Source organism: Nannobrachium achirus (genome assembly GCF_963921795.1).
Source record: "Nannobrachium achirus genome assembly, chromosome: 20".
NCBI classification, from domain to species: Eukaryota; Metazoa; Chordata; class Actinopteri; order Myctophiformes; family Myctophidae; genus Nannobrachium; species Nannobrachium achirus.
The window spans coordinates 47,005,611-47,077,699 of NC_137827.1; the positions used below are offsets into that span (position 1 = coordinate 47,005,611).

At 42.3% G+C, this 72,089-nt stretch overlaps 3 protein-coding genes across 3 annotated transcripts; 1 reads left to right on the top strand and 2 right to left on the bottom strand.

Moving 5' to 3' along the window:
* Positions 1-16,328: 16,328 nt before the first annotated feature.
* sfxn5a (sideroflexin 5a) lies at positions 16,329-43,870 on the top strand. Its single transcript, XM_080750429.1, has 14 exons — positions 16,329-16,467; positions 17,992-18,060; positions 20,084-20,161; positions 21,148-21,174; positions 22,726-22,780; positions 24,021-24,046; positions 24,290-24,343; positions 25,474-25,530; positions 26,776-26,841; positions 29,726-29,816; positions 32,911-33,026; positions 33,774-33,859; positions 38,090-38,207; positions 40,879-43,870. Exons 1-14 carry the CDS (start codon positions 16,420-16,422, stop codon positions 40,954-40,956), a joined length of 969 nt encoding a protein of 322 aa, XP_080606555.1. The 5' UTR covers positions 16,329-16,419; the 3' UTR covers positions 40,957-43,870.
* Positions 43,871-48,353: 4,483 nt separating this feature from the next.
* emx1 (empty spiracles homeobox 1) lies at positions 48,354-56,978 on the bottom strand (the record flags this gene model as incomplete). The annotated part of the gene is made up of 3 exons (XM_080750615.1): positions 48,354-48,914; positions 53,651-53,835; positions 56,555-56,978. The coding sequence occupies 3 exons, from the start codon at positions 56,976-56,978 to the stop codon at positions 48,747-48,749; spliced, it is 777 nt and encodes a 258-aa protein (XP_080606741.1). The 3' UTR covers positions 48,354-48,746.
* A 13,290-nt stretch (positions 56,979-70,268) lies between these two features.
* noto (notochord homeobox) lies at positions 70,269-71,168 on the bottom strand (the record flags this gene model as incomplete). The annotated part of the gene is made up of 2 exons (XM_080751110.1): positions 70,269-70,654; positions 70,784-71,168. The coding sequence occupies 2 exons, from the start codon at positions 71,166-71,168 to the stop codon at positions 70,269-70,271; spliced, it is 771 nt and encodes a 256-aa protein (XP_080607236.1).
* Between the last annotated feature and the right edge of the window lie 921 nt (positions 71,169-72,089).

Sequence of the window (72,089 nt, forward strand, 5' to 3'; positions counted from 1 at the left end):
CACAATTTCTGCCTCTAATATTTGACAATTTGGCCAATGTTTAATTTGTCATTTTAGAAGTATTAAAAAGTCCTTAAATTGTCACTTTAGAAATGTGCAGATACCCTCTATTAGTCTATACACTTTGTTTAATTTGGGGGTCCCGACACACAGGTTGAGAACCACTGCTATACTGTACGTGTCAGAGGTGTGCTTTGGCGATTCAATTCGATTACGATTCACTTTTAGGCTTTGATTATCGATTACAGTCACGTTGCTGGATTGAATTGAATTAATGCAAGGCCATGTTGAATCAATAATTTTTGACACCACTAATGTATTGAAGCCCAATGCCAAACTAGTGGTTTAAGAAAGAGCAGTAAATGGTGCATTTATATAGCGTATTTTATCCAAGGAGCTTTACCATGTGCATCACATTCACACACACATCATACACTGACGACAAAGGAAACCATGCACAGCTCCATCCACCCTTGTTCATCGGGAGGTATCAGGGATTCAGTGTTTTGCTCAAGCACACTTCAGCACTAACTCTGGGGGAGCCTGGGATCGAACTGGGAACTCTCCATCTCCCAAGTGCCCGCTCTACTACCTGAGCCACTGCGGTGTGTGTGGTTAACACCCGTTAGCCTGAGATGATGTATGATCTGACCCGATCAATGCAATCTTCATTTAGCTACCAACCACCAGTGGTGTAAAGTAACTAAGTACATTTACTCAAGTACTATACTTAAAGCTGGAAGTTGCTCAACTACTGGTCAGTAGCAGCATTGCTTTTCTCGGCCGTTTTTCGCCCCAATTTCCAATATTTTTACTTCTACTCCACTACATCTCTTATTATAAAACATACATAAACCACTTTAGCCCTATTTTATACCTATTTGAAAATAGCCGATCTACAAGCTCACAACGCGTTACAACTATTTTGTACTTACTTTTTGTACTTTAAGTACATTTTGATGCCAACACTTTCATACTTTTACGCAAGTACATTTTGAATTCCGGACTTTTACTTAACAGAGTATATCTATAATGCTGTGTTGATACTTTTTAAGAAATCTGACTACTTTCTTCACCTCTGCCAACCACATTCTTACACTTTATAGGATGTCTATCCAAATGTAAAATAAGGGAGGTGAATACCTAGCCTGGGTTTATGGGAAGACTCCTTCCATCATTAGCTACACAAGAATTTCTCTCATTGAGCTTGGTAGGTACAGAACATACTGTAACACACACTGGATGACATAACGACCTACTGAGAATAGGGCCTCTCATTTGGTACAATGGGATGGTTGCAGAACAACACAATAGTCATAGCCATAGGCTATACTTTTCACGTTGGTCAATTATTTGCTACACAATTGTGTGTGTAGTAGTTCCATAATTATGTGTAGTTCCATGGAACATAATGCGTTGCTGCTGTTTCAGTTGAGCTTGCCTTATGCAAGAACTCCTATTTTCCGTAAGTGGATAACTCAATCCCCATTAATATATCCATCGCTATTTCAGAAAATACTTACTTCAAGAGTTTTAACTCTGATTCCAAGTCAACCAACTATGAGATTAAGAAGTCAAATGTAGTAAAATGTCAAATGTGATGGGTTCAACAGGAAGGTACACTATACCAGGGGTTCCCAAAATATGTGATGTACTAGTTAGTAGATCACAAAACCCCTCTTTTTGGCACCTGTCGACATCTTCATGGCTTCTGAAGTAGGCAAACCCCCAATGCAACGCTTTGTTCATTATTACAAAGAAGCCAAAAATTCACCACTTCCATACAGATTGGGAGGAAGACTTATCATTTCCTCACAAGGGGGGGTAGATCATGTTGAGCTGGTCATTTTAAAAGTAGCTCTCAAGTCAAAAAAGTGTGGGCACCCCTGCACGATACCATCTTTTCACAACCACGTAGCTCATGAGTCTACCCTGGATGGTTATGACATGGGTTAATAATAAAGTCCTCCTGTCTATGCAGAATATCAATGGATTTTTACATTCAGAGCCTCACTGTGTCCGATAAATAAGTGTTTACTGAATACAGGCTGTGCTTGGATTTATGGTGTCACGTGTATGTGATAGAAAATATTATCCTGTGTCTGTCTCCCTCTCTTCTCTCTCCCTTCCTGTGTATGTCTCTCTCTCTCTCTCTCTCCTTTTACTTCTTGTCTCGTCTCTCATTCTGTCTTTTTCCTGACTCCACTCCTCTCTACTGTATGTCGTCCATCTTGCCCCCCCCCCCTTCGTTTCCCAGAGCACACAGCAGACACCTCGCCCAAGTTGTCCCCCCTCCACCACGGAGGTCACTTCGACGACGACGACGGAACCGGCGGGGAGATCACCCTCTTCGTGCCGCAGCCCTTCGCCCGCCTCAACGGAGTCCACGTCCAGCCCGCGGAGGAGCCCAGCTCGGGGAAGCCCGTCCTGGGGAACTCTCTGGGCCTGCTGCAGAAGTCCATGCCCATGTCCATGTCGCTCCAGAACCTCAGGCCGCCGCGGATCGAAGAGGAGCTGCCAAATGGCCCCGCCGGGGACGGCCGGCGCTGGTCCTTCGACAAGGCCGGCGACGAGGAGAAGGCGGCCATCGCGGCGGTCCTGGAGCAAAGCCCCATGCTCGGATTCGAGGACTCGGCAGAGAGACTGGAGCAGACGGAGTCTGCCGCGAATCCTCCTCCTCCTCCGGCCTCCTTCACCGAGGCGGTGGAGTCCGTAAGCTCGGGTAAGAAGCAGAGGAGGACTCTGTTCTCTCACGGCAAGAGTGCCCCTTCCCTTCGGGGAAGGGGCAAAGCCAGTCCGGAGTCGAGCCCCAACACGCCCCCACGCACACCCAGGAGAAACAACACAAGGGAGGCTGGTTTGGATCGAAAGACAACAAACCCAGGTGAGATCAACCACATGAACCCAAGCCGTCCCTACTCTGGCTGGCCACAGAATTGTTGCTTCACGACACGCTGTTTGTAGATAATCTATTTTTTGTACCACAAAGTACATGAGGGTTTGTGATATTGTGATGTGATATGAATGTGATATGAATGTGAAAACCTATAAACGCTCTCTACCTCTGTCACCAAGAGTGCTGCTGCTGCTGGGTTCGCCACATTCAGGAAGTGTCTAACCTTACCGACAAAAGTGTCAAGACAGGAAGAGCCATGGTGTTATTCTGAGAAAATGAGAAGGAGCCTATAAGTGGTACCTGTGGTCCATTACAGACGAGCTCCTCAGTTTGTGTGCATGATGAATGATCATCTCTCTTTGAATTTGAAAGAACGAGGGCCTTTAGATTATTGGTTCCGAAAAACAAGAACTCCTGCACACCATCTTCAAAAGCAAAAATAAAAATATATATAAAAAATAAGGCTTTAATGGGAATACACGTTTCGGTTCTGTTAGACCTTCATTTGGCTATCTTTATTATATTTCTTTTTATTAGATCAGTGGTTCCAAAATGTTTTAGTTCGAGACCCAAAAGAGACATAAATGTCTCCAGGAGTCAGGACCCAAACTAATTTCGTTAAAATAAGCCATCTACAAGCTACAAGCGTGTAGATCGTCTATTTTCACTGCTGCTTAAAGTTTTCTACATTTTTGGATTTTCTTTTTTTTTGGGGGGGGGGGGGGGGGGGGGTTTGAAAGATGTTTGACATGTGTTTCATTTCTGATTTTCTTTTCTTTTTTTAAAATAATTAACATATTGTAGGAAACGGGGGAGATAAAAGGATATTTACTTGAAGTTGTGACCCATAAAAATGGGTCTGCAACCCGAAAATGGGTCTCGACCCGTTGTTTAGGAACTGCTTTAGATCATCTGGAGCCGACAGCATGAGCCAAGATGATGCCTGTATTGGTTTCATCTTCCCACATCATTATTCCCTGGCTCCAATGTGTAATTGCGTGTGACCCGTACTATATTGCCTTGTGCTTGTTCTGCAAAACTGGTGGCTCGAAAGAATGTGTTTGATGTGGTGACCTGTATTGTACCAGCAGAGGTGGGAAGAGAGCACTGAAAATATTTTAAGCATGTAAGAGATAGCTCTAGCTCAGTGATAGCTCTTAAGGGTTAGCAAAAACTAGTCACTCAGTAAAAATACTTACGTGTGTACTTTCATGCTAAATCTGTGAAAAATGCAGTACTTTGATCTCAAGTCTCAAGAGCTAATGTCTCTGGTATATATGATGACATGCCTGCAGCCTATTTGATGGTCCGGTCATTTTAGGTCTTTTTCTATTATTCGTTGTACATTAACCACGCTTTTGCATCAAATGTAAACTTCCTTAAAGTAGACAAAAAGATAAAAAAATATGCTATGGTACATTTACAGATGGAACATTTACAAGAAGAATAATTAACACAGTGTCTGGGCATTTCACAAAAAACTATTCCACTCAAGTAAAATATCTGCAGCAGAGGCAACTAATTAGTTTTCATATCTACATACCAGCATGACTGTTTAGAAGGAGCAGGATCTAGCCAGCTCTGTATTCCATGTGTCCTACAGTACGTCACTTCCTCCCCCGGCAGTTGTCTCTCAAGGCTCTGGTTACAGGCTTACAGCAGGTATCTGCAATGCAGATGGGGTGGGGTGCTGCTCCACCCAGGCCCGAGTCTCCCACTCCACTTTAACTCAACATTATTTGCTCCAAAGTAATGTGAAAATGATTGATGTGAATGTGGGTTAATGTGGGGGCGAAATGTTGTTTTAATATGTCAGGTGTGCGTGTGTGTGCGTGCGTGCGTGTGTGCGGTGTGCACACTAAGCATGCTCACGTGTGTGTATTTTGTATTTGTAAGTCTGTGTCTGTCTGTATCTGTTTGTATCTGTGTGTTTTACTTCCATTTGTTAATTTATTTGGGAAAAAAGGGAAATGTATAGTGTGTAAAAAGCTATACTTCTGTGATCACTTTGAACACCCATCATTGTGACTGGGTCAAGTTATTGTTTTTGGGTAGTGAGTGCACTTGACATTTATCTTGCACTTATCCCTCACAATTTTACTGAGCACAATGCTACTGTATTGATGGTCGTATTTATTTTATAATTAAGCATTGAATTAGACTATTATTATATTTTTGATTTTCAACAGTGAGAGAGAGAAATATATAGATAAATACATTTTAATTTTAAAGCTACTGTGTTTCCCTATATTGGATGTAAGCTAAATCTCTACGAGACAGATGAGAGCATTCCGATTGCCCCAGGTCAGATATTCTGGACACGAGTACATTGGATCGTATTTCTGAATGCTCTACAACTAGAGATTTTCATAGCCTGCACTCTCATGCTTTTTAAAACCTTGGGAATAGCGCCAAGTTGGCACCAGCATTGCTACGCAGCCACTATGTCCAAGTTGCATCAGCTTTCTCGCTATACAGTACAATACAAAACTGGCCCCCTAAAACATGAATTGGACACAGACTCACAGGAAGTTTTGATTTGGAAGTGTGTGTCTGTCTGTATATGTGTTTTTTACTTTTTTATTTGTTAATTTATTTGGGGGAAAAAGTTGGGAAATAATCAAGGAAGCATTTCTGTTCTCAGTGATCCAGGATACTTTTGAGCACTTAGCAGTTTCACTTTTTTGATTTGGGAAAATAGTGATGAGGTCCAGTTTTATTGTTAAACCCAGTCTTGTTGATAGTAGATTTTATGAATAGCACTTATTGCACTCTTAGAAGGCTTTAGGAACAGTGAGATAAGTAAAATCCAACAAGACAATTTCAAACCCACTCTTTACGTTAAGGCAGGATACAGCAGAATACATATTACCGGTAATTCATTCTTAAACCCATTCTGAACTTACAGTATATCGTCGTTGACGGGTGGAACCCTCGTATCTCCAAGTTAGTTAGTTCTTTCGCAAAGTAAAGCCCTGTTTCATCATACAAGGCCGTCGCACAAAAGTAGTGAAAACAGCAGATCTACAAGCACACAACGCCTCGCGCCGCGAGGCGTTGTGTGCTTGTAGATCGGCTGTTTTCACTAGTTTAAATCATTTTTAAAATGATAAATGCAAAAAGAACGGTTTTGGACATACAAGGTTTTCACCCGACAATGACGATATGTAATGATGATTCTGATTTGACGGTCTAAGCAAAGATACTTATTTCAATTGGAAATAGGAAGGGGGTACAACACTCCCACCACACATGCCTAGTCCTTGAGTCATGTTGTATACTTGAATGAACCTGAATTGCTGATTTGATAAAGAAACTAAGACTTGAGTGTTGACAATCCTCACTAATCAGCAGGACGGTGTGCCTTCCTTTCACAGCCCGGTGGCATCACCTAAGCTAGAGCCGAGCACTGACCACCACTCCCCCCACCACCCTCACCTCCCGTCCCCACCACCCAGTGAGCACCCGTGGGGTTCCCCTGCACCCCCCATAGATCCACCTGCTTCTCCGGGTTCTCCCTTCCACCACACTAACCCCTTCTCTCACTCACAAACCAGCCCACCTCCCTTGTCCCTGGCCAACCCATTCTTTGCTCTGCCCGAGTGTAACCCTTTCTCTGGGGACGAGCCGGCAAACCGAGCCCTCACGTCTGTGCCTCCACCTCTGCCCTATCTCTCCAGTTCTCGGCCACCGATATCAGACCTCTTCCCGGGGCACGAGTGCAACCCTAACCCCGCCCTGTGCCACAGCCAAACAAGCCCTGAAGACCGCGTCGCTTTGGACAAACATAAGCAACGGCCTCTTCCTCCGGTACCCAGAGAAGAAGAAGAGACATTTATGAAGGAGTTGATTAATCCTTTCACATCTTCCGGGGCTATGGAGCTCGATACGGAATGGGACGCAGACTTTGAACTGTTTACAGCCGGCAGACTGCAGTCCCCAACTACGCCGAATGGCCCTCAACTGGAGCACTGCAGTAACAAAGGAGAGTTACTATTGACCACTGACATGAACGATGCACTGCACCCCCAGAATACTTGCACAGAGATATCAATTGAGGCAAAGGAGGTTACTAGTCAGGTTATTAACTCGGTAATATTTGCACAGTTCCCCAATGACTGCATGGAGGGTGATAATATAATGTTTGCTGCTTCTGCTGATGCCTCTGCTCACACACCAGAACTGGGTGTTTGTCTTGAGGCTATGTCTAACCACAACACTAATGCTAATGCCGTAACCACCTCTAATGCAAATGGCATGCCCTGTCACGACTGCGACCACATGCACAGCCACTCGTCTCCATGCCCCAGCCCCGTCCGGAAGCTGCACAACAACTCCCCAAACACCTGTTCTTCGGGTATCGGAAGCTCTGCAGAGGACGACGTTCCCACGAGTCTGTCTCCTTGTTCCGCATCAGAGAAGTTCTCGGCGTCGTCCTCGTCCGAGGAGGCTGAGTTCCAGACTATTGATGGTACCTACCATGAGGAGTGTCCCGAGCCAACCTTGAAAGGAATCTTAGACGGTTCAGAATCCGTGAAACCAGTTTTCAACAGGTCAGATGTACTGTCTGTCTTATGTGACGACACGTCTCAGTTCATTCAGTTTCAGAATGGCCATGAAAAAGAAGTGCAACCAAGTGGCTCTGCGAGGCAAGGGCAGCTATTGGCACCGCTGGTTGCGAATCCTCCTCTGCTACCCACCACAGTCATCACAGAGGAGTTGGGGGACGATGGAACACTCTGTCTGTCACCAAATCTACCTGATGTCTCGTGTCCAGACCTGCTGCCAAAACCGTCAGTCTCTTTGCAATCAGTCAAAGATCACGGAAAGGATTTCATGTGTGACTTCAAAGAACCTCAAGGGGATATGGGAGGTTTTTCGGAGGACAGAGATTACACCTTAGTTGTCAACACAAAGCCAAACATCCCAAGCATTATTTTGGATGATGAAAATGTTGCCACATGCATTGCCATCATGACCTCCTCCCCCTGTGACAATCCATCCTCGAAGGACTCGCCTGTTGCCAGCATTGGCTTAGGGCCGAAGAACCTAAGCAATGGTTCTCCCAGGACTCGACCTGACCAGCTTTTCGGGGACTTTCTCAACACCAGCTACATCGGGACCAGTCCTGATCCAGGCCCAGGCTTTGACAAGTCTCTGTTGCACACAAGGGTTTCTGATCAAAGCCCCAGCAGCCTCTTCAACTGCAGCCTGTACGTGAGCGCTGACACTCAGCATTATCAAAGCTGCCTGACTCACAACTCCAATGCCTCAGAGGAAGGCGTGGGCAAGCTAGGGGCTGGAACGCTACCCTCTGCTTACTCGGCAGAATGTGGGGGCAGAGGCTTGTGATGAGGTGGTGGGCGAGTTTCAGTCAGTTTCAGTTGCTGACACGGAGCGTATCGCCGCCCTGGGTCTAGAAGATTCTACAAACGAATGCAGTCAATGTGACGATGAAAGCAACCAGACTGGGGGACTGGAGATGCTGAATGCAGAGAGGACAGTCGTGCTCGAGTCGTGTTTCACGATAGGGGAGGACAGTCGTTTACTCATGCTTTCAAACGCGCTTACGGACTCTCATATAAGCTCCGTCTCCAATGATCATGATCATTTTCCAGACTCCCCCGAGATGGAACGCACTACACTACAGCGCTCCCACTCTGAGGGCACCATGAACATTCAGTCTGACAGCCTCCACATGCCCTCCTCTTTTGGCAGTGACCCCGTTTTGTCTCTTCTCCGCTCCTCCTCTTCCAGCCTGTCTCTGACCTCCTTTCTCCTCCTTTGCCCGGCTCCTCCTCCTCTTCCTCCCTAACCGCAAAAAGTAGCTTCCCCTCTGCTCTCAGCCCTGCCCCGCTGCTCCCCAGTGGCTCTGCGAGGTCACCGCCCAGCATGGCCCTGCGAGCCACTGTCCCGGCTCTCTGCGCTGCGCTGCCAGCGGCCGACGCGCCACACACAGCTTTGCCCAGGGAGACGTGGTGGCAGCCGGCCAGTCAGGAGGAGAACAGGTGAGGTTGCGTGCGATGCCGACTGCTCAGGTGTGGGATATATGGCGGCGAACCTCTTCTGGCGCGCTGCTTCCAGCATTTTCCTGTTTTTCCTCTTCTGTCTTCTGTTCAGTGCCTTCAACCTTCTTCTTCAACCGCCTCTCCCTCTTCTTCTTCCTCCTCTTCTGTGCCACAGGCTCTCAAGGGATTTTCTCCTTTGGTTGCTGTGACCATCTCTTTTTATCCCTTCTCAGACACACGCGCTGACAGGAGCTCTCTCACACACGAAAACACAGGACACATCTTGGCGTACGCAAACACTCACACAACTCAGACACTATCCAGGTGTCTGTGGCCGAGATGGTGTGTGTGTGTGTGTGTGGGGGGGGGGGGGGGGGGGGGGGGGGAACAGAGCCACAGTGCAATTAGCAGTTATTATTTTCCATCGCTCCTACACAGGTCCCTCCGCCCCCCCATCTCTCTTCCTCCTAACCTCCCCCAGAGTCCAAATAGTGTTCTCACACAACAACAGACCCTCCATCTCCAGCAGGAAGTAGGCATGCACTGCAGACGAAGTGTTGTCTGTGTGTCAGATGACATTTTTACCACCGTTTCTCCCTCCTGTCTCACCTCGGCTCGGTTACGCACTTGACATAATCATACATTCTACAGCACAAATGTGTGTGATTAATCGTCAATTAAACGAATACAATTACATTATTTACATTTTTAATGATTTTAATGAAGTGACAAGAATTATGTAATGACTTGAATTGTTAAAAAAATATATATATATTTAACGATAGGATTTTATCAAACCATGTGGAATTATTTCACACGATTTAATGACTGTGTGCTTTTAATATATATAATTTCCATTTCACCTGAAGAACTCTTTATCCCAGGTCCTTCTCTTACAACCTCTCAATACCTGTCGTGGTGTGGTGGTAATGGGTGACCTCTCCGTAACAATTAATCTCCTGTTAAGTGCTTTCTGGTGATCAACTTCTGACAACCATAACACACTCTCTCTCTCTCTCTCTCTCTCTCTCTTTCTCTCTCTCAGCTGTCAGTAATGACAGTAACCTGTGTCTCTATCCTCCCCCCTCCAGCCCCCACCCTGTGAAGCCGCTGACCACTGCCACGCAGGAGGAGAAGAAGACGGAGGGCCGGTCGGTGCTGGAGAAGCTGAAGTCTAGCATCCACCCGGGGAGGAGCGCCTCGCACGGCGAGCAGGAGGCAGAGAGCAAAAAGGCACGCGCTGATGATGATGACGTGATAATGAGTGTCTGGTGTTATTCGCAATAGTGCCGTTCGTATCAAAACAAAGGTGTTGCGCCAAGTGCTTCAGACGTTATCGAGAAAGTATGTTCTCACTTAAACTTCATATTTGAAGAAGTGTGTGAGGAATGGATAAAACACACACACACACACACACACACACACACACACACACACACACACACACACACACACACACACACACACACAAAATCCCAGGATTAGTAAATATGTTATAATTAATGTCATTAACACTGGAAGTAGGGCTGTGCGAAATGACAAAAATCTCGATCGATATAGGCTACAGTAGGTAATTTCGTTGATCCAGATAATCATACAATATATCACGATTTTCAAACTTTTGAAAACCTGTGTTGTAGTGTTGTACAGTACCTTGCATTTTCTCCTCTGCTTTGGTCCGGCACTCTTTATGAGACGTGTTTTTATCTTGGGTCAAGTGTTGCAACCAACTCATGAAACCCAAGTACTGTCTTTGCACATAAAGTATACATAAAGTATAGTATCTCCTTCCATCTTTGTGATTCTTTGCCATATGGCATGTGACGGGCAAAAAGCCTCTTGCAATGTAATTTGTGTCTCTCATCCGTAGACACTCTGCATACTGTTTGACATAATTCTTGCGTAGGGGTAAAAGAGGTTAGTCATGTTTGCGCTTGTGGGGGCGACTGGTCTGTGACATACTTTGCAAAGTACTGTTTTCTGGTCAGTGTCAGACTTTTAATACGACAGAAGTACAGTAGCTCCTCTTTTAGGTATTAGCTCCTCGTTTTGTGTTGGCCGGTCACAGTCCTTCCCCCATTCAGAAACATTCAATATATAAACTTTATTACAGGCTCAAGGCCCACAGGGTAGAACACAATACATTACACAAACAAGATAAAAAATAAAAATAAACAAGAAACAGTACAGTACATTTACCCAGCCCCTCCGGAGCTAAAGAGGCACTCATGCCAGTGTCCTCTAATGGTAGAAGTGTACCTGACAGAGCTACATCCAGGGTCTGCCATCAGTCCAATTAATCCATTCAAGGAGCGATCCAGTCTGCACATGAATTTATAAGTCAGGTTTCTCAACAGAGCCATGAAGGTGGTGAGACCCAAAGTAACAAAGAGCTCACTGGCCCTTGTGCTCCTGGGTTTCTTTAGCAGAATGCGAAGGCAGTCATTGTAGGCTACTTGCAGCTTCCGTAAGCTCTCTTTCTTATACTTCACCCACAGAGGGGCTGTATAAAGAGAGGTGCAGTAAGCTCTAAACAGGTTAACCTTAACATCAGTAGTACAGTGGTGAAATTTACGAACCAACATATTAGCTTGTACATAGAGCATTCTCCTCTGTCTAGACATATCCTCATCATCCTCTAAGGTGTCTGTAATAATGTGCCCAAGATATTTGGTACTTTTCGACACACACATTGTTTGACCAGACAAGTAAAAAGCAATGTTATGCCATGTTTGATTTTGTTGCCTTACATTCAGTGTGTGATGGAAGAATGAAAGGCAAATTATGTAAAATATATCTGTAAAGCCTGTGATATGTGTTACAAGACAAAACAAGAGATGAGGCATAATATGGAATGATAGACATTTTTCTCGCGTAGTAATATAAATAATACTTCAAAGTTGGTAACTGGAATGATTTAGAACATTTGTTCCACCCACTAGGCTTCTTTTTTTAATGGAAGAATTCTGAAAAGCACATTGTTTCTGTTTACTTACATATTGTATTCGTTACATACAATTGCTGTGCAATACTGGCCCACTGTGAACTATTGCATTGCTGTCCTCCATCACTTTTCATTAACATCATAATATCTTTCCTCTTTCCCCTCTCGTCCTCTCTCTTCCACTTCCATCCTCCGTGCAGTCTCTGACGGAGGGCGCCGGCTCTTACTACCACCTGAACCACAGCGAACTGGTGGCCCTGCTGGTGCAGCGCGAGGCGGAGCTCCAGAGGAAGAAGGCAGAGTTTGAGTGCCAGCGGGCGCTGCTGGCCAAGCGAGAGGTGGAGCTTAAGAAGCTGAAGCCGCAGGTCCGAGACCTGGAGGACTACATCGACACGCTCCTGGTTCGCATCATGGAGCAGACGCCCACCCTCCTGCAAGTTGGCACCAAGAAAAAGTGACAATGGGGGGGAGTGGGTGAAGGACAAAAAGAAAAACTTGGGTTTGCAGTATGCATCTGTTCACTCTATCCTCCACACCACAGCTGTCTAGTCTTTTCCACTGCTATGCTGTCCTTTTTGATATAACGAAGCTCAGCATCGAGACACGGTCTGGGCGATTGTTTCTCAGCCGGCATGCTTCTACTGTGTTGAAAACACATCCTCGTCGAAAGGGGGTTTGGTTTGTTTGGTCGGTGAATCTAGGAAAGGTAGTGGGGGTCCTCAGGTTCGTTTGGTAACCCCACCCACCCACCCCTCTCCAAATGCTTCCATTTTTTGGAACCTACTGATTGTAGAAACGTTGAGTTCTTCCTTTTCACTTCACTTTGTCACATCACCACTTCATTGCGGATTTCAACCATTTCTTTCACAAATGGTGAATATCCTCTTGTGGAATGAAACTGTTCAAATGTTCCCCAATAGACAATAAGTGCACCAGTTAGCTTTGGAGCTACAATCCAAAAAAAAGAAGAAAACAGCAGGTATAAGTATCCACTCTTGTCATGTGCACAGTATTGGGGAAGTTGATTGTAGGGTTAGAAAGATTGTTCAAAAGTGTTCTTAGCCAGCAAGTGAATGGTTTTATTTTATTTTCTTTTATCAATGCACGCAACAGTGCCGAATATCTTTTCTGCTTGTTCTTTTTTCTATTCTTTTTTTGGAGCATGTGTTCACATTTACATATAATGCTCAGCTGCATAAATAAGCTAACCGATCTGAATTTGTTTGAGTTGGGACACAAACATACAGTACAGCATAGGGCTTGTCGTTATCTGGTGAAGACAGTATCTCACACTGTAACCAGTCAGTATCAAAGTCAGCCATCGTCGCTTCTCTAATCTAATGCGTTTTGCCGTCCTCCCTACATTATCAACCAGATTTTTACCATTGCCAAAATGCCTAAAACATGTTAGTACTTGACTCCTCCCTCCCCTCTCTCCCCACCCGTCTCTCCGTTTGTCACATCCGCTTCTGCTAAAGCACGCAAACCTGCTGCTATGCTTTCAGGTGTGTTACAAAATGGATATATAGCGTATCTATCCACAGCATATATGCCATGGAAATGCCAAATGCTGCCTTATTTTGTTTTCTTGTCCAATATAGTTCCTGAGGTTTGTTTTGGTATAGCACCTCGTTTTTCTTGTCGGGGCCTGGGGGCAAGCTTTGAAAAACAAAAGCCATCTATCTGTTCACAGAGTTATTTGTCCTATACTTTGTTACAATATTTTTTTTAGATCATTGCACAAAAAATAAACGGTATGGTATTGTATGCATACCAACAGAAAAGTTCCGGTAAAACACCAAATGTTACAGCCAAGTCTTGAAACGTAATCTATGGAGCAAAATTGATACACCGTAAAGTATTCTGATATGACACCACCTCCAACAGCGTTTGTGGATGTTCTTGCACTAATTCTCTCTTCAGAATTTACTTTCTATTGTACCTGCATCTGTTGATGTTGGTATAGCTGCAGTAGACCTAGGATCACACCGTACTACACTTTCCGACAGAAGTCTGACTGTTTTGAGTTTAGAACGGGTACACATTATTGTGTATCATTATTTTATGCTTTAACTATTGGAGAATAGCAGATATACAAGCTCACAGCGCGGCACCGAGTGCCGCGCTACAAGCTATTTTTGAAAAATCTTGAAAATTAGAATTTTGACCCGGTTCTATAAGTATCTTTTGAATCCTTCTAAGGTTTTTTGAAAAACCTATGTTTCTATGTCAGCAATCTGGCTAGCCATCATCAAAGAAAAGGTCCTTTTCACTTAGATGGAGCTCAATTAGTCTGTTCTTGAGAGACTACTATGTCAGTGGTTCTCAAACCTTTTCATGTGAAGGACCCCCAAAATGATATTTATTTGGCCACGGACCCCCATCTCAAAATACTTAGTTCCAGGGACCACCCAGAAGCAAAATTTGAGTTACAAACATTCGCTTTGAAAATACATATAGTCAAAGATTTGCACACATTTTCACTACTTTTTCAAAAATAGCAGATCTACAAGCTCGCAGCGCGGCACTCGGTGCCGCGCTGTGAGCTTGTATATCTGCTATTTTTCACTGGTTAAAGCATTCAATAATTCTAGGCCTAAATGGGTTAAAGCAGAGGTTCTCAAAGTCGGGTCTGGGGATCCCGAGGGGTCCTTGAGGGCGTTTCCGGAGGGTTCCCACCAAAATATGTCAATATAGCATCAAAAAGATTAATCCTATATACATCGGCTATTTGAAAATGTCTATTTGCTTGTAATCAGAAGGGCTATTTGAAAATGGCACAAATCTTGTATGCGGGTCCCTGACAAAATATTTTCAGGTGGGGGTCCGCCGCCAAGACCAATAACCTTGACAGAGAACCTCTGGTTTATAGAAGCACTTGCCAGCGGTTATGAAGAACAATGCACCATGTTGGAGAAGTGAGAGTCATTGCCAATGACAATAAAAGAAATTGCCTATTTTTCTAAGATGGTAAGAATTTTCTAAACAAAATCAGAAAGGAGAAAATACGTGCAATGATCCTTTTCGATTTTGTTTTGAACATTCTTAACCATCTTCCAGTTCCAAGAGTTGTCACCCTTACAACATGGTGGCGTGTTTCTCATTGCACTTGGCCATCATGACAAAACACAAACGACTGAGCTTAAAGCATACAAAAACATTGGAAAGACTGCCATATCACCCCAGTTCTGCTATAATTGCATAGATGACTGTAGAGACATTAAATGTGACTTGGCATTTATCAAGCAATTACCGTCCTCTCCATGTCTTCCATTTTGAAAAGCATTTTATTTAAATCTTTGTTATGTTTCAACGTCATTGTATTTTGTCCTCGATCGTGTAGCCGGTGGAATGTGCTTAAGGTAGAAATATAACATTTGGAAAGTTTACAATCCGTGATGCAATTCTGTTTCACAAATTTTGTATATTTAATAAAGAATATTTTGTGTTTCTTGCTCACCGTATGCTTTTGATGTAAACCTTTCTTTGTGTGCATTTGAGTGGACTTTGTGTGTGCTTGTGTCTATATGAGCTTAAATTACACAACAAGGGTTTAGCTATCAGTATTTGCACAGGTATCCTTATTTCACCTGTACCAGAAAACTGATAAAATATGTTTATGTCAGCCATAAAGCAAATGCAAACTTCTGTAGCATGGTTAAAATTGTTCTGCTTCATATCTATAACTTATCTCCCCTATCTCTATGGTATGTAATCTGTTATGTTGTGGCTTGGAACTGGCAGCAGCCACTAGAGGGCTCTGTTTCCCCCCTACACTGTATTATTAAAAACAAAATGTAGAGTACATTGCGAAACATTGTTTATAAATTATGTTGAAAGTATAGCTGCCACTGGGATTTTACGATGTCATCAGATACATAACCCACGCCCTCCTAGTAGTAGTAGTAAATAAAATACGTATTTTATTTCTTATAAAAACTACAATATGTATCAGATGCATGTTCCACACTGGGAAATGTAGTCATCTTCAAGGTTCAAGATACTTCCTGTCAGTGGTGTAAAGTAACTAAAGTATATTTACTTTAATACTTGAGTGTTTCCACTACATCTCAAATCCAAATATTGTACTTTTACTCCACTACAATTTTTTGAAAACTTAGTTACTAGACTAGTTAGTCACTTTGTTGATTTGATTATTATTACAAAACATTTTAACCACCCTATAATTTTTCTGTGACGCATTGTGAGCTTGTATAGATTTTGAAAATATATTTTAAATTTATATTTTAATTATAGACTTTTACTTGTCAGAGAATTTCTACCATGCCGTATTCTACCATGCATGCAGTATTGATACTTTTAGACTACTCAAGTACAAAATGTGAGTCCTTTTTTCCACCACTGCTACTGCTTCCTGTTTTGCCCAGCCAGCCTGAAAAACGACATTACCAAGAATTCCGCTGTCATATGACTGTAGCAGAGCTGCTAACTGCTGCTGCTCACAGCTCACAACAGTTGTGTTTACAACGGCTGCGTTGTCAGTTCGGTTGGTTTGCTCTGCGTGTTTCAGCCAAGTGGGTTGATGTCTCGTTTCAGCTGCACCGTGCAACATGTCAGAGTATCCCACATTCGAGTATGGAAAGTCACGTTTCGACCAGGTAGTTTATAATTATTTTTTATACAGTATTGACAACAAACACATTCGTTAAATCATTATATGTCCAAAAACGCTGAAATTCACAAGATTGAATGTGAAATTTGAAAACTTGTGACGTTTTATGATAGCCTACTACTTTTAGTAATCATATGAATAGACTTTCCTAGTATTTCATGTATTCCCCCAGTCTAAATGTTTTGAATTTCACACATAAACCTTCCACAAAAGCTTTCCTAAATGATAGTTGCAGGTGCAAGGTGCAATGCAACTGGAGTAAAGGTGGACACTCACACACTGCCCCAGTACCCCAGTGGTGGAAAAAGTTTTACTTTAAGTAAAAGTATCAATAGGCTAGGCTACTGCAATTTAGAAGTAGGGCTACTCTGTTACAAGTAAACGTACAGGAATTTAAAATGTACTAGTAAAAGTGCAAAAGTTTTGGTATCAAAATGTACAGTACTTGAGTAAATGTACTTAGTTACTTTACCAGTGGTTCTCAAACTTTTTCATGTCAAGAACCCACAAATTGACACTTATTAGCCCGTGGAACCCCATTTGAAAGGCTATGCCAGGGACCCCGATTAGAGAAGATTTGTACGGCTCTAGCAGTGATTCTGAACCATTTTAATTTCAAGGACCCCAGTTTGACATGCATTAGGCTGCAGATCCCCATTAACTGCATTCTATCTCTGAGACACCAATTTATTTAGTCAAATCTATGTTAATTTAAGTCTGAGATTGTACAGGTCCATTTGGTCACCGTACACTTTGTGAGTTAAAAGCGTAATTTGGTTCATAACTATCATTTAGCTGAGGACCCCCTGGAACTCCTTCAAGGACCCCTGGGGGTCTCCGGACCCCACTTTGAGAACAAACGCTTTACAGTACACCACTGTCTGTGCCAGTGTGATATGTGAATGGATTGAGTTATGGTTGAGAGACTGGTACTGTTGTTCCAACGGGGACCTCTATTGGCCACATAAAAAATGTATTTGATAGCCAGTTTCCACACCAAGACATTTTGAACTAGCCATATGTTCAGGAGGTTGCAAGGCACAACAGTTTGGCAGTTGCCAGATTTTCATTCAAATTAAAGTCTGCTGTAATTAAGTCTGAAGTGAATGGACGTTGCCCTGCCCCCCCCCCCTCTCCCCTCCACCCTCCCATATAACTTCCAATATGCTATTAGGAATAAATGATAAAGAGATACATTTCTGGCACAGCCTTTGAATTTTTTAATTGCCGTGGATGTGAACTGATTCGCTCCTATGAAAAGAGACAGACAGAGAGAGAGAGAGAGAGGGAGAGAAAACAGTTTGTAGGTATTAATGAGGAGCCTCCACCTGGCGTGATAAAACAACTGGCGTTCTGTGGTGTCACAATTTACTCTGCGACAGCTGCCCATGTCGTCTGGTAACTGGTGCAGAGAGACACGTGTGAGTTCCTGAATTAAAGGCACAATCCCAAACGTATTTGGCCTGATAATAATCTTTCTCTTCTCTCGCTCTCTCGCTCTCTATTTCAGAACACTTTCTTTGGAAGGTTCAGACATTTCCTGGATGTGATTGACCCCAGCACACTCTTTGTGACAGAGGTAACATAGCTCTTATCACACCAAATATGTAATACTGTACGTACTTAAGTTGGAAATTCAACGTGCCATTTTTAGTTAGTTTGTTAAAATCATGTACATGTAGTCTACTATATTACTACTGGAGGTTCGGGCCGTTATGTGGGCCCTAATTAAATCTCTCAAGACAGATTCCGAGCTAAAGGAAAAAAGACACACAGCCAGTCAGCCACAGACAACAGAGAGGTAAATGGTGCATTTATATAGCGCCTATATCCAAGGCGCTTTACAGAGATTGTGCATTACATTCACACACACATTCATACACCGATGGTGGAGGAATTGGTGACTGCTCTCCATTCCGACATGTCGCCACTCCGACATTGATTTCTTATTTTCGGAGTGGTGACACTTCCATAGAGGTTAAGTTTAGGGTAAGGGTTAGAGATAGGGTTAGTGTCGGCATGGAGACATGTCGGAATGGAGACATGTAACCGGAGGAAACCATGCAAGGCACCAACCTGCTCACCGGGAGCAACTAGGGTTTCAGAGTTCTGCTCAAGGACTCTTCGACACAAACTCTGGGGGAGCCCGGGATCGAACTGGGAACCCTTCGGGAACCCTCCGTGCTCTAAGACGGCAACTCTACCCCTGAGCCAACGCCGCCTTGAGAGGAAAAGAAGAACGCCTGACTACTCTTCGAAATGTTCCTTTTTTTGCTGATGGATTCCCAGATTGCTTGGGGTCCCTCAAAATGGTGGGTTTTCAAGTGTAGATTGGGGGAAAAAACATTTCTAGGCCCAGGAGAAAGGCAGCAGAGGTGGGACTCAATCAGTACATGTAGGGCAGGGGGGGACTTTTTGCCAGCGCATCATCTCTGGGCACGTCTGGCATAATATTTCCCCCTGGCCCAGGTGGCTTTGGCTTTAGGAGGGGAGTGCGGTGCAGTGCAGTCATCAGTGCCCTGGGTAATGAAGCTGTTAGCAGCCTCATTGCTGACAGTAATAGCAGCAGAGCCTCCTGGGATGAGATGAGGTGTGGACGTGTGGGGCAGCTGTGAGGGGTGGAGTGTGTGTGTGTGTGTGAGAGAGAGAGGGAGAGAGAGAGACTCCCTCTGCCCCTAACTCTTGCACCCCGCTGGGCCAGACATAGCCTCAACTTGCCCCTAATGATGAGGAGTGGAGCAGAGTTGGCCCTTGTTTTTGCACACACAGGCAAATGTCCACGTGAACTCTCTCTCTCTCACTCACACACACACACACACACACACACACACACACACACACACACACACACACACACACACATGCACACGTTTAATGTTGCAGCACATGCACACAAGGTGTGCAAGAACACACACACGCACACACTAAGCTAATTAGACCAAATTGGACCATATGACCCTGTATTGTGCTCAGCATTAGTCAATGATCACACCATAGATCGATGCTCATTACCTTTTAGGAAATTCATTTGTCAACTGAGAATCAGCATGATGGTCACACTGAAATGCAATTATCACACGCTGAACCGTGGGTAGAAATAACCTCTTCCTGCTGTTGAAGCCAGGCCTTAGCCACTGTCAACCTGGTGTCCCTGTTTCAGGGCAGGCTTGAAATTATAGGGAACTTTTTATGTTTCATTAACTTTATTGAAAATAGTAGTACCTACGGTCTAAGTTCACGCATCACATCACGATGAGTTGTGACCGGATAGGACTGAAGTGGTTCAAAGTTATTTGGAATGGGTTGCTGCTATTGCCTTTATTTGACAGTTTTTGTACAGATTATTCATCTATAATTGTATATTTAGATTCTTCTTTGTATTATTATTACGAGTATAGAAATATAGAATATTTGCTAAATATTTCATTTTTTTAAAATCTTTGACAGCAACAATAACTGTTCATTGATTCAAATGCAATAACATAATGTGTTTTATTTAGACAAATAACAGTCAGTATCACTCTATGCTGCACACACAAAAAATAAATGATTTTAGCCATGACCATGGAACCCAAACGTCTCTGTTTATTTTGCTGATGCAGAAACGCCTCCAGGAGTGCGGGGAGCTCCTCGAGCATTTCAAACACGGAACTCTGCCTCCAGGGGTGACAGATGCTCAGGTAAAGCCCGGCACTCATTCAACGACAACACAACACGCTTCTCGTCTGACTGGTCTCAGGCCTGTGAACGCGATCAGGCCATTGGTTAAATGTGTCGTCCCTGAGTAAATGAAAAGCGTTTCCCCCTTTGACGAGCCTTTGAAGAGCGTCTTAAGTAGTCAGACGTTCCTCTTTTCCACCCCTCTGTTGTCTGTGGCCGTGTGTTGTTTTTGAAAAAGGACACTGCGGTGTGTTCAGGATGTGTTGACTGGTCACAGACAAAGGGGTGGGGGCTGTCAGGGGAAACCAGGTGTGCTGTAAGGGTCAAAGGGCAGGGGAGTTCCATGAGACTCTTTAAGCAAGTGTTGCTATGGAAATCTAGCTGAACTCACTGCCACATGTCTCCACGCCAGTAGACCAGTGGTTCTCAAACATTTTCTCGTCCAGGACCCCCCGAATTGACCTTGGCCACAGACCCCCATCTGGAAAGTTTTCAAATAGTTCAAATATATGGCTTAAAGTGTTTGAACTGTTCTTCATTTTGTTGGGGACCCCCTGGATATATCCCCTCAAGGACCCCTGGGGGTACCTAAACCCCACTTTGAGAACCAGTGCTCGTCTAGACAATAAGGCAGCACTCAACAAAAGCTTAAATTACTGAATTAATTAATACGTGTGGAAATGAATTGACGGAATTTCTGCTAACGTAAGAGGTTGTCGATAGACTTGGGGTAGATTAGTTTACTTTTGCAAAACGCAAACACAAATGTGAATGTGCTTGAGAGTTAACAGTTTTCCTCTCGGGGAATATTCAATTGAACTATACTGAAACATGGCCCAAAGCCACGATGAAGCACTTGGCAATATACGCTCATGCCTTTTTGTGTTAAAGATCCTTGTGTAATGTTTTGTTTGTGCGATTGGGTTACTGCTTTGAAATGATGTGGCTCATCTTGTGATGGGCTGAAGTGGGTTCTAATTTAGTCTATTTGTTGTTTATTTTTCAGCTTTGGCAAGCTCAGAAGATAAAACAGGTAAAACATGCTTCTTTCATTTCACTTTTTCATTCTCTCTCTACCTCACACACACACACATGCCCACGCGCACATGCACACACGCACACAAACAAAAACAAATCTTGAGATCATTATCGGTGTTACCCGTGTTTGTCTTGGTGAGGTGTCACTGAATTGGCCAGGAAACTGACACCCGTGCTTTGTACTTGAGCTAAACATGTGTCTGTTTAGTCAGCACGTATATCACTTAGTGATGTCGCAATGACTTAACTGGGAAATTCTCAATTGCGGTATCTCAGTCTGTCCCCCTTCACCTGTCAATCTGTAACTCCGAGATTTTCTGGCTCTACTGTGAATGAATATATCGTCGTTGTCGAGTGGAAACCTCGTATCTCCAAGTTTCAAATTTGTATGTTCTTTCGCAAAGTAAAGCCCTGCTTCATCAGACAAGGCTGTCGCACAAAAGTAGTGAAAACAGCAGATCTACAAGCACACAACGCCTCGCGGTGCGAGGCGTTGTGTGCTTGTAGATCGGCTGTTTTCACTAGTAGTTTAAATCATTTTTAAAATGATAAATGCAAAACGAATGGTTTTGGACATACAAGGTTTTCATCAGACAACGACGATATGTTATATATATCTGCTGTCGGGCCAAAACCTCCTAACTCCAAAATGTTCATTTTCGGGAAAATGAGCGGAGTTAGGAGGTTTTGTCCCAAGCACTTTTTAGTACTTTCCATTGGTTCAATATTATTCTAACCAACACTCAGATGTAAAGGGTGTTCAATAGCCCTGATTTATGCCAAAAAATCTAAAACCTCAATAATGGAGTTAAGAGGTTTTGGCCAGCAAGTGACGATATTCTAGTTTTAATCTCAAAACGTTACATTTGTGTTTACTTGCATTGAGTCGATTGCCATAAGCGTTCTGCCACTGGACTCTGCCCGGGTATGGTCACAGAGAAGTATACTAGTCATATATTACTATGCTATAAGTATACTAGTATTGAAATAGAATTTGAAATATTTTCCTGGGAAAATTATTTCAAATGAGTTTAGTCTACTGTTCTGTATTCAAGACTTTAAATCTAATGACATGACATAAATGTAGGCTATAATAAATCAATTATTTTTAATAATTTCATCATGCATGGTCTTTATTGAAAGTAATGCTGCATATAGTAATAGAATGTATAATATTGTATGTAGTATTTATCAAATGTATTCTCAATATTTGAACGTTTCAGATAATGTCGGGCAGACTCCAAAATGTTTATTCTTCAGGAAATTAAAAAGTTGAGTTGAGGAGATTTTGTCCGAAGCGCTTTTTAGTACTTTTCATTGGTTCAATATTTTTTTAACCAACACACGACGTAAAGGGTGTTCAGTAGCACTGATTTATCGAGAGAGAAAAAATCTTAAAACCTGAAGAATTGAGTTGTCTGGTTTCTGCCGGACAGCAACGATATAATATAGATATCCAATCATTTCCTTTACATTCTCTTCTCCTCTACTCTACTCTACTCTATTCTATTCTATTCTATTCTATTCATTGCACACTTGATCACAGGCCATCATTCACCCTGACACTGGGGACAAGATCATCATGCCTTTCCGCATGTCAGGTATATTCAGTCACCTTCCTTTGAAGACCTCTGGCGTGGTGGTGGTTCTGTGTCTGTGTGCATGCATGCATTTGTGTTTTAAACCCCAAATCCCTGAGACTTGAAATTACGAACCCCTAATGAGTAAATATATGTGATTAATAATCATTATCAGTCACAAAACATCCAATCTGAGTTCCCAGAGGTTCTTTTTCTCGCCACTAGGGGGGCGAGAAGAACCTCTGGGCCAAAACTATGATATTCCTGGGCAGGAAGTTGTCACAGGCTCAGAATCTGAGCTGGGACAATACAGGAAGTAGAGCCCTGTGCAAACCTTCAAAACATTCAGAACAGAAACCAACCAAAAACACTACAACAATATGCAGCCCATGTTTCAAGGTGAATCCTACCAGACTACAAAACATCCAACAGAATATTTAAGAGTGTCATTTTAGCGATAAGAATATAATATCATATTTATCTATTTTATTATAACATTATTGTGTGGTCCTTCTTAAAAGTAGAAGCGCTGTACATTCAGGGTGCTTGTTATGAGGTCCACCACAGTGGTGTGTCATCCACCCCTGGGGACTGTCAGGGCACCACAGGGACTCTTCAGGGTGTCTCAGACCTGGGAAAGGTCACTCGCGGCTGGGTGCTGATTAGAGCTGCTCCCCCACAGTGACCAAGAGGTACTGCTGGACCTCGGGTGAAACCAACGTGTTTTTGATTGAGTTCTTCTCAACACCTTCTCAGGAGGAAAGACAACCTTGGTATCGGGCAGAGGGAGGGGAGGGGGAGATTTGGACAGGAGAGCAAGAGAAGGAGAGTAATAAGAAATGGAAAAAGAGCGAAAGAATGTAAGAGAATAGAGGGATGGGAAGAGTTGGAATGAGAAAAAGACAAGAGATTTCGAGGGGAAGATTCTAGAGCCAAATAGAGAAATTATGGGGAAAACAGATGAGAAATTGAGAGATAAGAAGGGGATTAAATGTTAAGGAGAGAGAAAAATGACATAATGAAGACAATATAATTACCAATACTGTAGAGACAAGCAGCATTGTATATAGTGAGTAGAGAAGGGAGAAAAAGAACTTGAGAGAAGTCATGGATGAGGAAGATGAGTTGGGGAAATGATGAAGGTTGTATGACTGAAATGGAAACACCGGTTTCACCAAAACTGTATCCATGATGTCAATGTGGTCAAATCCCTTGAAAGTGTGACTTCAACACTGTTCACACCACTCCCTCTCCTTTACAGGTTTCATCCCATTTGGTACACCAGTGGTAAGAAAACTTGAACGTTATCATGTAGAATAGATGGGTGGATATCTAGGAGGCATTTTTTGCCAAATCACAACCTTTTACTCAAAGATTAGTTGATAATGAGGAACAGTGTCCACAGATAAATACTGTTAGGTCAAATGTTCCTCCATCTTCCCCTGTGTGATACTGTATTATCAGAAATCTTTACTATGTTAATGAATTCATGCTACTTCATGGTTACTAAGGGCTTATCTTTGTGTTTAGGTTGTTGGTCTCCTTCTTCCCAACCAAACACTGATGACCACTATCTTCTGGCAGGTAGAGACTCAGTTCTGTGTTGTCGATGTCCAAAAACATCCAATGGATCAAATGCTGTTATATATATATATAATACCTTTCATTGGTTAAATATTTATAAATTCTAATTGTAGGCAAAAGTCTTCAAAAGCTTTTACAGTTGTGAGCTTGTAGACAGGGCTATTCTTGAGTGACAGAGTCATAGTAACAAAGTATAAAATCGGTCCTTTGTTTAGGAAAGCACATAATGATATTTGGAGATAAAAGGGTTCTGCCCGACAGGGACAGTATGCTATGATTAGCAAATTAAAACAATATTTCACTGTGGGAAAGGTGTGTTTGTACTGAATGATATGTAGTATTTTCTTTTGTCCACATACAGTATGGAACATGTAGGCTTCTGAGTAAAAGCACAAAAGTATTGGCATCAAAATGTAGTTAGTTACAAAAGTAAAAGTGCTCATTTCAAGTTTTCAAATGTATATTTAAACTAGACCAGGTCACCTGGTTCTGCCAGACCCGCAATGAAAACTTGTAGATCGGCTGTTTTGACTAGTATGGCACTGAACTAACACATGAACACACAGGATTGTATAGGCTGAGCAGCTGGAAATGTTTGTGAGCTTGTAGATGGGCTGAGGAATTTATAGTGTCAGCAGCTCGTCAGCCAACTCAACTCAGCTGGTCCTGTACAGGTGACGGCACTCAAGGCAATCAGCCGAGCAAGGGAAGGGAGGGGCAGATGAGCAGTCAGAGGCAAACACAGGCACACTGAGGAAAAGAGGGACCGACCGACCGACCGACAGACCGACAGACCGACAAAGCCTTTTGTAGGCCGACCCCCTGGGTCTGGCAAAAATAGCAGATCTACAAGCTCACATTGTGAGCTTTTGGGCACTTTCAAATGGCCAAAATGTATGTAGGGCTGAAGTTGTTAATGTAGGTTTTGTAATAATAACCAAATCTACAAAGTAAATATTAACTAAAGTTTTTAAATAAATGTACAATATTTAGATCCAAGATGTAGTGAACGGCTTGACCTTGTTCTGAGCACGGGCTGGTTCTTAACACACCGTTGCTAAAAATATATCAACCGTGAGCTTAACTAACAACCCTGTTGTTGCATCTGTTGTTTCACCTTCTTTTTCCAGTGGTTAAACCAGAGTCACAATGCGTGTGTCAACTACTGCAACCGGAATGCATCCAAGGTACGGTATAGTGTCCACTGCAAAGACTGGTCCCACTGAGAAAAATAACTATAGTAGCCTATGCTAGTAAGACGCCTCAGGGCGACATGCGCGCCAATTCTGGGCCATCTGGCCAGTGATGTATATCAGACCAGTTACCCATATATGGAGACCCCTGCATGATAGTCAACAATGTGATGTCAGAACATGCCCAAATATGGGCATTCCCAGAAATGCGCTTAATATTGATGACATCGGGACAGGGATCTCCATATATGGGCATAAAAGGGACATCGAGCCAGAACGTGATGTCAGAGCGGTAAACCTGTTCTGTTAAGAGTGGTTCCCCTGACATCACAGTGACATCAGAGCATGATGTCAGAGCGACAAACCCACAGAACCACAGACAAACCCATAGAACCACAGTGTGAGGTGTGACAGACAGAGCTACACACAGACAGGCTGTGACCGTTTTCATAGTATACTTGCGACCTATGGTTGCAATCACTGACTCATATCACTGACAGTATTTTCATATGCTGACAGGACACCCAAATGTATATGTATTTAGCCACAGACCCCCATTTGAAAAGATTTTTGGGACAGGAACCCGCACATAAGAGAAGATTTGTTAACGTTTATCAACGTTGTTTGAAAATGGCAGCTCTACAAGCCCTTACAACACGTTGCAAATGCAATGCAATGTTTTGTGACCCTGTAGATCAGGTTATTTTCGTAAAGTGTTTAAACTTTTCCTAATATTGCTGGGGAACCTCTGGAACTCCCTGAAGGACCTTGAGAACCACCAGTCTGGCCTATATAACCACTTACTCCACGTTATTGTAATAGTAGTAATGTTAGATAAGATGACAGTCAACACGTGCACTGATGTTTTTAAAAGGGGTCCTCCGCACATAAGTCCGATATCCCATTATTCTGACCTCCCAATAGTCCGACAAACGTTAGGTTAATATTGTAACATAATATAAAGGTGCAGTAAACTCCCAGAATAAAAGAAACAGCGCAGTAAACTCCCAGGTCTTATGCAATGTAAAGGGTGCAGACCTGAAAGCATGCAGTACATATACAGTAGTCAGCATTCACAAATGTAGCCTTTTCAATTATTCACACTGACGAAGGCCTTAGTCTGAAATGCATTCATGTTTTACTGTGATGCAAATAAATAATCAAAAAGGTTTGTGAGTGTGCACTAATGTTTCTATTTCATATTGTTGTATCCTCGTGTCCGTTTCTTTTCTACTAAAGCCAGCGCCTGCTTCCAAATTCTTCCAAGGATACCTGGGTGCAGTGACCAGCGCAGTCTCCATTGCTGTGAGTTTTTGCCATTAAATAGTGTAAATGTCTACCTATGTTGAATCTCAGGACCCCAAGCTTACAAAAATATACAATACTAGGACCTTGACCTTGGGGGGGGTGTACGTTATATGGGGATTGAATGTAGTCTCAGAAGTAATTTTGGAGAACCCAGACGTATCAGTGATGTCAGTCATCTCCAAATTTGGGCATTGTTTCAGCATGAGGATGTGACCATGGCGGCGATGCACACGCAGTACAGGTGGCGCTATCATTGATGTCAGAAATTTGGGAACTGTTTCAACCGTCTATGCTCATATATGGTGTTCCGTGTCCAGGCCAGTATGTGACATCACACATCAGTACTATGACGCCAGAGTACTACAGACAGACTAGAAGTCACTAGATCAGGGGTGGGCAACTTTGATGATGGAGAGGGCCACTATATTTTCACACTCACTCCAGAAGGCCACAATGCAGGCAAAAATAGCCGATCTACAAGCTCAAAAAGCTTGTAGATCTGATATGTTTTTGCTATTTTTGAATTGGAAGCCTGAATTATTTTTACTATTATCCTGAAAAGTAAAACTCTTATGTTCTTCTGTTAACTTTATGAACTTAAATACAAATACATTGGACATAAAAAAGACTAGTACTAGTCATTAACAGCACTTTTCCACTGCATGGTACCGGGCTGGCTCAACTCAACATGACTACTCGCATATTTAGGTTTTCCATCGGGCAAACATTTTAAATAGTACCTAGTACCTGGTACTTCTATCGTTGGTATCTCCTCCATTAATGTTCAGAGCCAGATGAGATGATACCATAAGGTGACGTCAAGTGTCGTCGACACTAGCATCCATATTTCATGGAAGCTCCTGAATACTGTTAACAAACTATTAAACTATCCATTGTAAATGTTAAATGAATCAACATTGAGCAAACGCAAGGCCTCTTTTTGGCCTGAAGTGTGACCAGAAACTTTTGTTGTTGGACTTTAAAGGTGAAATAAACATCTTAAACAGACAAGATGGCATTGTTCTTCTGGAACTACGCAGAGGTTTGGACATCGCAATGACAAACACCGAACTTGACGGTGTACTATCTGCTATGGAAAACTGGTAAAAAAAAAAAAGGAGAGAGTCGAGGAGAGTCAAGTTCTACCATGGAGTTGAAAAGCGCCCTTGTGTCATATGCATGTTCACAGACACTCACTCAGACATATATACAATACCAGGTACACAAACTCTTTGCACTCTCTCTCTCTCACTCTCTCTATTTCTCTCTCTATCTCTCTCTCTCTCATTCTCTCTCACACGCATGCACACACACCTACCTGACACACCTCTCGGTATAGACGCGGGGACTCAAACTGAGCCAATTAGTTTTCCTGCTGAGTGTCCTATCAGCCCGCTTGCCCTCAGGCCCTGACAACAGCAGCAGGCATGGGGAACCGCCAAGGTTTCCGGAGTCGAGGGGGGGGGGGCAGTGGGGTTGGGCGACAGGTCAGGAGGGGGGAGGGCGGGACGTCTCCAATTAAAGCAATGCCGTGGTGACGACCCCCCGCCTGGACCGGGAGAGCTAGAGGGCAAAAGGGTGATGTGGTGTGATGGTGGAGGTGCTGCATTATATGAGAAGAGGCTTTGTTATCCGGAGGAAGTTACGGGATGCTAAAATCTGAGGGACATATTGAGACGATTTAGATGACATATTGACTTGGCATAATCCCAGAACTAGGTGACACATTGACTTGGCTTAGTCCCAGAACTAGGTGACACATTGACTTGGTATAGCCCCAGAACTAGGTGACATATTGACTTGGTATAGTCCCAGAACTAGGTGACATATTGACTTGGTATAGCCCCAGAACTAGGTGACATATTGACTTGGTATTGTCCCAGAACTAGGTGACATATTGACTTGATATAGCCCCAGAACTAGGTGACATATTGACTTGGTATTGTCCCAGAACTAGGTGACACATTGACTTGGTATAGTCCCAGAACTAGGTGACACACTGACTTGGTATAGTCCCAGAACTAGGTGACACACTGACTTGGTATAGTCCCAGAACTAGGTGACGGTTGGTAGTTTTGCCATGTTTCAAGTTTCAGTCCTCAAGCGTTACCTTTTCCAGTGTTTTTCCAAGATGGTCTGAAACATCATTTAGTCATGCGAAAAAGTTGAGCATTTTTGTGTTATCTGTACATACAGCCGAGTCTGTGTTCAGTTCATCCCATCTAACATATAATTTTCCGAATGTCTGTCTGTCTGTCTGAGTGTCTGTCTGAAACCGCGTTTCTCCTCAGTGGCTGGAGCAATTGATCTGAAATCGCATCACCATCAGCATATGAACACACCTGACATAACTGTGAAGCCCGTTTGTCACTTTCACAAATCGTATGCTGTATAATTGCATTTTTATGGTGTATCTATATCTATTTAGCCTACAGTACCTTTTGTGACCACACATGTTAAGGGAGGGGCGCTGTTGTTCAGGCCATGCACAATCACACACAAACCCACACACACACACACACACACACACGGGGGGGGGGGGGGGGGAGTGTGTGTGTGTGCAGGCGGGCAGGCGGGCGGGCGGGGGGGGGGGTGGTTCTGGCCCTGTTACAGATGTTGTCCAAAATCATGCAGATCGGTACACAGTATCTCTGTAGCCGTTAAATGGAACGGGTATTTCTTACATTGATGCTCCTACATATTAGCATGCAAGCACCAGTTAAAGTTACTTTCCATCCCTCATATACTGTGTGCACAGTGCACATCCCATAATCCACACACTGCACATCATTTCGGAGCTCATATCTTTGAACGGGTAAGGGCTAGTAAAATTAATTTTGCAAGTTATTGTGTGTGTGTGTGTGTGTTACAACTTTTGCAGGTAGGGCTGAACGTGTTGGTCCAGAAAGCTAACCGCTTCAGTCCAGCCACCAGACTGCTGGTCCAGAGGTTTATTCCCTTTCCAGCAGTCGGTACGTGATGTTGAAGAAACACCTGAACACTTTAATACATGTCAATTAGGCCTGGGCCTATGGATTTTCTGTGTTGGTTTGCAAATGATTTGGATCAGGATTTTGGTGGGGCTTAACTGAATCTTTAGACTTGCAGTGTTATTCTAAAGGGAACCCCACAGCTATCCGTCATGTGTTAAAATATACATTTAGCCCAGTTATACGGTACAGCCATTAAAGTCTTGTTTACATTCTCTATGCGGATGTACTGTAGTGTAGTTAGTAATCAGATCTTTGAATTGATTTGTTACGTTTCTGGAATTGGGTTAAAATTCTAATTCTGGCTTCTTGTAGATCTGCTATTTTCAAACATCTTGTACTTTTACTTTTGATGCCAACACTTTCATACTTTCACTCAAGTACATTTTCAATTCTGGACTTTTTTATTTTTACTAAAATATGTACTTTTCCCACCACTGATCGCCTCACACTGCTGCCCTGTATTCGGTTTCCCGCACCAGGATCACGTGGCAAAAATAAACAGATCTACTAGCTTTTGTAGATCTGCTATTGGCACTGGTGCGCGTCCACCGTCCAAGTATAAATCAGCCCAGCAGAGAGGGTCTGTTATGTCAGACATGCATAGCTACAAGACCCCCACTTTTTCTAATGTCACCCCACCAATCTCTCCACGCGCGCGCACACACACACACACACACACACACACACACACACACACACACACACACACACACACACACACACACACACACACATTCAAGCTCAGCACCCCAAACACACAGTCACACCCTAGGGTATAGGACTGTGTGTCCCGGAGTGCCCCGGGGGCTGCTAGCTTGTAATTAAATTGTTTTGCCTGCCCCCCCCCCCCCCCCCCCTCACCCCCGCAACCCAAAGCACCCCCCCCTTTCCCCTCCCGGCCCTCCCTTACCCTGGCGGCATCTCTAATTAAATCAACAGGTTTCTGCAGAGCCGCTCTTTGCCTGGTAATTGGCTGCTCGTTAGTACCGTGCTACCGCAAACAAATTGGATAATTACTCCTAAAGTGGCCTCTATGTCAGGGCCTCATTTACCTGATTTCTGTTTGTTCATTGTTGTTTGTGGTCGTGCGCGTTGTTTTTATTTTTTCCGGTTACGTGTCTCGCATCAAAAGTAATTAAAATGGCTAATTGAACAGAGCAAGCAAAAAAGTGCCGTTTAAAAATGTCAACCCCCCCTGTTTTATGTGACTGCTTACTTAAGGGGGTTGATTTATTTGTAATAACCTAATCAAGCAGCTGTCTGTCATTCATTTAGATTGTGATGAAGACTTTAACTGGGGCAGGGAGGCTATACCTCCAGAAATACACAGGGATAATTATTTTTTAATTTTCTCATTTACGCGCGATATTTGCGTTGTAATGCCGCGAGAAGACCATTTTAAAACGCTCTGTCGGCATTTCCATTAGTGTACTTTCATTTATTAGATGACAATTAGAATGCACATTAATGTAATTATTGGCAATAATTATAAACGTGCACCCACATATTGCCATTTAGCTTTGCAGACAGACACAGTAATCAATGTATTTTTATTAATCATGTCGGGTTGACTTAGATGCCATTGCCTTTATTTGTTTTAATTGCAATCTTTTTTTCCTCCTTATTTGATCCATTTGCTTTTAGTTTGCATTTCTCCCTGCCAGAATCCCCTCATATCTGTCCCTTTATTAATTGGTCTGGGATGAAGAAAAAAAATCCCTTATAGGTAAAAAGAGCTATTTGCTCAGTCAATTGAATTCCACTCGCGCTGCGGGCCGACAGGCCTGCAGGCCCTGCGCAAAGATAAGTCTGAAACGCTGTTGTCTTAAATTAAAAAGGCCCGTGGCACAGACGCTAAACTCTCTAAAATGAGTTTTTTTTCTTATTCCTATTAGAGTCAAGGAGACAGGTCTATCTATATTAACATATACATTTGTGTTCATTTTGTGAATACATCACAGGGCGACAACACCTCTGCTTTAACCTTGACTAGATTGCCTGTTTGTGGGGGCTGTGGCTCGCAGTCAGTCTTGCGTGCACAGAGTGGTGTTAAACTGTTTAAATTACTGGTCGTGCAGCTGTTTTGTGGAAGGTGCTTTTACAGGTCGGCGTCTTATGCCAATGTTCACCATAAAATAAACCCAACTGTATTTTCACAATGGAAGTGGTAATTGTGGTAACGTAATACTGCTACTATATGATAAAATAATAGTTGTAATGTTGGGGTGGCTGTGGCTCGGGAGGTAGAGCAGGCGGTCCAGTGATCAGTTAGTCGGCTGTTGGGTGGGTTCGAATCCTGCCTCCTGTCCACATTTCTTGGGCAAGACCTTGAACCCCACATTGCCCCCAATGAGTCGGTCGGTGGTAGCTTGCCACCATTCACTTCCCAATGTATGAATGAATGAACCATTGTAAAGGGCTTTGAGCACTTGGGAAAGCTCTATAAAAATGCAATTCATTATTATTATTCATTATAACATCTTAGCTGACTCTGTTCTCCGAATGCAAAGGTGGGCAAACTGATTTCAGGTGATTTTAGGCTCTGCTGCATCTCTGCACATTAACATGTTGTACTCCAAATCTCCAAGACTTTACTATAAAGTGAAACTATACTAATGTGATAATATTCACATAAAAAGGCTGCACAGAAATGTAATGATAAAATGGCTACCTATCTTATCCCACCGGGGGAACTTCAGTTTTTAACTTCACCCAGCTGAGTGCTTCCCACAGAGGAGCGCAGAGGGGGAGCAGTCTTGCTCAGGGACATGTGGTCGTTTGACAAAATATTCTGTAGAACATCTAATGGTGAAGATGTCTGTGTATCTGGAACCACTCTTGCTCCTACCTGACCTGGATGAAATCCTGCCAGAGCCCTCTCTGCATCTTGTCACCCACTCTCACTGCAGTTATTATCCACTTTCAACCACTTGGTGTCCCAGAAAGACTTTCCCCAAATGTAGAATTTTCCAAAACAGCCAAATTAACAGATCAGATCGGCTACGTTAAATAAAAATACACCTTGTAAATGAAGTGGTTCTTTTCTAAATCATTTTCTCTCTGCTCTACACAGCCACTGCCAATGTCTGCAACGTGGTCCTTATGAGACACTCTGAGCTGTCAGAAGGCATCAGCGTGCTCGACGACAACGGGAATGTGGTGGGAACCTCTAAAGTGGCTGCCAGACATGTAAGGCCGCTTTACCCGTTTAGGACGGGAACCCCTTTAGTTTTTGTTTCTTTTATGGGAACGCCTTTTTTGTTGCTATGTACAGCAGGTATATATCAAAATCATTCTTTTGTCATTTTTGAATAAATATATGAAGTTTTTCAGAATACCGCCATGGTCTGCGAAACAGATATGTCGAATGCTCATCCCAAAACATGATTTACGAGACTGTTGACTGCTGCTGGGGAAACTGGACGACAGGGGCATTTGAGCCTAATAGACCCCATGGACAGTCATTTGGGATCAATATAAGTAGGAAAATGAGCCTAGATGTTATTTAGTGCAGACTACAGAGTTGTCCTTTAATTTACAAGAAGTCTACACAATTACAGAATGTAGAAAGAAGCATTGTTATTTTTGATTGACCTGTTATCAGTCCTATGGTATCACATCTACCTGTATACAGCATGGAATTGTGGACAAAATCTTATCTAATGATGAAAAGAATATTCTAAGTTTTGGGTTTAAATCTCATCAAATGGTGGTCCGTGGGCGTGGCTCAAATGCAGAATAAATAACCGACCTTGATATGAAGAGGGTTGACAACCGCTGATATATACTGTCCTTAGTTAACTTATCATGTGGTTTTTTTTTACGTATCTTTGCACTAAATGTAATCCATTCATTTTAACGGTGTAGGATGCAGCATACCTGGTGACAGTGACAGCCTACAATAAACGTGTGTTTTTCATCATGTTTTTATGACAGGCACTCTCAGAGACAGCCCTGACCAGAGTGGTCCTGCCCATGCCAATCCTGGTACTTCCTCCCATGGTCATGGCAGCACTGGAGAAGTAAGTCAACTTTATATTACATTACATTATCATTACCAGACCCCGAAAAGTTCAAGATTCTGCCATTTGAAAAATACATAAGGTAAACTATAAAGAAAACCGAAAAGATTAAACTAAATCAATGAAATGAAATTAATCTTTTAAGAAACCTTAAATGAATAAGTAAAATGCAAGGACATTTCTACTGTTGTTTGGAAACGTGTGCATAAAACCATAAAACTCTTAATGTTTTTTTCATTGGTGCAATTACTGCAATATTTATAAAATTCACAGTCACTAACTACTATGAGTTAACTTCTTCCAGAAATAGCAGGGGTAAAAGCTTGCAAATCGGCATAATTTGCGACTTTTAATGCAACACACTTGTCGGCTGCTAGAGGCACTCAGGGGCGAAAAAACATAAAAAGTAAAGAAAATTGAGAAGGTTTCTGTTCAACAGCAACAATATTAAATTACAGTACTCATATTACCCTACTGCCTAATTATAACGGTTGATATTTACCAAGTGCAGGTGTAAAGGAGGATACCAGAATGTAACCTTCCGCAGCTGTCATGGAGATCATTTAACGAGAAATCTGTGATGAAGTTAAAAACAAAACCTTTGACAAAGTGTTGCTTGATAAAACTGGAATATTTTCAACTGGGTAAAAAAATGGTTATGCATTGAAATTTTAAATTGGCTTTTAATATCCCCGATGCTGCTGCTGTCGACTGCTTCTTTTGCGTTCTTCTCTGTGTTTTCTTATGGGTGGTCACAATATTGAATAACCCAAATGATATACAGGGCTATAAATGTAACTCATATTGTTTTAATCTTGGGCAAGTTACGCACTTATACTCGTCATGTGACAGATAAGGGACATAGTTTGGGTCGGTTCTGGGAATCAATAGCAGATCTAAAAGCTCGCAGCGCGGCACTCGGTGCCGCGCTGTGAGCTTGTATATCTGCTATTTTTCAATAGTTAAAGCATAAAATAATGATACACAATAATGTGTACCCGTTCTGAATGGGTAAAATAGCTGATGGGTTGAGCGACATGGTCATATACTGAAGTATGTATTTTGCTCAAGGCTCCATCTTTCTTTGAATGAGTCTACAAGCTCCCCAAGTTCCCCCAGAAATTGGTTCCGTCAAGATCCTACTTCCATTCTTCAAATTCACACGTACCCTTGTAGGAGCTTTGTCTGTCAGGGGCAAACTAAGTGTTGGTTTCGTGCTCATGGGCAATTGGGCAAGATGTTAGTGGGCAGTGTTACTTATTTGCTTACTTCTACCATTCATAGGAAATCCAGGGATCTAAATGTCTCCTACAGCTAAAACTGCTGGCTGTTTCAGCATGTCACATCCATCCCAGACATTGTCATTATTTCATATCGAGCCCACCGACCACCTGAACGTTTTAGACTGGATTAGAGTCTGCCTTCGTCTGATGTGACTCTAATGACCCATTGACAATGCGCTGTGTTTACGCGGAAACGTCCCGTGATCGACGGCCCTAACTGTACCTGCGGTGGTGCCGAGGAATGTGGCCATCGTTTAGAGAGCCTCTGACAGCAGCTGTCGCGACGGCAGCACTGACTGGCCAGGTGTGTTTAGGATTCCTAGCACTTGAATGATTGAGCCGGGAGGGGGGACGGGGACGGGGACGAGAGAGAGTGGAAAAGGGAAAGCCTGGAGTGAGTTTTGCTGTGTGTGTGTGTGCGCACGCATGCGTTCGTATATGGGTGTTTGTGTGTAACTGTGGCTGCAGGTGAGTTGTGTATTGCTCAGCCATCCTCCATGTCAGCTTGCCTTCACTGGCTTTCAATGGAGCGAGAACAAGGGGACAGAGTGAGGTACCTGGACGGCCCCCCAGTGATGGATGACATCGTTGAGAGCTGGGTTGGGGCAATGACTGCAAACCCCCCTCTCTGTGTGTCTCTCTCTTTCTCTCTTTCTCTCTCTCTCTCTCTCTCTCTCTCTCTCTCTCGTGCATCTAGTGTAGCTGTGAGATCTGGCACTCTTCATATACTGTAGCCTAGTGGGTATGCGCATGCATAAAGTGAATGGCAAATCTAGTGGCGAAGTGAGTATAACGTTGTTCATTGCAATCAGATAGGACTTTTCTGTTTGGAGGTATGGGCTGTCAAGGCCAGAAAGTAGTTTACTCGGTAGGCATTCCCGCATAACTTCTGGGTATGATGATGATGTCACACGCATACCCTCTATTCTCAACTAGAAGCAACTTGTATTTTCATTTCCTCTTAACTTTTGCGTTTCAAACTGGCATCCCTATCTTGGCTCACAACATGACATGTTGTAAGTACTGTAGGTAGCCATGGCAGTCAACAGTTCCCAAGCCATGTACAGTATAGGTGTGGCAGCCAATGTACAAGTACACCCCCTGTACTGGACATGACATAAGTATCTCATAGGGACTTAACCCGATCCAACCCTCACTGCTGAGTGCAGAGCAGGGAGGTAATGGCTACCATTTTTATAGTTTTGGAGCGGTGCTAGCCGCTCCAATACGTGGCCTTGTGTGTATGTCCATGCAAAATGGATAGGCAATCAAATACTTAATATGTAACCACATGTCCCTTTTCTGATTGGACGGTATAATGATGAGATGTCATTTGGGCCTATTATGATCATCATCAGCACCGCACACTTCACACTGGTGTGATTTTTATACTTTGGTATGACTGCTGGGGGCTGAACCCCCAAACCTCCCAATCTCAGGTCGTACACTAACCAGATGGCTGCTGAATGTGAGCTTGTAGTAGGTTATATTCGGGCTTTCTTTGGGCAATATTGCCTTTTCAACCTCTTGTGGAGGCTTTTGTGTGTGTGTGTGTGTGTGTGTGTGTGTGTGTGTGTGTGTGTGTGTGTGTGCGTGTGCGCGTGCACCACAGCCACCCCTCAGTAACCCACCCCGTACCTCTCAACAATACCTTGCAACTTTTTCCCATTGACATTTCTGTCTGTATTCCCCCTACGTAAATGTGTGTCTGTGTGTGTATGCTTGTATGTCTGCATGTGTGTGTGTGTGTGTGTGTGTGTGTGTGTGTGTGTGTGTGTGTGTGTGTGTGTGTGTGTGTGTGTGTGTGTGTGTGTGTGTGTGTGTGTGTGTGTGTGTGTGTGTGTGTGTGTGTGTGTGTGTGTGTGTGTGTGTGTGTGTGTGTGTGTATGCTTGTATGTCTGCATTTGTGTGAGATTGTGTGTGTGTACGTGCATGCGCGTGCGGGAGTAGGCTAATTAAACCATGGCAGCCATATGTGTTAATGAGCTCCCTCATTAGGCAGTAGCTCTCCTCGTTAAGGAGGAGAGGCGTTGCTTGTAGAAGGAGGAGAGAGAGGGAGAGAGAGAGAGCAGAGAGGGCCTATCTGGAACGCCCGCTGAGCCCGCTGTCCCACACTCTGAACAGGGGATTAATGTACCAAGGACCAGGAAGAAGGCAAAAAGTGAGAGAGGGGGGAGAGGGCGAGAGTGGGATGTAGATGAGAGCATAATCACAGACCAAAACCATGTGCCTCCAAAAGGGATGTTTTTTCTGAGGAAAGAGAAAGTTAATGAATGTTTTCCAACTGGTGGCCATGTTTTGGGGATGTATGAACCGTTTTTAAGAGTCCCAAGGGGTTTGAAATTATTTAAATAAAAAGAGAAACATTCCAAAACTTGTTTAACTTGTTAAACAAGCATATTTTCATATATTGCATATTTTACTTGCAAATATCAGACTCTTAAAAAAGGTCACATGAGTTGGCTATAAGTATGATCATAAATCAATTCTGATGCTGTGGAATCGGCGCAATCTCCTCAGTGCACATTATTTCTGAACTTTTGAATGACACTTGGTACGACTGGTGTCACACAGAAACATTATGAACATTAATATGTTTTGTAAGGTAGCATGTGTGATGTGTCAAATATGATGGTATTCTACCACAAACTTAATTTTTGATACATCCTGACATAATCTTTCTGAAAAACCTACAAAAACTAAAAATAATCACTACCCCAAAAGGGGGTTCCTGTCCTAAATGGATTAACACAGTTGCTACAGTATATATTTTTCAATGTTTTAAAACATTCTCCCATGGACCACGACCACCTGTAACTTTGCCGAATGTGAGACTACTGTATAGTTACTGTTGTGTCAATATGTCTGCTCACCACTGTCACCAGTGCTCACAGAGACAAATCTGTTGTTCTTGATTCTGTGTCCTTCTCCATTTGTGTCCCTCTAGGCTCCCTCTGCTTCAGAGGCATCGGAGGCTGGTCCTGCCCATTCACAGCCTGGTGTGTCTGGCTGCCTTCGGTCTGGCTCTTCCGCTGGCCATCAGCCTCTTCCCACAGATGTCCCAGGTGTTCACCCCAAAAATTACTTATTTTCTATCAATTAGAATCCTCAAATTCAAGGAGATTTTTTAGTGTTTTGTCGCATTCCTAAGCCAATAATTTGATGACCGGCTGATGGAGACTCAAAGAGTCTCCTACTGACCGATGAGAAATTGTCAGTGCTCCTGGTGTGTTCGAAAAATATAAACAGCTTGTCCTACGTTTCCTTCCTGCTTCCATAGAAAATTGAAAAGGCAGCATTCAAACTAACATGAGTATGTTGAAGCCCACAGTGATGTGATGTGGCCATGCAGCCACTTGCTTCGCTCATGCCTAACAACAGAAATCCTGGTTCATCCTTGAGTGTCTTTAATTACTTGCGGCAGCAGAGCGAGCAAGTACTGCGTTCGGTGGCGCATCTGTCGCGTATCTGTCTGTTTACAGACAGAGTGCAACAAGTGCGACCTGATAAAAATAACAAGGCGCACTCTGTTCAAGTAGGCCATACATGGCCACGAGTGTATGTTGGTACCTCGACAGAGTGTTGTCAGTTTGGCATTGCATCCCCTTGGCTGGGCTGGCTGAGCACCGTGGGAAGAATCACCTCACTCGCTCCACCTACGTGTATCCTCACCATAGTTCTAAGCTTGGGTTATGGAACCTGGTGGCTGCTGGCGCAAAGGACTGTCCAAGTTGCCATTGGACAGGGATCCCACACTGTTATTAGGCTCTTACTGTACTGTATGTCTTGTGTGTTCTAATGGTGATACACTGTTGAGAGTTTGCGAGGAAGATGACATAGGGGAGGCATAGAGAAAAGGATTTTATCCTGGGCTGTGCGTGGGTCAAGAGATGAGGGACTTAACTTTGACTATCTTTTCTCTGAACGGCTTATCCTAGTATGGTAGTTTGTGTCAGGGGTGATGGCAATGATGATGATAGAAAGATATCCTGCTTAATGTGTTACTGAAGTGAAAATATGCGTGATATATATGTGTATAATGTGACCTTTACCATTATCCATCATGTAACACAAGATAAATTATACACAGCCTTCATTGCTTTGCTTATGTCTGCTTCCTCCATTGGTTTCAGTGACTGATGTTGATGACTGAAGTCTCCTGACCCTTTTAACGTTAACTAGTGGAGCTTTACTGAGACACTCTACCTTAATGAGCCGTGACTCTCTCTGGCTTACCCCTCTGCATTATGACCTGCCCATGCATTGCACCACCCAGATCCTACTGCCAGGCAGCCACCCGGGGATCATCATTTATTGCGACCAAAGGTTGCAGTTTACTATGAGAAACGTCACAGCTTGTCCGTGTCCGTCTGTCTGGACGCACGTGTAGACTTGTACACATTTTGACGGTCATTGGGTTTGCCGCTCTGACATCATGCTCTGATGTCACTGTGATGTCAGGGGAACCACTCTTAACAGAATAGGTTTGCCGCTCTGACATCACGCCCTGGCTTCACTGCGATGTCACACTAACAGAATCCCTATTATGCCCATATATGGAGTTCCCTGATGTCATCGATATTAATGATGCCCTGTAAGAGAAATCCCTGTGTCAGGGGGAGCAAATCCCTTTTAAGCCCATATATGGAGATATGGAGATCCCTGTGATGCCAGGGGAACAAATCCCTTTTATGCCCATATATGGAGATCCCTGATGTCCACACCCCTGATGTCCACATCACTGTGGCGCGACCTCGCCCTAAAGGGCGAGGTCGTTTGTCACTGAGGCGCCTTACTAGTTCTTCTTTGTACGACTGTGTCGCTCGACAAACGATAACATTCAACTCACCAACGTTTGTTTTTGATGAGCGACAACAGTCGTGCCATGAAGCATAAATTAGGCTTCGGCCGTTGAAGCAGCCGACACTATAGCGGGCGGAATCTAACTTTAGCATCAATACATGCCGTTCAACTCAACAGGAGGGGCTGTGACATGGTGATTTCACTGCTTCCTCCATGTGTCTCTCGCTTTTCTCTCTGTCTCACTCTCTCCCTCTCTCCCTCCCCTCTCGCGTTGTCTCTGCCAACTGACTTGCTGACACGAGCCTGCCAGCCCTGGCTTTAAAATGTTTAGGATTTAATTACCGATGGAAATAACTCAGACAGCCATATGGCAAAAAACTTCAGACATATGTGCCGCCAACAGTCCTGTGAAAGGCAGGCTCGTCGTTCTGTAGCTGGTTCCTTGTTTTTTTTTTTTCTCCCGATAGTCCTTTTTGCACTTTTTTTTCCTTTTTTTTTTTTTGCGAGGATACCAGACGATAAAAAAATAACCCCCCCCCCCCCCCCGCTCTTCTGCTCCCTCCGCTCTACCCCACCTACTCTCAATTTGTCCCACTTCCATGTTTCACACCTACCCAAGATGTCTTGATTAGAATTCTGCCTCGGAGTCACAGCCATCTGTCTCTGGTTCAAAATATTAGGAGTTGCGAGGCTCAAAATTGGACTTTAATCTGCCAAATTGGCTGCCGTGTCCATATTAGCAGCGAAGGCAGAATACTAAAGGCCTTTAATGAAACATTTAGTCTATAAATGAAACGGTTGCGTATGTTTAAGCAGCATTGTATGGAGATTACATATGTCTGTCACACCGTATATGTAAACATGCGGTGTCTGACGGCACATGCCAAACATCCTCTTATGCGCTATTGACTTATTTTTTTCTGTCCCCCACAGATCAATGTGAGTCAACTGGAGCCAGAGATTGCCATGGCAACTGATTGTAAGCTTGTGACATACAATAAGGGACTGTGAAGGATCCAACATGTAGGCCGTGTCTGCAACACAATGCATGTGTATGATGGAAGTTGGCATAGACCCATGCTAAATACAGAGCATCACTTAATCAGGTAAATGAATTGAAATAAATGGGTCCTTTAAGGCAGTGGTCCTCAACCTTTTCAGGACGTGACCCCTAAAATAATCATATTTGAACTGGGGACCCCCCACCCTGACAAGCACTACTTGGAATTGGAGGAGTTGTGGCATTAGATTTAGTTTAACACGATTCTATTGTGAAAATAGCAGATCTACATGCTCACAACGCCTCGAGGCGTTGTGAGCATGTAGATCGGCTATTTCCAGAATTTCTGCCTCTAATATTTGACAATTTGGCCAAAGTTTAATTTGTCATTTTAGAGGTATTAAAAATATCTTAAAAGTCCTAAAATTGACACTTGCAGATCATTCAACATTATACACTTCAACATTATGTTGTTGTTTTTTTACTGTTGAGAGAAAAAACAATGTTGCACATTAAGTTAAGCATCTGGGGACCCCCCAAAATAATTTGGGGACCCCCCTGGGGGTCCCGACACACAGGTTGAGAACCACTGATTTAAGGTAATAAACGCAGATAATGTTATATACAATAACATGTGCAGTAACTGTATGTTTAGACTGAAATTGATGCCATAAAGATTACGAATCTGGCATATTATGCTCTTGCTAAAAATGGAACACACAATTAGTAATTATTATAATAGCCTAGACACCATTTTACCTTTGAAGGTTATATAATGATAATATGTACAATTACCTATAATGTGCTGCTAATTCATGTTAATAATATATCATTATTATTACATGGTCAGAGTGTTTAAGATATGTTTACACTTGTTAATGTGCTAAATTGTCCTCATGGTTATAAAAATGTTTCACTATTACAAATTAGCATTTGTAAGTAGTTGGGACTGAAAAGACATTAGAATCATTTAGAATCTCGATAAATGTAGGAAACTGCTCACTAACAGTAGGTGTTGTTTTATAACCAGTGAGCGGACCACAAATAAACCTCTGAAGCAGAGGAAATCAAGACAAACTATAGATTATGTTTCAAGTTTTAGAACTCCACTGGCACATTCAGCTTCTGCCAGATAAACTGACTCAATCAAGAACTTCAAATCCCAGGGTACACCTTGATGTGATGCACTGTGGAAACTGTAGGTCAATCAGGGTTTAGTTTCATTTTAGTTTGGTGAAAACTAAGGAAGCCCATTCGTTTCCACACAATTGTGACTTTAGTTTCGGAGGTAAATTTTGTTGTTGCAACTTCCCACCTCACCAAAGTCTTCAGTTGCAATTCTGAGAAAAATAGACTGGGTCTGGATCTAGGACTTCATGTGGCCAGCCTGTGATGTCAGTCATCTATACATTCTAAAATGTGGGCACAGTCTTAGCCTTATCCGATCCCCATTGAAAATTAAAGTTAATTATTTGAGAAAATATCAAAGCGTGCAAAGAAAATGCGTCGATGTACTTCACTCTAATAGGTCCAGTGGTTTGCGAGATTATCCCCAGCTACTGTGTTTGTGTCCCCACTCCCCAAACACACAAACATACAGACCCTCCTGTAGATGGCTCAAGCCTCCTATGGAGCCATGCTGTAAAACAATTCAGCCTTTTTGTATTATTATTATTGTATTCTGTTGTTAAAATTAGCTTCCATAGAAAACTCCCGAAGGTCTATGAAAGGCATTGGTATTTTCAAACTGGTATAACTACAGATGTCCAGACACGCCGTTGATTTGGTGTTATTATATCCTTGGAATCACATTGCTGTGCTTAGCCATGGGTTTTGTGGCCACCGTCTTCTCCCTATAGCACTGACCTCATTGTTTTAACAATCTTTGTATAATGTAATCATGCCTGATTCATGTCAACTTTCTCGCATGAGGTGCTATCTTTTGCCGTAATCTGTGTGATTAGTTTGTTTGCTCGGTTGTCAAGGGGACGCGGCACGCTAGGTTGCGGTTCAGGCCGACCTGACAAGACACCACATGATGGTGGATCATCTGGAAGACGCTACACAGTAAACTCCTGGGTTTTAGATGGATAAAAATCACACTAAGGACTATGCTGTGTTTTGTAGGTGTGAGTAGTGGCACACTGTGCTAGAAGTGCTAGCGCTGAGACATCCTACATTAAAGCTGCTTATAAAATGTGGTTCATGCCAGTCATTATTGACAAGTGTTTTGTTTGTATTGTGAGCATTTGACAATAGCATTTTCTGTTATGACAATTGAAGAATAAGTTTGCCCTATTTTCTAATTGTTGAGTTTCATACCGAACAATGTTTAAAAAGAACTGGACATCTCGAAAATGTTTATCGTTTCCTCCTTTTTGTCAGAGTAGGCGTCTGAAATCTCATTTTAAACGAAACTTAAAAGTATAACACCTAAAGTCTTGCTTTGCGCATGTCATTTTCTTCTGCGCTAAAGTGCCCCGGATCTGCTCAAAGAACGCTTGGGACGGTGTAAAAGGCCAGCCAAGCGTGCGTCCGTGTAATTGTACTAGTTAGAATCCCTGTCGTTCGATGGGATCTAACGTGGTTTTCAACACCTACGCTCTCGCTGCTGTGCATGGAGTGCTGATGCCACGGCTCCTCCATCCCCCGCTACCTCACAACACAACACAACACGTCCTCCCTGAGTCTCCCCTTGTGTTCCTCCTCAGGAGAGAAGTGTTGTTTGTTCATTTTGCATTCCTGATCCCTCGTAGTCCACCCACTGGCACCCAAGGGCGTCACGGGGGGGACTGAGTTACTAGGGCCCAAGGTGGAGGGGCCTTTATTATTTTATACTTTAGCTATTGAAAAATAGCAGATATGCAAGCTCTGCAAGCTTGTAGATCTGCTATTTTTGAAAAGTCGTGAAAACATTTGTAACTCAAATTTTGCTTCTGGGGGGGTCCGTGGAACTAAATATTTTGAGATCCGTGGCCAAATACATATCATTTCGGGGGTCCTTCACATGAAAAGGTTTGAGCACCACTGACATAGAAACATCGTTTTTTTCCAAAAAAACCTTAGAAGGATTTAGGAGAATCGGGTAAAAAATAAGACTCGCACACATTTTCACGATTTAAAAAAAATAGCAGATCTACAAGCTTGCAGCGCGGCACTCGGTGCCGCGCTGTGAGCTTGTATATCTGCTATTTTTCAATAGATAAAAGCACAAAATGTGAGTGGATCCTTGTGCCCAGGGGCCCAGAATTTGTTGCGACACACCTGAGTCCTCCTCCTCCTCCTCCTCCTCCTGTGCTCCTCAATCTCCCTTCTCTGCTGACTCAGGTGACAGGAGACGTAACGTTCGGGGAGACATGTGTGACTTTCGCCTAATTGTTTCCTTAACAGACAACGCTGAGAGGTGTGGCTCTCGTTAACCGTGCACTTACTGTACCTCTCCCAAGGTGTGATTGGAAATCACATCTGTTTGTAAAAAGGGGGAAGAAGAAGACTATATACCAGGGTTCCCCAATAGACGGCCCGCGGGCCATTTGCGGCCTGCGGGGGGCTACTGTCTGGCCCACACCAACCCCAGTAATAATGGTGGTATAAGAGCAGCAACAACACTAGTATATCGTCTTTGTCGGGTGGAAAGCTTGTATCTCCAAATGTGTACGTTCTTTTGCAAATCGTACAAGGCCATTGCACAAAAGTAGTGAAAACAGCAGATCTACAAGCACACAACGCCTCGCGGGAGGCGTTGTGTGCTTGTAGATCGGCTGTTTTCACTAGTTTAAATCGTTTTTAAAATGACAAATGCAAAACGTTTTGGACATACAAGATTTTCACCCGACAACGACGATATCTGAACTGTTGCTGGAGTAGCGGGAACGCCACTGTCGCCCCCTGCAATGTTGTGGCCCTCGGCTTGGTACCCTAGACATAATTCGGCCCTTGGGGAAAACTAATTGGGGAACCCTGCTATATACAATTCCCCAAGTTTCATGCTTGTGATCTAGCTGCTACTGTACTGCTAAAAATCCGGATCCCTCTTTGGTTGCTGTTTGTTTGAACAATAAGGAATGCAGAGCTTTTTTAACCACGTAATTGCACCTGCAGGGCATATTAGATATCCGGGGGGGGAAACTCAAAACAAGGCATCCGGACCCCTTTTTTTTTTTTTGGAAGCGCAGATGTCTCTAGCATTGTGGCCCGGTGTGGTCTTTTCTAAAGAGAATGGTAAGCACTGAGTTTTTTTTTTGCATGCCCCGGACTGTTTTGACCCTTTTTTTCCTCTCACTGTCCCCGTGGCCTCCTCTTAGCTTAGCTTACCAAACAAAGATGTCAAGGTCAGACATCAGGGGTCGTGCCTGCAAGCCTCGGGGGAAAGGGGGGGGGGGGGCATTAAAGCAGACATTCCTTCCGTTTTCTCATGACAGGCGATTACTGAGGCGCTCTGTGAAAAGGAGTCCCTCGCCTCCAAACAATAGTTAACTACTTTCGCCTTTTTTTTCCTCTTTTTTTTTCTTTTTTTTAGGTCATCCCCCCCCCCCCCACCCCCAAGCAGCGGTGTAAAGTAACTAAGTACATTTTTACTTAAGTACTGTGCTTAAGTAAGATTTTTGAGATACTTGTACTATATGTATTTGTACTTGAGTATTTCCAATTTCCAGTTCTTTTACTTCTACTCCACTACATCTCGGATTCAAATATTGTACTTTTAACCCATTACATTTATTTGAGCACTTTAGTTACTTTGTAGATTTTGATTATTACTACAAAACATACATTAACCTCTTAAGCCCCTTATATATTTCAGCCATTTGAAAATCAATGATCTGCAAGCTCGCAATGCCTCACGATGCAACGCATTGTGAGCTTAGTTATAGATATGCTATATATTTATTTTTTTTACATTTGAATACTTGAAATGGGACATTCTACCTTTGGTACTTTAAGTACATTTTTATACAAATACCTTTCAATTTTGTATTCCAGACTTTAACTTGTAAGGGTGCTCTCACACCAAAATACCTAGAGTGGAATCCGCCAATGCATTTCAATGAGAATGGAGCGTTTTTTTTTTTGCAGAAATCCGCTACTGGCAAAAAACGCATACGCATTGACATGCATTGGCTGATTCCACTCTAGGTATTTTGGTGTGAGGGCACCCTTACAGAGTAATTCCTCTTTGCAGTATTGATACTTTTACTTGAGTAAGAAATGTGAGTACCTTTTCCACCACTGCCCGGGAGGCTGAGAATTAGCTTGCGTTTCCCCCCTTTCGTTTGGAAGTGAGGAGAGTCCGCCAGGGGCGTCGCACCACATTCTGGGCCCTGGGTACAAGGATTCACTGCGGGGCCCCTGTGCTTTAACTATTGAAAAATAGCAGATATACAAGCTCACAGCGCGGCACCGAGTGCCGCGCTGCGAGCTTGTAGATCTGCTATTTTTGAAAAATCATGAAAATCTTTGAATATTTCAAATCCTTCTGAGGTTTTTTTGAAAAACCTATGTTTCTATGTCAGTGGAGCTAAAACCTTTTCATGTGAAGGACCCCCAAAATGGTATGTATTTGGCCCACGGACCCCCATCTCAAAATATTGAGTTCCAGGGACCCCCAGAAGCAAGATTTGAGTTACAAATGTTCTCTTAAAAAAAAATACATATATATTCAAAGATTTGCACACATTTTCACGACTTTTCAAAAATAGCAGATCTACAAGCTCGCAGCGCGGCACTCGGTGCCGCGCTGTGAGCTTGTATATCTGCTATTTTTCAATAGCTAAAGTATAAAATAATTAAGGCCCCTCCACCACCTTGGGCCCTAGTAACTCAGTCCCACTTTCCTACCCCTTGTGACGCCCCTGGAGACCGCTACTCTCAGGGTAATGCACCTGACACCTGCCCAAAGCCCCCATTTCCTGATTCTCTCTCCTCAGTGTTGTTGACATGTCATATCAAGAGCACTCGAGTGACATGCGAAAACATTACGTCTCCCCCTTTGAGAAAAGAAAACGTTTAAGCATAATTTCCCTTTTGATTTTATTGTATTATTCCTAAACCATTTTTTGTCTCATTTTATTTCATTTTTTATTTGTTTTGCTTGAAACTGGTTTTTCATATATGTTTTATACTACATGGTTTTCAATTATATCTGCAAACTTTGAACAAATGAAGAAAAATAGGAGGCTGTTCAGCTATAGCCTCACACACACAAACACACACACGCGCGCACAAACACACACACGCGCGCACACACACACGCACGCACGCACGCACGCACACACACAATCACTCACCTGTAAAGACGTATGCCCTGTGTGTGTTTGTATTGTATTGATGACATCTCTAAGCAGCATGTTTTCAACCAACATAATCCACATTGGTTGTTCTTTTTTTCCCCTCATTATGCTTAAGACAGCATTAATTACATCTAGTTAACATTCTTGGCCGTATTTATTTAAATGAATTGAGTCGTGACATAAACACCTCGGCTGTTCTTTGTCCCCAAACAGTAGTCTGTCTGTATGCACAAGCTTGTATTAATTGTATCTTATGTTGTTCACATTGCTTTGTTCTTTTGCAGACACAAATTCTATCCTTTTATGTGGTGTAAAATATGAAATAGCTTTCTCCTAACACCAGGGGGCTCTCTATTATTTTGTTTATCTGTCCCAGAGAGTCATGCACAAATGTTAATGAACAATCTATCTTTCTGTGGAGAGTTGGATAATGGTCTGGAGCTGTGGTTCCCAAACCTTTTAGCTCAAGTCTAATAAATTAGACCTTTGCCCGGGACCCAAACTAGTGAAAATATCAGCTCTGCGATCTCAAAACATGTTGCTTCGTGCTGCGCTGAGAGCTTGTAGATTGGCTATTTTCACTACTTCTTGAACATGTTTTGTTCTAATTTTGTGGTCACAACACCGAGGGCAGAATCTGTGTATCTTTGTTACAATTCATTCAGCGACTTCATTCACCTCCTGTTTGTGACCATATCGCAGCATTGCAGAGTTACTTAACGAAATAAATAAATTTCACAATATTGTGTTGAGATTTTAAAGGAGCTATAGACAACTTTTTAGTCTATTCTTTGATAGTGTTAGACTAGGATGTAAACAAAGTGTCGGCCCGACAATGGCCACAATGATTATTTTATCATTATTTTACGCTTTTTGTGGTAATTTTTTAATTGAAATTGACACATATAAAGCTTATTTTTTTATAAAATATTTTCGAAACATTTTTATTTTAGCATCCGTTTTTCAAGAAAAAGTTGACTAGCTCCTTTAAATTTGAATAAAATCTGAGGTGTGGAGTCGGGCATATTGGGGATGAAGTGTGGATGGCATAGGAACATTTTAAAATTCAAATTCAATCAAATCAAAAATAAAAATAAATCTGTCACAAAGGAAAACTTTGTAATTAAACAGTGCACAATATATAAAAAAAATAAAAACAGAACAAACAAACCGTATTGTTAGGAGGTTTAAGTCTGAGAAAGTCTTTCAGTCACACACCAAAGAGCATTGTGGGAGATGTGCAGGATTGACTCAAGTGCCATAAGATCATTGTATTTTTTCCCCTCCTCCGTTTCACATACTTAGTGCTGAACCTCGATGAAGAGACAGGCGACGGTGATCACATACTCATGTCCCCCGCTTCGTCTTCTAACAGGGCTAATAATATTACACAATAAATAGGGTTTGGTCCTCTGTTTGCTTCAGAAGGGGTTCCAGGGTGTATAGTACAGGGGTATAGTGGCATTGTAGAAGGTTTGAACTGAGGAGGGTTGTGTGGGTTGTCGTTGCTTTTATTAGTCCTCTGAGGTGACATCAATGTCCTCGTTGCTGCCCTGCTTGGTGGCGATGCGCCATCTGTTGATGTGATGGTTGCCTTTCTTCTTCTGCTGGTTCTCGGGTCCCTCCTCTTCCAGCTTCTGTCGCTTGTACTTGGTCCTCCTGTTCTGGAACCACACCTTCACCTAGTGGAAATACAAAGAAAACCATCTTTTAAAAAATGTTTTATACCCTTTGAGACCTGAAGCCAATTCTACGAATGTCTTCTAAATGTTAACAGTTTTCAGAAAAAACGTATGTTTCTATGTCAGTGGTAGGCTACTCAAGGACCTCCCAAGTTATGCATTTGGTCTCGGACCCCCATCTGAAAAGATTTTGTTCTAGGGACCCCCAGAAGCAAGGATTCATGTTTCAAACGTTCGCTTTGAAAAAAAAAAAAAAAAAGATTTGCACAGATTTTCATGATTTTTCAAACAATAGCAGATCTACAAGCTCATAGCGCGGCACTCGGTGCTGCGCTATGAGCTTGTATGTCTGCTATTTTTTAATAGCTAATGTATGAGATAATGCTTGAAGTGATTTAAAAACTAATGTGGCATGCGTTCCAGGTCTAAATGGATTTTTAAAGGGCCACAGTTATTGAAAAAGCCAAACAAGTTAAATCCCACACACATTGCCTTGTCGAAGCATCGCCTTCATTTCAGAACTAACATTTAGATTCTGCTGGATCTTCTGCAGAGTAATGAAGCATGACACGCTTAATCTTAAATCAACAATGCACTGAACACTAAAAAAACAGGCCACCGAGTCGATTTGCACAATAATCTATCCCCAGACTAAGTTGTTTTTGAGCGGTGGTCACAACGCTCCTATACGTGGCCGTGTGTGTGGGTCTGTCTGTCTGTTTGTCTGTCTGTCTGTCTGTCTGTCTCCGGGTATGTAGCCTGCAGTAACCTTTTCTGACCACACATGTTAAGGGAGGGGCACTGTTGTTCAGGATAGGCCAGGCATAGGCCAGGCACACTCACACACAAACACACACACGGAGCACACACACACACACACACACCACCGCTCAGTTCACACGAGTGTGATTTTTAAAGTAATTTTGATTTTATTTCGTTTTTTGTATGAATCATTCTAGATGATTACAAGAGGACATTTCTTTGTTGTACGTGTACTTGAAAGCAGACTGAACTTTTAGAAATAATACAAATCCTAAAGGCTTAATTTATTTGCAAATAGGGCAGGAAGCAAATCAAGATACATACTGTATATCCATATTTGCTGCCAACATTTCCTTTAGCAAAACACTGAACTAACAATTGTAAGCATTGTAAGCACTCTGAATAACAGTGTGAGCTAAAATGTCCAAATGGCACTAAAAGATATGGTATATGCATGCTGGAATGACTAACTTTCACAGCTATCACGCAAATAAATTATCAGAATAGAAATTAATAAAAACATAATGGACAGTTAAATGTGTGTTTGGGAATATGATATCCTGTCTTTTGATGTACTGACACATTGCCATTTTTCTGTTTTTATTTGCTCCTCAGTTACAGCGGCACTATCTACCCTATATCAGGGCTTGACATTAATGTTTTGAGGCACTTGTCCTCTGGACGAGTACATTTCCTATTCACTTGTCCAGGCACAAAAGTCACTTGTCTGGATAGATTTGGCATTTCACAGTCATTTGTTTTCCCCCTCCACTCCACAGTCCATAATCTGCATACAGCACAAAGCTGCTAGGAGCGTCACAGAAAAAGTGAAACCAAGAGCCACTTGTCCAACGGACAAGTGCATTTTTAATGAAATTGTCCATAAAGATGTATTAGTTGTCCCGGCACAACAGGACAAGCCTTAATGTCATGCCCTGTATATTATTGTTGTGCCATTTGGTAAGACTGACCGCAGCACCCAGTCAGGTTTACACAATAAAATCCAGAGTTTGAATTTAACTCAGAGAGTGTACAAATGGATAAATGAACACTGAAGATCTTTACTGCACTGCTCTTTAGGGGCGGTTACATTAGATCCTGTGACATTTCCATTTCCACTAATGCTGTCCATCATCTAGCTTTAGATGTGTTGTGACACATTCATGGATCCCTGGGCCTGATGAAAAAAATAACACTTTCTGTCTCACCCATCTTACATCTCTATGTCTAATATGGCATTGTCCTAAATGCCATATGCCTAATATGCCTAATAATAAAAAAGCTTCCACATCTGTCCTTGACCCTGCATCCGGGCACCAGCCAAACAGCTAAAATAGCAATGTCAAGCCAGTGGTGTGTTCTAGGTTTATTTTTTTGGAGGGACACGATCGTTCACTGAACGACGTGGTCGTGGTCATTCGCTAGTACGTTTTCAATAAATTAAATGGTTAGTTGAGGGCAAGGCTTTCTAAATCATTCTGCACGTCATAGCTACTACGTATATAACGTAACACGGTAGAACACACCACTGATGTCACCTTATTAAAAAAAAACTAACATCGATACTGACAGACAATATCATAGCCTAATGCAGTGGTTTTCAACCAGTGGTGCGGGGACCACCAGTGTTCCTTGAGGGGGTTTCAGGTGTTCCCCAACTAAATGATGGAGAGTTGGTAACCAAATGGACCCTTATAGATCTTTAACTCTTGAGAGTGTAATGCTCCCAAGAGTTAATTTATCATTAAATACGTGCATTACCTAATTGTATTAAGTAATGCAGGTGTTTAACAATAATTTAACTCTTCTACACAATTACATAGTCGAAGAATTGTTATTTTGATCAACGTTTGCCTGAATATCTCTCCTATTGTACCACATGAATACAGACAAAATCTTATAACGACAACAAAATTATCTTACGTTTTGGGATGCTAAATGTCGCCAAACGGTGGTCTGTGGATCAAATTACAAATAAATAATGGACCTTGATATGAAAAAGGGTTAAAACCGCTGGCCTGATGTATTGATATGGTTGGCTTCTGGCCTTTCAGGCATATTGTCTTTGTTTTCTGTCTTATTATGCACTCGATAAGGAACACACAATGTGTGACTAGCTCATTAAAATTCGACTCACTTGACACATTGGAATTTGCATAATGCAGTCAGTGTTAAATTATATATTCTTTCTTGTTTGATAGTGAAAACATGTCAAACTCTCCAGCATTATTTGCCCATCTTTTTATTGCCTATTAGGCTTAATTGACATCTGGATAGTGTGGACTCATTAAACTTTTGGCATCAATAATATTTACATGCCTTGGCACTAAGACCTCTTTTAGCATTTATTCAATAAATGCACAAAATAACATTCCCCTTTAATTTGTTGAATATGTCATATACATTTGAGGGCAAATTAGTGCAATTTAGTATAGCCTAATTCATTAAGTGCATGATCAAATAGCAATTGTCAATACAATGTTTATGCATTGCAATGAGAGGCAAATATCATATTTCTTCAGGTTTTAGGTTATTTCATAGCTCTTAGATGCACAATGCTAATCTCTTTCGATGCTCTTTAGACCCTTCTCACATTGTATATTGCTGCAGTAGACGATAAGTATGATTAACATACGCTGACTACTATTTTTTAATCGTTATTATAACTATTTATATTTATGATTTTCAGTTAAATACATACAATTTGTTTTAAAATATACAATGTGAGAAGTAATAACATCTTAATACATTACAATAGTAGCCTTTAATAATAATAATATATAAATATAATTATACAAAAAATATAATACCATGATAATGACTACCAATAATATTAATTCAATAATTATATATAATTATGATTAAAAATAATATAATAGGCTGCCAATAACAATAATAAATGTTGTTTTCTGTGGTGCTCGTTTAAAAACAACCCTCTGGCCAGTTAAGCAAGTTAAGTGCATTGTCTATAGCAAGTAATAATTATAATAAAACGTTTTGGTAGGCTGTATTTGATTGTGCATCTGAGCGCACTTAAAACAGCTATCTCAGTGGTTCTCAATGTGGGGTCCGAGGACCCCCAGGCCCTGGGGTCCTTGAGGGGATATGTTGTGAGCTTGTAGATCTTTAACTCTTGAGTGTAACTCAAAAAGAATTACATTATTGGTAAACACATGCATTAGGCTAATTTACAAGGAGTCTACACAATTAGTGTTAATTGTTATTTTTGTTGGCCAGTTATCTCTCCTGTGGTACCACGTCAATACATTATGAAATTGTGGACAAAATCTTATCCAACAATAACAAAATATTCTAGGTTTTGGGTCTGAAATTCTAAATCTCATCAACGGTCCATGGCTCAAATGCCGAATAAAAATTGGACCTTGGCATGGGGAAACCCAAAACATAGTGAAAACAGCAGATCTACAAGCTCACAATGTGGCTCACTCACTATCTTAAACATTTGTGTTCTCATTTATGGATTTTCTTAGATTTTTCTTTGATTTCTTCAAGAAATTACTGGGGGGAAAAAAACATTGAATTGTGTTAAACATGAAAATAAAAAAATATATTTACAAAAAAGAAACGGTGATCTAGATCACTGTTTCCCAAACAGTGGGTCGGGACCCATCTGTGGGTCGCAGGCACATTTTATGTGGGCCCTTCATTTTTGTTTCCTATTTAGTTTTGGAATTATCCAAAATATTTTCAAAAAAAAAAAAAAAAGAATTAAAAACAATTTCCAATAATTTCATGAAGAAATAACCGAATTCTTTTAGAGCACAAATGTTTAAGAGGTAGTGGAAATAGCCGATCTTGCCGCACATTGTGAGCTTGTTGATCTGCCGTTTTCACTGTGTTTGGGTCCCGACTCCCGCGGGCCAAACGCGTCTAATCTCTCTTTTGGGTCTCGACCTGAAAGGTTTGGGAACCACTGATATAACAGTGATATTCTAAAAGAATAAGATCCTCACCTGTGTCTCGGATAAGCTCAGGCTGTTGGCGAGCTGCTTGCGCTCCGCTCCCACCACGTAGTGGTTCTTCTCGAAGGCCCGCTCCAGCCGGAGCAGCTGGGACGGACTGAAGGCCGTCCGGATCCGCTTGGGCTTGCGGGCGAACGGGCCGTGCAAGAGCATGTTGTCCTGGGAGACATCGGTCCCTTTTACAGGGGATAATAAAACACACAACCACATTAGGTTAGTTATAGGTTCTATCCGTCTCGTCAGCCATTCAATGTTAGGCCTATATATCGTCGTTGTCGGGTGGAAACCTTGTATGTCCAAAACCGTTTGTTTTGTATTTATAATTTTAACAATGATTTAAATTATAGTGAAAACAGCAGATCTACAAGCACACAACACCTCGCAACGCGAGGCGTTGTGTGCTTGTAGATCTGCTGTTTTCACTACTTTTGTGCGACGGCCTTGTATGATGAAGCAGGGCTTTGCGAAAAAATGTACAAATGTGAAACTTGGGGATACGAGGATTCTGCCCGACAGTGACTATATGATACAAAAGGGTTCCCGTGTAAACAAGCCGTAAAGCTTACTAGGATCTCCTTTTAGTTGACCTTGTACCAGTGAACTGTATACGGTCATTAAACTGTTCCTTTTCCTATATGCAAACTTCTAATGAAGTCTTCAAGCAATCAAACTGGTTCCCACTTCCCAAACACTGGGTCGGGACCCATTTGTGGGTCGCGGACATATTGTATGGGTCCCCCCCCCAAAAAAACATAATTTTTCGTGAATTCAAAACAAAGTCAAAGATTTTTTTCCCCACGAAGAAATGAAAAAATAATCGAAGAAATTCAATAAATTATAACACAAAAGTTGAAGAAGTATAGGCCTAGTGAAAATATAGCCGATCTGCTTTGCGAAGCAAAGCGTTGTGAGCTTGTAGATCTGCGGTGTTTCACTGTTTGGGTCCCGGCCTGGGCAAACGTCTGATCTCTCTTTTGGGTCACGACACGAGCTAAAAAAGTTTGGGAACCACTGTATTAGTATCTTTGATCAGCTTAACAACTGAACAAACAAAAGAGGCTGTTTAGCCGAGTGGAAAAGCGCAGAGACACAGGGTATTAGAGTGTAGGTAGGCCGATTATGTTTGTATAGCCCACAGGGCAACTTTAAAAAAAAAAAGTCTTTGGAAATAGCATACCCACTGGGCTAGTAAATATGTCTCTATTATCCACTGGCTGGCGGAAGCCTTTATTGTTCCTGCCTGGTTTTCCCACCATAATTAGTGGGCAGCCCCCCGTTGCGATGCCAGCCTAAAAGGTTATCGGAAATTACATTTTAAACTTAAAATGACAACTTTCTTGTGACCTGTTGGCCTATCTGTCACAGTGTCTTGGTGCGCACGGTTATTGTGATGTTGAATTATTTTGTAGAGTCGATATTGCATAGGCTATGTTTTGTAAAGAGTATCAGCACATAAAACGGTAATGCTGCGTACAACAAAGGGCCGCCTGATTTGACAAGTAGGCTACCTGTCGGAAACGAAGTGGGACCCAATTATACAATCCCTTCCCTTTTCATTCATTGAACTATATCTATCCATCGTTTTTATATTGACTCAACTTCCACTTGTGCCCCGACACAAAAGGCTATTGATATTCATCATGCCATAGCATAACATGCCATGTTAATTATTGTATTATTCCTCTATATTTATGAAATGATAATTCATAATATATAAATGGCTGTGGTACAACTAGACTGATGGAATGATAAGATTAAAATAGGCAACTTTGAAATCCGTTAGATTTATGCGTAATAATAATAACAATAACAATATAAGACCCATATAGCAGGCGTTTGCTACACCTTATACAACATGTGCCTATAATAGACTGCATTATTACTTATAGGCATATCGTTGAAATGTTCAGCGTCAGAAACCCAGTCTAAATATGAGCACAGATATGGTATTGACCCATGTTGGATTTATTGTATAACTAAAATGAAAATCGTTTGCAAATAATACCATATTTTAAGTTATTATTTTTAAAATAATAAATCATAATATTATAAACCATTTCTTCAACCATGCATGCCAGCCTATTTCCAGAGAATGTTATTGGAAATATGTCTAAATCCTATCTTATTTTTCCATTCAAAAGATAAGCTATATATAACAGTTGTGTTGTAAGACATGTATTATATAGGCTACTATGCAACCAAATGGTCACCTTGGGGCGAGTTTCGCTGTATGAAGGAACTTCAACAGCCGTGCTTATCAGATCCTTGCTGTGGCTTTACCAAAGTGTAGCCCGGGGGCAAATGGAAAGTGGGAAAAAAATATATCCCAGGCAATCTATGACTAGTAGCACATCTTCTCTGGGAACACATTTTGTTGGCCTGTCTTCGTGCACCTGTGGCTATTGTTTATTGTCCAGCTACACAATTCAGTCATCATAGATTATGTAAATAATGTGGCCAGTGATGTTTTGTTAGCCTAATTTTAGACTTTTCTTTCTTCCGATAATATGTAGCCCTATAGGCCAACACCACTAGCCTACTATATAGGCTTATTGTTTATGCTGTCATTTTAAATCCAATAAACATCAAAGGGTGAGTCAATAAATTGTTTTTTTTTTTACATTTAATTAAACAAAAATATTTGCTACTTATTTTTATATACGCTCTTATGTTCAATTCGACACAGACACATTATGTAACTCTTGGGTGTAAAATGAAACCATATGAGTAAACATTAATTTGCAACATGCAATAACAACATGCAATAATTTTGTTGTTAAAATGAAACCAAATGGACCCTTACAGGTCCATTTGGTTTCATTTTACACTCTCAAGAATTAAAGATCTCCACATACACACACACACACACACACACACACACACACACACACACACCTTGGAATCTGTGCCCGAAAAACCTATTCCTCAAGACCCACGGGTAGAAATTGAGCGCGTCTCGCGCGCCGGGGTGCTGCGCGCCGAAGAAGTGCGCGGCCGGGTGCTGCAGGTGCTGGTGGTGCTGGTGCGCCATGTGCGCCGCCGACAGGGCGTGATGGTGGTGTGCTGCGTGGTTCACCGTCTCCGGGAACACCAGGCTCTCCGGGCCGTGGTACAGCGCTCTGCCCGGACCCCCCGGTGGACCCCCGACGACCCCTTGCTGCTGGTAAGTGTTCATGAAGGCGTCCGCCGCGGCGGAGCCGGGGCTGGAGACGGAGTAGCTCAGCGCCGTGGGGCGGATCGGCTCGTCCACGCCGAGTGGGTTCTCCTTCGCCACCAGCGACTCGATGGTGAAGCACCGTTTCCCCGTGGATGAAAACATGATGTCAAGAAAAAACACTTTATAGGACCGCAAAATCCCCCTCCCCAAAAAAGACCATATGATGAATAGATTGCCGCCGTGCGTCGTGTCAGTGAAACATGTTGACCGTATTATTAGCCTTAGGAGGCGTATAGGCTTTAATGTGTGTTTTATTGTCCAGTCGATGTTTAAAAAAATAAATCAGAGTCGAGACGTGCCTTTAATCGCCCTGCTGGTCCATGGATGCATGGGATCTGTCTGTGTGCGTGCGTCGTGCGCGCTCTGAGAGCTCTGTGCAGTGTACTGGTGGTGGTGTGTGCACTGTGCAGCAGCAAGCCTCGAACCCCAAGCAACACTCTGCCTTCGACGAAACGCCGAGCCGAGCGAGATGATTGGATGACTACACCTGCCAATGACTTCCCCTCTCAAGTACCTGGATTCATACAAACGCACATAAGCGGCGCGCAATAGAAGAGTGTGTGTGTGTGTGTGTGTGTGTGTGTGTGTGTGTGTGTGTGTGTGTGTGTGTGTGTGTGTGTGTGTGTGTGTGTGTGTGTGTGTGTGTGTGTGTGTGTGTGTGTGTGCGTGTGCGTGTGTGTGAGATGATGGCACAATATTATGACAATGGAGTAAACCTACAAGGGAATTCGTCTGAAATTGTGTATCATATCTTGCCTAATTGGTTTACATTCTTGTGAGTCAACACATGCGTTAAGCTCAAGTTGGGCCATAGATATTAGTTATTTTACACTTTAGTAGCAGCCTATGATTTTCAGACCTTCAAAAACGTAGGGATATATTATAATTATGGTTTTATACATTATATGCTTACTTTGAAACCATGCAATGGTCACACTCTGTTGTTGGCTAATGGGCCTATTAGCTTAACGAAGTGAAAGAGGGAGTGCATCAAGTGTAATTACGGTAATTCAAACTTGGCTGTCTTGCAGGCACACGGAGATATTATTTTTAAAGTAGGCTATTTATATCAGAGTTAAAGACGAGATAAAAACACCAACCGATTTCGATCTCACGGTCTAGTGTATATCCATTAAATATAATATTTAATTATGTTGGTTTAACTTATAGGCTATATTTCTTTAACTTCGATTGGACGGTAAAAATATAGGCCTAATAGGCTAATTACACTTTACAGCAAGTATGGGTCATCAATAATAAGTTATTGATACATTATGATGATTGATAATAATTGGATATGCCTTCAGATTAAAACGTTATTGTATTCAAACTGGTTTATGATGTTGAGAAATGAGAAGACATCTAAAAATTCATCTCAGCCAGAGAATGTGCTTATGCGCTGGCGATAGATTATATTATGAATACAGATCTATTACTTTTCAGTCGTGCATGGGAAGATTCACATTCATGTAGGCTATTAATTCTTTTCCAGGCAAAGGCTATACAAAAATGCTGTTTTTCCCCTCTTCCCAACGGCTTATTTGATAAGACCCCTGATGACTCAAATTAAGTGAATTTAGCTTTTGCCTTTTTCTAAGGAATAAGAAAATGTATTTGCCACCAACCTAGGCCTGGGAGAAAACAGTTTAAAAACAGGCTGCTTAATTTTCATTTAAAGCCGGCGTCTCCCTTTTATTCCAGGGCGTTTAGCTTTCACGGTGCAGTGCCCAAGTTAATAATTATCCTCTTAATTTAGCCGTTTGTGCAGAGGGTGCATTAGAAAATCATTACCGATGGAAATTATGAGCTACAACAAGTTGTTGATTAGGTGTTTAGTCTCCTAAACGCAGCCTCGTCGTCCTTTACATGCAGTTCAGAACCCCGTGTGTGCTGTTGTGAGCGAAAAATGCCTTACTTTTTGTCGAAAATATATATTTATGTTTAACCCACAATACCAATAAATAGGCCTATTAATGGCCTATATTTCCAGCGACTGTACGACTGATTGTAATGCTGAGTAGGCTAATAGGTCTTAATAGCCTTTTAATGTTTTGCATTCTTCCCACAATCATTTACTAAGATGAGAACACTTAATTCATACAATATACAAACAATATCACAGTAACTAAACTTATAATAACAGAGCTTATAGTGATCTGATAATGGCCCAATAGGCTACTCATTAATGTAATCGGATAGGCTAACAAATAGTGTGACTTTTTTCACATTCTAAGCACAATTAACCTAAAATATATAGCCTACTATACACCTATTATATAATAAGTATTACGAATCTGAGACACGCACGCACGCGCGCACACACACACACACACACACACACACACACACACACACACACACACACACACACACACACACACACACACACACACACACTCACTTCCACAGTATATATCACATGAAGCTGATGTTTGTTTTTTTGTCTCATTGCATTTGTCACCAAACGTTGAATGAATGGGACGTGGGAAATTGTACGTGACACTGACACACCCACTCATGCAGGGCCAGGAATTTTAACGGCGACCGAGAAGCCCGTGGAAATGCAACAGTTTAATAAGGCTTGCCTGATGGCCCGTACGCACTGACCCTGATCACAGCGAGTTAATAGATGGCCAGGCCGCCTGGCGTTGACAAAACAAGGCAAAAGGCAGTCAGTCTACAGTTCTTCCGGATGTAGTTTAATTTGACCCCCAGGGCACAGAGATTTACTGAGAGCAGATAAGAAACGATGCCATAGCCTACCGGCTCAACCTGTGCAACAATGTGCTTGTTTTTACTATGAAAAAAAAAAAAATATATATATATATATATATATATATATATATATATATATATATATATATATATATATATATTTCCAAGGATTTGTTTACAACCGCAGTGGTTTTCAACCCTTTTCATATAGGTCCATTATTTATTAAATATTTGAGCCACCAGCCACAGACCACCATTTGATGAGATTTTGTCCACAATTCTGTTGGTATAGGCTAGAAGAGATGCAGGCAAAACGTTGATCACAATAACAATTCTTTGATTATTAAAGTAATGCAAGTGCTTAACAATAATTTAACTCTTGAGAGCATAACATTTACTCTCTCAAGAGTTAAAGATCTATAAGGGTCCATTAAACTCCATTTGGTTAAACTCTCCAGCTGGGGACCACCTGGAACCCCCTCAAGGACCGTTGGTGGCCCCCGGCTCCCTGAACCAGCATCAGAGAAAGACAAACTTGAATATTTCCCCCTTTTTTTCTCTTTTCTTTTTCCTCCCCATATCCCCTCACTCTGCGGAGAACTATAGGCCTATATGCCCTACAACAACTGCCCATACTGTGCTTGTGAACAAGAAATAATGTGGACATCTGCAGGGATGTAACACGTTAATATTATAAAATATGTAAAATACATAGGACTGCTATACAGTAATACACAGAGCCATATGTTATATGAAATTCGTGCTGGCACTGGCAGATTCGTGCAATTTCGTGGGGTTCAACCTTCAACACCGGAGTTGACCGTGTCCTCAATGTTGTTTCCTGACACAATGCTGCCACCCAGTGGTTAAACGGAGGTGAAGCACGTTTTCAATGGACGACTTAGCACTGCAGTGCCTTTATTTATTTTTTAAATAGACTTTATTGAAAATTTTGCAGGTTTACAATCATTTTGCAGGTTTACAATCATTTTAAGCATTCAAATAAGTCATAAATACAGTCATACATTAAGTAATTACACAATTATAATATAATATGTAAGGGCATTACTTTTTTTTTGTGTTTAACCCTCACTTTTTCCTTCTTTTTTACATCGAAGAGAAAAGCATACAAAACAAGAAAATAGAAATATAATAAATATAGAAAAATAGAAATAGATGTTTTTTTTTTTTCTTTTTTACAAGTTCAAAAGGTGCCATGGCTTCAGTTTGTTATGTTTAGAGTCCAGTGTTCGTTGCCTTCTGAGCTCAGTTTTTACTTGTTTGAAGACCACCTCCCCAGAAATGGTCTCCTGGTGAATGACCATGGCACTCCTAGTGTTCCACAATTTATTCACAACAGTGCAAATAATAGACCAAAATAATTCTTGGTCCATGGCGGACATGTTTTCTTCAAAAACCCCGTACATTACAGCATTATACGAGACCTTTATATTAAAACCAAGTTGTGACATTTTCCCCCATACATATCTTGACCTTTGACAATCCACGAGCAGGTGCTCTATGGACTCATCATCATTACAGTTTTCTACAGGACATTTTACAGTTTTCACAAAGCAGCTCCATTTTACCACTGCCCTTACTGCTAGCCTCCTAACGGAGACCAGCCACATTACATCCCTCTTTTTTTCAGAGACATTTTAGAAAAAAACCTAAATAAAAACTAAGAAGTGTCACCTATCCTACAGACCAGTTGGAGTTCTCACTCAGTCCATTGTCACTTGAATTTGAAGTGGCAGTGGTGGAAAAAGTACTCAAATGTTTTACTTAAAGTGATATTTCACTTAAAAAAAAAAACGTATGAACACCCTGAACATAATATTTTAATTTGAAATGTTACCAGGCCTCCCTCCTCCAGGACCCCTTCCCATACACACCCATTGTAACTTCAACCCCCATTTTAACCTGATAGATTCACCCATTATTTTTTCTGGTTCATTTATCTTTAATAATCTTGTTGTATTAAAATTTTTCCATTTTCCCAAAGAATTATTAAAAATAAATGAAAAAAGTTAATGAAAAAATTGTCAAAATGTATATTGTTGAAGTGGTCAATGTATGTTTTGTGATCTATTAAGTATAGGCTAACTAGTAAATATAACGTTTTCAAATAATTGTGGAGTAAAACAGCCTGCAATATTTGCTTCTGAGATGTAGTGGAGTAGAATTAAAAGTAGGCCTACAGGAAATTGGAAATATAGGCCTACTCCATTCAAGTCAAAAATACTTAAATACAGTACTTGAGTAAATGTACTTATTACTTTACACCACTGCATCAATAGGAGTTCTCACCCAGTCCATTGTCATCTCTTGCATTTGAAGGGAATAAGTTAGCAACAGCAAACAGACACACACCGGTACATAAAAAGGACGTGTTGATCATTCGGTAGCTGTGACATCCACGAGAGCCCTCTCACCTCCGTTCATTAATAAACTAATTGGCTATTTTGTTTCGCATTAGCCGTGTGTGTTCAGGCTAATCTGTTCCACTTAAATAACTGGAAATTTTCACCCCATTATAACGAGATGGCAGAAGTAGCACGTTGCTGCGTTTATGCCACCTGCATGAGAAATGGGCTCGTTTAGAGTTTGACACAACTCCCCCCATCGCTTCCACATCCACTCCTTGTCATTAACAAATCGCCTACACTTGGGTATTTCGGAATAATATCGACATATTTAGTTAAAAAAATGGTGGAAAAGGTAGGCTACTCAAATGTTTTACTTTAGTAAAAGTATCAATAGGCCTACTTCAGTGTAAAAAAAAAAACTTTGAAAGTATTGGCATCGAAATAATATACTTATACCAAAACCAAAAGTGTTCAAATCTCTTCAAATATCTTTTGGAAAATTGCAGATCTACAATGAAGCTTGTAGATCTGCTTTTTTCAAATGGCCTAACTGTAATAGACCTGCATGTTTTGTAATAATAATCAAAATCTTCAAGTAACTTTTTCAAATATTGTAGTGGATTAAAAGTATCCTACAATATTTGCCTCTGAGATATATAGGCCTATAGGGGAGTAGGCCTAGAAGTAAAATAACTGGAAATTGGAAATACTCAAGTACAAATACCACAAAATTGTACTTAAATAAATCTACTTAGTTACTTTACACCACTGACAACAGCATGATCCTCCTAAAAGTGTTTTATTTAGTCATTTGACTCGCTTCTTCACGGTGTTCTCTGTTGAATGAATGCCTCGTGAACAGTCAGAAACCCTCATTTCCTGACGACACACTGAACCAGGGACTTTTAAAAGACTGAAGTCCAAAACAGATCAGTGTCCCCGTCGTGTGTTACAAGTCATTGTGCGTCTCACTCTCAAACGCAACTCCTTTCACTGCCACACAAAGGACAACGTCCACTTCAAACGCTTGTAATGGAAGCTAATGACTATTAGATTGAGTAGAGGGGGCCTAAAATGCAAAAAAAGGGGATTTTACGACGACCTACCCTAAAAAACATGACGCTGCCCAAATGAAGTGCACTCAGTATCGGTTATGGGGCTTCGATGAGAACTTTCACACCTTCTCGGGGTGCATTATAGTTGCTACCCAGGACATGCAATTCATTGTAAGCCTAGGCTAGAAAGGGAACTGTTAACGGTCTTGTTGGGCAGGCTGGGCAGAATCTTCAGACTTTTAAGAGAGCCCATCTGTTCTAGTTATTGAGGAGGAACTATTAAAGGGGATGAATGACCAACCTGTTGCAGTCAAAATACTGTTAAGTATTTTTGCACTTTTCCTTTGCCATGATGTGTCTATAATTTATGAATTGAGTTCAAGGGACCCCAATTTGAACAAGCCTTTCTTGTGGTTTAAATCCTTTTAGTTGACCTTGTATCTGTTAACTGTTCTGTAAACCTTTTCCTATGCAAACTCAATAAAGTATTCATTCAATCAATCAATGTCAGTATAGGCAGTAGTAGTAGGCCTATGTCTCAGCAGATATATTAGGGATGTTAATCGACACATTATTTACGAATCGACGCGTCGAAGCCGAAAATCGATGCGTCGATCGACTTTTTTCACCTTTTTTTCGCTAAGCAGCAGCTGAGAGGAGAGCACAACGGCGCATTACTAAAAGAACACAACTTATGTAGCTGCACCCATCAGAACTTGCATCAAAGCCCTAATAATAATTATAATAAATAATTGCTCTTCCTTGCGTTAGCACAGTCTGTTCTCTAGAGACTAGAAGCGGAGTGACAAAGTCCATGGAACGTAGTGGGAGCGCTCTGGCTGGCACCCCAGGCTAGTGTATCTAATGTGGAGCTTTGGTCTGCTCGCTCTCCCTCCCCGACCGCGTCCACGGGTGTGTCGCATTAACGACAAGTAGTGTATTTTGTGTTGTTTTATTGTCAATCTTGACAAAATCACTGCACACGAGGTGACGCTGCCATTAACAAGCGAGCTTTCGTGTCAAGCATGCGCACACAGGCATGTAAACAAAACACATCCAGTCAGCGCGCACTGCTATGACGCGTGCACACGAACTGACCAGCAGTGTTTCTCAACCAGTAGTCCACGGACCTGACTAGCGCCGTATGCATGCGAATCTGCGATGCATGCATGCACTACACAGACGTTCACTCATCCCCGACACAGAGACACACACACCGGTCCTCTCACATTTGGAAAACATTAACGCTTATAACGTTTTGAACAAGCGATTAAAACATTTTTGGGAGGAAATACGTTAGAAAAAAAATTAAAAATTAAAAAAATCGACTCATACTTTTTGAGTTGCGGTGAGCATGAGTAAATTTTCGAGTCGATTTTCGATTTTTTTTCCACATCCCTAATATATATATATATATATATATATACAGTATATATAAATATATATATAATATGGTGTGGGATTATTATCATTATTATTATTTTGTCCTAAGCATTGCATTTGAGGGGCTGGGGAGCAGAAATGACACAGTACAATCCTCAGCATTAATTTAACTCTGAGAATGTACACCGTTTGTAGGCTTATGTGCTCAGAATTAAGTAAGGATTTGTTCCGCCTTCATCGGTTAATAAGTCCATAAAGCTCAAATTGAGCCTTTGTCGTCCAACAAAGTGGCATGTTGCCGCTCACGTCCATTGACCACTGATAACCTGTAGCTGTTGACAAAATTCCATGACAGGCAAAGAAGGGGAAAAAAAGATGCAAGATTGCAATGAAACAAGTGCACAAATTAAGACGCGGCACTTTTTGCTTTCCATAAGCAGCTTGGGGTTTGCTAATACAAACCCTGGAGGGAGACTTATAGGCAAGGCAACCCTGGGCTCTCCTGGCATGGTTCCAGGGGTCAGGGACATGCTGGGCCCCTGATTCAGCCCGGGAAAAAGAGTTGTAGAGGCCCTCATTGCGTGCTATAGAGAGAGATCTCTCACTATAGCGCTGCTGCTACTCAAAGATTTGCCATTTCAGATCATGACAAGTGACAAGCCAGTGGGCCAATTACATGAGTTATATTTTGTCCTGGAAACCTTGGATGTCCAAAACCATTTTGAAAATGATTTAAACTAGTGAAAACAGCCGATCTACAAGCACACAACGCCTCGCACCGCGAGGCGTTGTGTCCTTGTAGATCTGCTGTTTTCACTACTTTTGTGCGACAGCCTTGTATGATGAAGCAGGGCTTTGCTTTGCGAAAAAATGTAAAATTTGAAACTTGGAGATACAAGATCTGCCCGACAGTGACGATTTACTTTGTTGCCCATCCCCCAAAATGGAACTAAGGCCTACATTTTATTAGATTTTTTTTCCTAATGGCCGGCTTGGACCGGCCGGGAATGAACCGGCCGTTCGGGAGTTGTCCCGCTTTTCCCAATGGCCAGCACGTCCCAGCCAGGGGTTATAAGGGCGTCCTATGCGCTAATTGGAACGATGAGCGTTAGTGACCCCCGTCTCCCTTTGGGCCTCTACAGGTCCCCCCCCCCCCACCCCAGACCTCTGGCTGCTTCTTTCTGTCCCACAATGGGATTACGGGTTGTTGCTGCGGTGAGAGAGCAGAACCGGGGGTCTCACATCAGAGACGTGGGCTCATGGGGGTCTTACACAAACTCACAAGGTCCCCCCCCCCCCCCCCCCCCCCCCTCGGAAGAGTCTCAGCCCCTAATCAGCCAAATCAGGGGAGGGTAAGCAGGGGGTGACGGGGCAGAGGAAGGGGAGAAAGAAAGGAGATCAGTGTGCTGGTACTGTTTTATTAAAACTCTGATCCCTTTGATGATACTGTTACTGGCCTGTGTTCTGCCTGTCTTATAGCATATAGCATCATATAGCATTATACTGCACCGCCAAAGGCAGCCAAAGAATGTGATTAACAGAGGAAAATGACATCAAAGTTTAGAATCTGTACTGGTAAAAGGTCATTCAATATAGATTTGTGATATGAAATCTAAAAACCTTGACTTCATTTACTGCTGGATCATCTTTGCAGAGCAGAAGCACTGATTATTTGTGTTATTAGTGTTGGCTTTTTTTTGGATGGGGGGGGGGGGGGGGGTAGGCAGAGCTTTGAGAGCCGTGGGAATACACAGTCAAAACATAAGTGTTAATTCAACTCGGAGAGTGTAGAAATGTATAACCAACAAATGGACCTATTTATTGGAGAGGTTGATGCTCCTTGAATTGATATAGGAACACATCAGTTATAGTCTTCACTGAAGCCCAGACTGACTTTTTATACCAAGTTAATTTACTGACTGACGGACAAGCTGCGACATTTCTCATGCAGTTTTACAGTTTACTAGTAAAACGCCTCAGGGCGACATTCTTGGCTATCTGGCCAGTGATGTGTATCGGATCAGTTACCCAATCTCAACACTGCCTGTTGAGTTTGGCAGAACATGCCCATATATGAGCAATGGGCATTACCAAATATGGGCATTCCCAGATATGCCCTTAATATTGATGACACTGGGACAGGGATCTCCATATATGGGCATAAAACGGACTAGGATGTAATTAATTTGCAAGTGTGATCTGGGAATGCCCATGTATGGGTATGTTCTGACATCACATTGTCGACTATATATGGGCATAAAATATATGGGAATAAAAGGAACATGAAGCCAGTGTGATGTCAGAGCTGCAAACCCATTCTGTTATGAGTGGTTCCCCTACATCACCGTGACATCAGAGCATGATGTCAGAGTGATGTCACAGAGACAAGGGAACCAATAGACTGTAAAAATGTGTACTGACTGACTGAAGGAAGGACTGACACAGACAGACGGAGACAAGCTGCAACATTTCTCATGCTGCGACCTTCAGTCGCAATAACTATGTATCAGTTGGAGAGCCAAAGGTTCTCATGCACATGACCTGTGAATAACTCCACCAAACGTAGCCTTTTGGGAGGTGCATCAGAGAAAGAAAACAGGTATTAAAAAAAAAACTCTACACAAACTTGAAAAAAGGCTAGATCCGGTGGAGTTCTGTGTGATAGAGATAGTTTCAGTGGAGTTTTGTGGAGTTTATTTATATTCTGGAAACGATTTAGCTTTCCTTTTGTCCTGATTTGTTTTTGTTCTTGTCAGATCGTTCATTGTACGAGAAAGTGACTCTGAGGCTGCGTAGACATTTTCCACGCAGCATCATCTAAAACAGTCTGTGGTTGGGGAGGCGTGGATCCTTGATGAATCTGCAAGGTTTTGCTGACACGACGTTCGTCATAAAGGGCTTAGATGTCATACAAACTCTGTTATAAAACTATGCCCTATATCCGGAAAATAATGTAAGACTTAAGTGTCCTGTGCCCAGGGGTTGTGCATGTGTGCACATTATCTAAGGCATTGAATGTCTCAGAAGTAATGTTGGAGGCTGTTGGGCAGATCTTTATGCCCATATATGGTGTTCCATGTTGGAGCGCCTGTTGGGCAGATCTTTATGCCCAAATTGCCCATACATGGTGTTCCGTGTCCAGGCCAGTCTGTGATGTCAGTATGACGTCAGAGTATGATGTCAGAGTAGCATGCAGACAGACGGTTACCATGGCGGCGAAACTGTGTATCAGTCTCCTTAACTTGAATCTTATGTTGAAAGAATTGCCCTCCCTGTGTAGAAATTCATGCCGTACGCCACATCTCCAGTATTCACTTGATTATGCTAGTGTGGTATCAAGTACCGGAAATAGCCGACCTCCAAGCTCACAACGTGTCTCAGTGCAACACGTTGTGAGCTTGGAGCTCTGCTGTTTTCAATATTTTCACCAAAGGCCCTTTTAGAAGTTTCAGCCCCTGCCTCTCTAACATTCTGGCATGGTTGATGTGATCAAACTGCCTGCTGGGCAGACAGGTTGTTTCAGGTTGACCAACCCAATTAGCTGCTCTGATGGATCCAATCACTACATCCCAATCCCTTCTACACGCTCTGGCTTCTCGCCTCTCCTCTTATCCCGTCTGTCTGCTAGTCAGCCAGGCATCGTTGGACAGCATGGGTCCCTCCAGTAGTGTAATGTAACCAAGTACATTTACTTAAGTACTGCACTTTAGTATAATTTTGAGGTGGTGTAGCCTACTTTACTGGAATATTTCACCACTATTACCTCTACTCCACTACACCTCATGCAGAGACAAATATTGTACTTTTACTCCACTACATTTATTTGAAAACTTTAGTTACTAGTTACTTTGTAGATTTTGATATTGCCAAACGTAGGCTACATTACCCACTTCAGCCCTATAGATTTTGGCCATTTGACAATTGCTGATCTACAAGCTCACAATGCGTCACACTATTTTCAAAATATTTTTTACACATTTGAAAACATAAAATGGGACATTCTGCATACTTTCTACTTTTGGCACATTTTGATGCCAATACTTTTGTACGTTTTTAATTCCGGACTTTTACTTGTAACAGAGTATTTCAACATTGTAGTATTGATACTTTTACTTACAAAAAATAAATAAAAATAGATAGATATACTTGTTCCACCACTGGGTCCCTCTTTCCGCATGGAAGGGGAGGGGGACCTCACGTTTAAATGGAGACTCTGTTCTCGTTCCAGATATGCACACACCTGCCATGGGTGGGCAGGCATTCAGGGAGCCCCGGCCATGCACTGAGAACCAGTGGAATAAACTCAGAACGGGCATATTGACCATTTAAACAGATTAAACAGTGAGACGCAGCTTTCCCTCTCCCCTTGCCTCCGAGACAGACTGACCCCTACCACCCTTGGCTATAGATATCCCAGGCTAATCCCAAGGTAGTTATTTATTTGCTTAGCTTAATCTGAGGGAGGGGGGGACCCCCGTGGGCCTGCGGGGCTCTTGTCCCAGGTTTTTGAACGTAAATGGCTTTGCGTTAAGATCGAGCCCCAGAGGAAATGTCTCGCCATGTTCTCCTAATCAATCCGCTGAGGTGTGACCAAAGTAGGCTACAGTGTGAGAGTGAGCTGGGAGTAGAGGAGAGGACTCCAAATGATGTCTTTATAGGCTGCGTGCAGACTTGTGTAATGCATGTAGAGGAAAGTCAAATGAATATACATTTAAACCACATTATGAACCTATAGTGTTCCTATTCTGGGGGTGAACATTGTTGAAAAATAGCAGATCTACAAGCTCACAAATCATCACAATGTGACATGTTGTGAGCTTGCTATTTTGGGCCAAGAGATTTGGTGTAAACAAATGAGGGGTCCTAATATATACCCCTAGGGGACACCATGTCAATGAAGGGTTTCAAGTGAAGCAGCCCATTAGAGCAGTGGTTCTCAACCTGTGGGTCGGGACCCCCATATGATTAACTTAATGTGCAACATTGTTTTCTCACTCAACAGTAAACAAACCAACAAAGTTTAAGTGCATTAGAGACGCAGAAATTGTTGCGAGGTGTTGTGAGCATGTAGATCGGCTATTTTCACAATAGAACTGTGTTCTACAAAATGTAATGACTTAGCTCATCAGGATGGGGGGGGGGGGGGTTCCCCGGTTTAAATATGATTATTTTTGGGGTCACAGTATTTCTCAACCAGTGAGTTATAGGGACAAGAAAATAAATATGTTGCACAATGTTGACAACACAACATTATCTCAATGTTTTGGGTAAAATAGTCTCTATGTGGTCATTTATCAATTAGTTAATTGTTTTGCACAACTTTTTGCACATTTTTTTTAACAAACAAAGAAAGCCATGGATCAAAGAAGGATCTGTTTTGCTAATAGGTCTAAACTGGGACTTGTCAGTACAAAGATGATCTCCTGGTAAAACAATTTGTGTGTGTGTGTGCGTGTGTGCGTGTGTGTGTGTGTGTGTGTGTGTGTGTGTGTGTGTGTGTGTGTGTGTGTGTCTAGACAAAGACCTTAAACCGTATATCATTTTTCTCGTTGAACTATATATGATCAGGTAAATGTATACCTATAGGATAACTTATATAAAAGTATCTGGGAGAGTTGACAATATTTTACATATTAAAATAAAACCAGGAACCAGGAACATAAGTTTAGAAAATATATTTCTCAAGATTTCATCCAAATATACAAATACAATACAAAAAGTGGGTATACTCTTGCAAGAGCAAAATGCATGGTAAAAAATTAAAAGATAATTTAAATATAAATCTATACATCTATTAAATAGTCCTACACGATTTTCAGCAGTGCAAAAAAATAGTTTTCAGATCGAAAGTCCAGTGAATTAAGCTGCGGTCAACAGTGGTCAATGGACTCATCGGACACATCGATGTCCACGTCTGAGGAGTCAGAGAACGCCTCGTCGTCCTCGTCGGCGTGGCCCTGAGACCCGGGGCTCTTCACCGGGGCGGCCAGGCCCAACTTGGCCAGCTTGGCCTGCTGCTGCTCCAGGCTCTGCTTGCGCCACTTGATGCGTCGGTTCTGGAACCAAACCTTGACCTGGGCTTCGCTTAGTTGTAACGCTGAGGCCAGGACGAATCGCTCCGAGCCGACCATGTACTGCTGCCGGGCGAACTCCTTCTCCAGGCGGGACAGCTGCTCGTTGGTGAAACTCGTCCGCATGCGCTTCGATTTCCCACCTTTCGTCTTGAATGAATGCACGCTGACCTTTGACATTGAATCTGTAAGGGGAAAAAAGATTGACATTGGTTAGTTATATTATATTGTCACAGATATACGAGATAATAAAAAATAAAATCTCTCCCTCCTTAATCCAAGCCATGATAAAGTGAATGATAATCCAAATTTACCTTGTGCGTAAAATGCTGACTGATAGCTGAAAGGAGGACAGCAGTAGACGGAGTACGCCGGCTGGGCGTGGTGGTGCATGGCCGGGTGCTGCTGCTGCATCACGCCGGGCGAGTAGAGGTGGTAGGATGGCATGGGTAGCCCCATGTGGCCGCCGGGCCGCGGGAGAACCGGGTGTGGCTGTGGGTATTTTACTCCGCTGTGGGTAGGGCTCCTCCTCATGTCCTCGGGCTTTGCGAGCAGAGCGTCGATGGTGAAAGATTTCCCGATCGCAGGCTTCGTCGGCGACGCCGCCGCGCACTGCTGGCTTCCTGGATACTGTGGTGGATATGCGTAATTACGCATGGGGACGCCGTACGCTCCGATGGGTCTGTGTGGGACCTGCATGATTGTATGAGTATCACCAAATGTAAAGTTCCAAAAAAACGAAAAGAGAGGAGATTGCTGGCTAGTTGTTTCTCCGACTGAAGCGAGGAGTAGAATGCTGTCCCACTAGGTTAAGAGCCCTCTATTTATACGCCGAGCTGAGACGGAGGTGTCAACAACCCCCCGCCGCCCCTTTGTCTTTCTAAGTAGGTGACGAGAGATGCTAACATCCCCGGACAACGTATCCAATTAATTGATGGACCGCTGCAAGCTGGGCCTGTCAAACATCCTATACCTCTTTGAATGACAAGGCTTTTGAACAGGGAACAGGGGGAGTTCTCAGAGATTTGATGTAGGCTACAAATTCTTGCATGGATCTTAACTCCAAATGTAATCATTACCGCTGCGAAAGCCTTGATGTTACCAAATAATCTTATTTGGAGCCTTTTTAAGTCCGAGCTGGCCAACAGATGCTTTAAGCAGCGTAACTATATAGCTTTGCCACTGGACATCTCCAATCCACCAATAAAAAGACATGTCTTATTCACGATTGATGGATTTCATTATTGTAGCATCTTTACTTTATTTTAGCCCATTTTGGGGTGAAAGTGGAATGGTTTCCTTATCCTCGAACCTAACAATTAAGTACAATGATTTCCTAATTTAGGCCTATTTAAAAGAAAGGCGAACACAAAAGTTTAGTCTACAATTTTTGTTCTTGTCTTGTTGGATATTTCTTATTTCTTTTGGTTAATGGTTTAGTTGAAAAATAAATATGCAGGCCAAGCTATGGGTAGCTATTTCGACGTGTTTTTGTCACCAAGTTGTAAATCAAGAATCCGTTTTTGTATGCAAACAGCCTATAATCTATGCCCTTTTTACAGTGAATCTGTTCTTTGCTCAACGTGTGCATTTTAACAGAAGTGGTGTCGCTCTTACGGC

Excerpts from the sequence above, each read along its gene's own strand:
- sfxn5a (XM_080750429.1), top strand. The coding sequence starts at position 16,420 with ATGTCAGAGTATCCCACATTCGAGTATGGAAAGTCACGTTTCGACCAG. Across the intron at positions 16,468-17,991 it reads GAAAGTCACGTTTCGACCAG|AACACTTTCTTTGGAAGGTT; the intron begins GTAGTTTATAAT and ends TCTCTATTTCAG. Across the intron at positions 18,061-20,083 it reads GCACACTCTTTGTGACAGAG|AAACGCCTCCAGGAGTGCGG; the intron begins GTAACATAGCTC and ends TTGCTGATGCAG.